Consider the following 72089-nt stretch of genomic DNA (forward strand, 5'->3'; position numbering starts at 1 on the left):
TTACACCATAAACAAAAACTACCTCAAAATCGATCAAAGACATAAAATCTTAGATGATAACAATCATGGAAGAAAACATAGGGACAACACTAGGAGCCCTAATACATGGTATAAACAGTATACAAAATAGTACCAGAAATGCACAAACACCAGAAGAGAAACTAGATAAGTGAGAGATCGTAAATACAAAACACTTACCCTCATCCAAAGACTTCACCGAAAGAGTAAAAAGACAACCTATAGGCTGGGAAAAAGAATTTGGTTACAACAAATCTGATCATCATCTAATCTCTAAACTCTACAAGATACTGCAAAACCTCAAGAGCAAAAGACAAATAACCCAATTAAAAAATGGTGAATGGGCACTTTACCAATGAAGATATTCGAGTGGCTAATAGATACACAAGGAAATGCTCATGACCAGTAGCCATTAGGGAAACGCAAATCAAAACTGTGGGATACCATGCACCTCAATAAGCTGACATTAATCCAAAAAATACAAAGTAATAAATGTTGGACAGGTTTTAGAGAGACTGGAATGCTTATGGACTGCTGGTGGGAATGTAAAATGGTAAAACCACTTTGGAAATAGTTTTGGCACGTCTTTAAAAAGCTGGAAATGGAATACCATACCATCCAACAATCCCACTACTTGGAATATATCCTAGAAACCTAAGATCCTTCACACAAATAGACATGTTCACACTCATATTAATTGCAGTACTTTTTACAATAGCAAAAAAGATGGAAATAACCAAGACGCCCATCAATGGATGAATGGATAAACATTATGGAATAGTCTCAAAATGGAATATTACACAGGGATAAAGAATAACAATAAAAATAATAAAAAAAGAACAACAATGAATCCATGAAATATCTCATAACGTGGAGGAATCTGGAAGGCATTATGTTAAGTGAAATTAGTTGAAAAAGGCAAATATCGCATGAGACAACTATTAGAAGACCTCAATAAAATTTTAAACACAGAAGAGAATATTTTTTGATGGTTACCAGGATGCTGAGGGAGGAAAGTGGTATTCACTAATTAGATAGCAGACAAAAGTTATTTTAGGTGAAGGGAAGGAAAACACACAATACAGGGGAAATCAATACAACTGGACTAATCCAAAAACTGAGAAGTTTCCTGAATACCATCAAATACTTCAAGGGACAGAGAGGCAGGTATGGGGTATGGGGACCATGGTATCCATGGACATCTAGGTCAATTGGCATAACAAAGTGTATTAAGAAAATGTCCTGCAGGGGTAGATCAAGAGGGTGGAGTAGCCAGATGCTTCTGAAGATCCCAGCTACAGCAAAGATCAAAGAAAGAAAACAAGTGAAATGATTATATTCTAGAGCGCTGAACATCAAAGACAAAGTTAGGGAATCGGATTAAGTGGCAGGTGCAGGGACAGATGGTTCAGAAGCAGCGAGGATTTGCTGGACCTGACTTGGCGGGAACGAGTACCCCTCAGGCATGATCCCCTGGAGCAACTGTGGGGGTGCTGGCGTTGGCATTCAGGATGCAGATTACTCAGGAAGACACAGCATATTGCTTAGTCTACTCAACTTCTGGAACTAGAGAAGAGCAGTGCTCCCAGCAAAGCCTAAGTACTTGCATTTATTGTACCAAACCCCCAGCCCCCAAGCTGGCTTCAGTGGCTGTTGATTTCCCTGGGCCTGAGATAGGTTCTGATGTAGACTCTGAACCATCCCTTGGAGAAGGAATAAAGAAACAGTTGGGAGAAGATAATCTGTCAGCTCTTCTAAGCTGGGCAGCTCAAGATAGAAGCAGCTCCTGTCCAGGCAGAATGATCCATGGACTTTGAATAACTTTCACATCTACATGGACTTGTGTGGGCACATTCCAGATTAGGCCCTTGTTGGCAGACTGCAATAGTTTATGTGCTTGAGATCTGATATCAACAGTTTCAGCTGTGTGGTGGAGAGGTGGGTGTTTGATATTTGACAGCACTTTACCTATTAAACAGGGCGCTCACCTACCCACATCGGGGGCCTGAGGACTGGTGGCTCCACCCTCATCACTTAACTGCCTGCAACAGGTGCCCAATGATACATGGTGCCTCCCAGTCCTTACAACCAAAAGCACTGGGTACCCATTGTCTGATTGCAGAACACACCCACCTGTGCACTGAAGGGAACAGGGATGTACTTTCCTTCTAGATACTCAGGATGATTGTTAGCCCCCAGCCTTGTTCAGAGTGTGACCCCTCACTACAACCAGATAAATGTGCCTACACCAATCACTTCTACCACCTCTAAGACTGTAGGATGGAGCCTGTACCACTCACTTGATGACCAACTACCTGGACTCTTGAGCCCAATCCATACAACAAATGTGAATGGACTTCTAGGCTCATATACCAGGTAAGGGCTCTAGCCATCTGGTGACTGGACTTTAGATTTTCAAAGGCACGAATAAGCTAGCTCACTCAAGCAGCCTAATTAGGCATTTCAAAACAACCCAAGGCAATAAGCTAGGATAGAGTAAGCACACATAAAACAATACAATAAATTAGAGAAAGCAGGCAATATCAAATCATAGAACCAATCGGACCACAATCACTTCAACAATCTCTGAAAACAAAGAACCAAGGAATCTTTTCGATGAAGATGTATTCCTGGAATTACCATACTTACACAAAATACAAAAGATTAATCTACAGAACTCTTCAAGAGATCAGGAAGGAGATCAGGCAAAATGCAGAACAAGCCAAGGAGCACACAGATACAAGAAGGCTACCCAAGAACATAATGAAAAATTTAATCAGCTACAAGAATCCACAGAGAGACAGCAATCAAAATTTGGAAGATTAAGAATAAAATTTCAGATTTAGACAACTCAATAGAAACTCAGAAGAGCATAATTGAGGAAATGGAAGGTAGAAATAGTGAGACTGAAGACAAAACACTTGGCACCAATATAGTCAAATATCAGATAAAAGAATTTTTTAAAAAATGAAGAATCCCTAAGAATCAACTGGACTGTATCAAGACAAATCACCTATGAGTGACTCGAGTATCAGAACAGGGAGGGATAACAGAAAATACAGAGAGAATTGTCATAGATTTGTTTGTAGAAAAGTTCCCTGATATTGTGAAGATGAGAAGATATTTATCCAAGGTGCTCATCAAACCCCACATAAGTAAAGCCTCAAAAGAAAGTCACCAGGACGTATCATAATCAAATCTCTAAAACCAAAGGTAAGGAGAGAATTTTAAGAGCAGCTAGTGATAAACGAAAAGTCACCTACAAAGAATAGTAAAGAAGACTATGCTTGGACTACTTCACTGAAACCATGCAGGGAAGAAGGCAATGGGATGGTGTATATAAAGCATTAAAGGGAAAAAAATTGCCAGCCAAGAATCGTCATATCTCCAGCAAAACTTTCTCTCAAATATAATGGTGAAATTAGGACGTGTTCACATAAACAGAGATTTAGGGAATTTATAAAAACCCAACTAAAACTGCAAGAAATACTAAAGGGAGTTCTCTAGTTAGAAAATCAATAATATCAGATATCAACCCAAAACTGGAACACAGGACAGATCAACCAGATGTCAACCCAGAGAGGGAAATTGCAAATATAAATCAAGTTAAAAAAAAAGCTCAAAACACAGTGAAACAGTGCTGTCATTATGTGAAAGATGACAATATTAATACAATAAAGAGGGAGTAAAAAAATGTACCCATAGATCGTTCATATTCAAGGCAAGTAAAGGCAATAAAATAAATAAAGATTAATTTTAAATTTAGAAAAATATGGGTAAATATTAAGGTAACCACAAAGGAGACTAACAATCCTACACATCAAAATAAAATATGAGAAAAACATAAAGACTAAGCAAAAACAAAATCAACAACGAATGAGGAAATGATAACATATAAACTGCTCAGCGCATGTACATAGGCATAAACCACGCACATACACAGACGCATAAAACACACCACCCGTGCATCATACTGCGCACACATACATACACTCACACACACACACATACACATACTCCGCAGGCATACACAGACGCATAAAACACAGCACATCTTCTAGCACTATATCACACACTGTATTATGGTGACTCGGAGTTTTCATTTTCCGATTCTTCACAAGTATATCACTGGGTCTTTCTTTCTAGTCTAAGTCCAGAAATTCCTCTAAAACACATCCACCGTGCATGACCCTGTTGTTGTTAGGTGCCGTCGGGTCAGTCCCGACTCACAGTGACCCTATGCACAACAGAAGGACATATTGCCAGGTCCTGCTCCATCTTCACCATTGTTGTTACGCTTAAGCCCATTGTTACAGCCATTCTATCAATCCATCTCATTGAGGGTCTTCATTTTCTTCGCTGACCCTCTACTTTGCCAAGCATGATATCCTTCTCCAGGGACTGATCCCTCCTGACAACATGGATGTTTGCAGCTGTTTCCTGTCATTTGGAGTCAGCAAATGAAGGTCCCAAAAGCTTAACTCCACTCACATCATTAAGGTCTAATCTATTTTGAGAAAGCAGCTCTTCCTCAGTCATCTTTTGAGTGCCTTCCAGCCTGAGGGGCTTATCTTCCGGCACCACGTCAAACACCATTCTGCTGCTATTCATAAGGTTCTCACTGGGTAAATCTTTAGGAATTGACTGCCAAATCTTCCTTCCTAGACTGTCTTAATCTGGAAGCTCAGCTGAAACTTGTCCACCATGGGTGACCTGGTTGGTACTTGAATACCGGTGGCATAGCTTCCAGCATCGCAGCAATATACATGCCTTCATATTAGGACAAACTGACAAGTAGGGGGTGTGTGACTCTGCTGGTATTTAAAATATCAGTGGCAAAGCTTCCAGTGTTATGGCAGCATGGAAGCCACCACAGTAGCACAAACTGACACATGGGTGGGGGCTTCTAGAAGTAAAAGTTTCCTGAATAGCTACAGTAGTCAAACAGCGTGTTGTGGTATTTGTGAAGGATGAGGTACACAGGTCAATAGACTAGCACAGAGTTCCCAGAGATGAAACTACACAAACAGCTGTAACTGATTTCGAACAGCGTTATTGAGATGTAATCCACATACAATGCAATTATTCAAAGTAAAATTCAGTGTTTTTTTAGTATATTCACAGATGTGTGCAACCATGATGAAAACCAGTTACTGTCACCTTGATTCCAACACAGGTCAACCCCTTGTAAGTCAGAATACTCCACAGGGCCTTCAATGTCTGATTGTTTTGAAAGCAGGTCACCAAGCCATTCACGCAACGTGCCTCTGGGTGAGTACAAATTCTGAAACTCTTGACTAGCACCAAGCACGTTAAACACCTGCACGACCCGGGGACTCTACAAATACTGCCACAGTCAATTTTAGAGAATTTTAATCAGCTCAAAAAGAAACATATACACTCTTAACTACCACTCATTCCCTCCCCTGTCCCAGGTCAAAGTAACTGCCAGTCCCTGTCCAAACCAAACCAAACCCACTGCTATTCCATTGATTCTGACTCCTAACAATATCAGGTGTATCACAGGGGAATTGTGCTCAGGAGGGTTTCCTTGGCTGTAATCTTTACAGAAGCAGGTTGCGAAGACTTTTCTGCAGAGCCACTGCTTGAGTTTTGACTGCCAAACTGTAGCTTATTACACACAGGACCTTCTATCCCTACACATTTGCCTATTCTTCATATTCAGTACAAATGGACTAATATAATATATAGTCTTTGTGAACATTTTCTTTCACTTAACATAATATTCTCAAAGCTCATTCACATTGTAGCATGTGTCAGTACATTAATCCACTGCATTTTGTTTGTGCTGTCAAATATTTATTAAAATTTGGGTTGTTTTGACATTTGTCTATTATCAGCAACAGAGCTATAAATATTTGTGTACAAGTTTTTGTGAGGAATGATGATTTTATTTCTCTTTAGTATATATCTAACTGTGGAGCTGCTGGTTTATATGGTTTAACCTTTTGAGGAACCCATAACCATACGGCCAACTGCAGTGTGTGAGGATTCCGAGGTCTCCACATCTTCACCAACACTTATGTGACTTTCTGAAGTGGTGTCCATAGCGAATTTGAGTTTTGTTTCCCTGATGACTAATGATGCTAAGCATCTTTTCATGTCCTCGTTTGCCATTTGCGTAGGTTTTGTGAAACCAGTTATTTTTTGACAAAGATGAAAAAGCAGTTTATTTTTGGGAAATAGAGATCAAAACAAAAGTAAATGCAATGGAGAATAAAAGAACAATAGATAAAAAATCAACAAAACCAAAAGTTGGTTCCTGGAAAACATCAATAAAATTGACAAGCCTTTAGTTACTCTGAAAATACAAACAAACAAATCTCAGAGGACTCAAATAACAAAAATGAGAAAGGAAATTGAAGATATTTCAAAAGAATCAACAATATATACACATGGTACTATAAAAAGTTGTACTCCAAACATTTGAAATCTTAAATAAAATGGGAAAATTCCTAGAAAAACATAACTTACCTAAGTAATGCAAACAGAGTTAGAAAATATCCACAAACTCATAATAAGACAAGAGACTGAATCAACAACCAAAAAAGTATTGGGCCAAACAAATTCAGTGGGGAATTTTATGAAACATTCAAAGAAGAATCAACACCATTCTTGCTCAAATTCTTCCAAAATATAGAAGAGGTAGGAATACGAACTAACTCATTTTATAAAGCCAGAACTACCAAGGCACCAAAGCCAGACAAAGCACAACAAAACAAAATGAACAAAAAACTAAAGATGTATATCCCTCATGAATATGGGTGAAAAAATTCTAAACAAAACACTAGTGAGCAGAATCCAGCAACATAAAAAATAATTAACACCATGAACGCTAGGAATTTATTGAAGGACTGCAAGGATGGATCAACATTTTCACATTTATAAATATAATACACTACATTAACAGAATAGGGAAAAAAAACTACATGATCATCTCAATAGAAAAGGTATTTGATAAAATTTAATACCGATTCCTGATTTAAAAAAAAATAATTATCAGTAAGATATGTACAGAAGGGACGTTGCTCAACACAAACGAACCAAACCAAACCCATTGCTGTCAAGTAGATTCTGACTCATAGTGACCCTGTAGTGACCCTGTAGGACAGGGTAGAATTGTCCCATAAGATTTTCAAAAAATGTCCAAAAAGGATAAGAGTTGTTATCCAGTCCATTATGTCTCTTTGCAACCTTATGGGACCAGGGTAGAAGGTAGAAATGTATTCTAGGAGGGGCTGGTGAATCTGAACTACCAGCCTTTTAGTTAGCAGACAAGATCTCAAGCGAAGCGTCCAGGGCTCTTCCCAAATGTGCGTTCTTCATAATTCAAAAAGAAAAGAAAATCATGAGGCATGTGAAGGATCAGTAAAGTATGACCCCTAGACCAGCCGTAATGCAGGTGAAATAAATGGCTTGTGAGATCAACAAAATGTTCATTGTTTAACAGAGACAAGTTTCAAAGTAGCTAATATAACTATGCTCACAGAACTATAGGAAAGCATGAGTGAAGAGGTAAAGTAAGGTGTGATGACAAAGTCATGTTAATGAGGAATATTAATGAAGAGATAAATTATTTTTAAAATGGAATGTTCAGATTTGCAATGGTTATTATGTCTTTGCCAGTAACTGCAGAACTTAAAGACAGACTGATAAGGGTTATGGAAGCTGAAGAACAGAGTGCAAAACAATGACTAAAAATGAACAGAGCCTCAGAAAATATGGGGCACCATTAAACACACCACTACACATGAAATAGAAGGAAAGGAGAAAAGGGAGTACTAAAAAAAAAAAAAAGCAAGAAAGAAATTAAAAGGAATAATTTCTCTAAACTTTAGAAATGTATTTGAAATAAATAACTTATCCATCTAGGAAGCTCAGCTAATTCCAAGGAGATTATATGCAGAGACCTACAAATTGGCACATTATGAAAAAAAAAAAATGCTGAAAGTCAAATACAAGCTGAAAATCTGTAAAGAAAAACTTGACTTCATGGACAATAGAAACACAGCAATATTAAAAAGATGATCTCCAAACCGGAAAAAGTGAGTCTAGAAGGCAGAAAAATAATCTTTAAATTTCTCAAAAGAAAAAAAAAAATGCCAACCAAGAATGCTTTATCCAAAGTTATAACTTAAAAGATTTTCTACTTAACAAAGACAAATAGAATTTCTTAACTGCTCATCGCCTTAGAAGAAAGACTAAAGGATGTTCTCAAGGTGAAAGCTTCTGACTCCAGAAGGTAATTCAGTCCACACAAAGAACACATTGAAAATGTATATTATTAAAATACACATGCCTATTTTCTTTTTTTTCTTACTGTAATATCAGTGGTAAGAAATAATATGTATAAATTTATGGTTATATCTATACTATACAAAAACTAAATACATTTGTAATATATGGACAGAGACAGCAAAAGGAAATTGAGTTGGAACCAGATTGTAAATGCCAAAAAATGAGGATGGATGTTAAGGAGGTAATTATATGGATATATTATCATATTTATAACACTAGTAATGTAATTATTACATGTGTATATACACATAATACATATATATGCATACATTATACATAATATACAGAATTAAGATATAAAATACCATTTTATTTTAGTTTTCTTTGAAACCACTCTTTTTATTCCTACATGATTTAAGGAAAACTGCACAAAATGGTAATTATACATATGGTATTAGACTCACTCTATGTTCAGATATAACTTGTGACAATAACAACATACCCAACAGATACAGACCTGTGTAGCACTAAAACTAAGTTACTGTGAAGTCATAATGCATTTTTCTGATTCTATGATGTGAATGTAATTTTAAGGAAAACCATAAAGGAAACAAAAAATGCAGAAGAAAATTAAAAATTTACACTTGTGGAAAGTCAATAAATCAGTAAGAAGGAAGCAAAATCAAGGTCTTCCAAAATACTGGTGGAGGGAACACTTTCTAACTCATTCTGTGCATCTATCATTACTTTGGCATCAAAGATACAAATTCATTGATAGGAAACAACACAACTACAGACCAAATACATCTTATGACTCTGTAGGCAAAAATCCTGAACACCACACTAGGAAACTCCAAGAGAATATTATCAGGATTATATTCAATGTCCAAATAGAATGTATTCCCATTATGCAAAGTTGGTTCAGCGTACTAAAATCAGTATACACAATGTGAAATACTAGGTCATCTCAATTAATGCAGAAATAAATTGGACAAAATCCAATATACTTTGATGAAGAAAACACTCAATAAACTAAGAATGGAGGGATGCTTAACCTCAAAAAGAAATTTATGGAAAACCCACAATTAGCCTCATAATCACTGGAGAAACCCTAGAAACACAGCAGCTAGTATCAAGAACAAAACTAAGATTCCCCACTTGTATTCAACATAACACTCAAAGCTCTAGCCACAGCAATTAAACAAACAAAAAGAAATTAAGGGCATCCAATTGGAAGTGGAGACGTAAAATTATTTCCTCCCATGTATGACATTAACTTATAATTTAAAAAAAAACCCTGTAAGAAAAAAGAAAAAAAATATTAGAGCTTGTACGTAAGTTCAACATAGCTGAAGGGTATTAGCATCAAAATGTGTAAGTCCAGTACAGTTCTATTTCAGAAATAAATATTCTGAAAAATTAAACAGTTTCATTTAAAACAGCACCAAAAAGTATAATTGAAAATAAACATATTTATGTGTTCACAAAATATACTGGTCATTAGTTTCCTAGTACTATCTTTGAATAGTCTTGTTTCAGGGGAATGCTCTGCTCATGGAGTTGAGAAGTGTTCCCTCTTCTTCAATGTATGTACTTTAGTTGAAGGTGTACAGAACAAACTAGCTCTTCACTAAACAGTTAGTACCCATACTGTTTTACGACACTGGTTAACCTCACGACATATCAACACTCTCCCTTTCAACCTTGGGTTCCTTATTACCAGCTTTCCTGTCATGTCCTGCCTTCCAGTCCTTGCTCCTGGGCTGGTGTGCCCCTTCAGTTTCCTTTTGATTTATGGGCCTGTCTAATCTTTGGCTGAAGGGTGAAACTCCGGAGTGACTTCATTACTGAGCTAAAAGGGTGTCCGGGGGCCATAATCCCAGGGTTTCTTCCACGTCTGTCAGGCCAGTAAGTCTGGTCTTTTTTTGTGAGTTAGAATTTTGTTCTACATTTTTCTCCAGCTCTGCCTGGGATCCTCTGTTATGATCCCTGTCAGGTAGTCAGTGGTGGTAGCCAGGCATCATCTAGTTGTACTGGACTCAGTCTGGTGGAAGCCATGTTAGTTGTGGTCCATTAGTCCTTTGGACTAATCTTTCCCTTGTATCTTTTGTTTTCTTCATTCTCCCTTGATCCCAAAGGGGTGAGATCAGTGTCTTCTTCAATTTTTAGGAAAGATTTTAAGAAGGATCTGTGTTAATTCTCTAAATGTTTGGTAGTCTCCACCTGTGACGTCATATGGTCTTGGGGCTTTCTTTGTTGGTAAGTTTTTAATTAGTGACTCAGTCTCTACTTTTTATGTTGTTGTTGTTAGACCCCTTTAAATCCATTCCCCCTTAGGGTGGCAACCCCACACACAACAGAATGAAATGCTCAGGCCCATTTTTGTGGCCACGAGGGGACTCATCTTCTATCACCGTATCATACAACATTCTGTGATCCATAGGGTTTTCATTGGCTAGTTTTCTGAAGTAGATTGTCAGGTGTTTTTTCCGAGTCTGTCTTAGTCTGGAAGCTCCACTGAAATCTGTCCACCATGGGTGACCCTGCTGGTATTTCTAATACAGAGCTATAGTTTCCAGAATCACAACAACACAACAAACTCAGAGAAGTTCCTATAGGTTAATTCAAATTATCTATGCCTTCTTCAGTAGTTCCTATGTTTCAAGGCTTCCCAGGGTGGTGCAGATGGTTAAGTACTGGACTATCAACTGAAAGGCTGGTAGTTCTAACCCAAGCAGGGGAATCTCAGATGTAAGGAAGGCCAAGAGATTTGCTTCTACAAGTTCACCGTCTTAAAAACTGGGGGTAGCAGGTATACAGAGCACACTTGGGGTCCCACGGTCTTGAGTAAATTGCAGTAGACTTGACACAAGTAACAAAAACAAATGTTTCTAGGAATTTGTCCGTTTTGTCTTGATCATCTGAGCAGGTAGCATAGAGCATTCATACTATTTTCCTTATAAATCATTTTTGTTTCTATAAGTTTGATAGTAATATTCCATTGTCATTTCTCATTTTATTAAGTCTTCTCTCTTTCTTATACTAGATCAAGCTTGTCACTTTTCTTACTCTTTCCAAATAACCAAGTTTTTGATTTGTTAACTTCAGTGTATTTCTATCTCCTGTTTTGTGCTAATCCTTATAAATATCTTCCTAAGCTAACTTGGATATAACCGGCTCTTACTTTTATATTTCCTTCAAGTTTAATCTTTTCTTATATTTTTATTGAAAATTGTATATTTGGAATATTACAACATTGATATTCAGGAATTCAGATTCTGTCTGCTCCCTGGTAATGATAGTGGGTTGTAGTTTTCGGCTTTTTAGTGACTTTTGTAAACTGTACTTGTAATATTAGAATTATTTTCTGAATATGGTGACTGAACTATTGGCTACTAATGTTTAGATAGCTATGTGATCAACTACTGTTTTCAGTTTACTTAAATCTGTGGAGATAAAAGAGGAAATAAAATTAAAAAAAGATTATGAAAACCAAACAAAACCGAGAACACAAGCAAATAGAGACCCAGGAACTTCTCTTTAAACAGAGGTGTATGGTGTGGGCTCAAGTCCTGGTTCCTTCCTCCCCCAGGTAATACTGCAGGGGATTAATCCACAGGTCTTCACTGATGATCTGGTAGTTCAAACAGAAAGATCATGCTAGGTTCAGCACTCATTTCCAAAGCAGATGTGAACACACCAAGGCCTTTTCTCACCTTATGTACAGAGGTCTGCCTCAGCAATCCTGTTCTACTCTGGGAAGCTGGGACCAGAGAACCAATTGAAAAAATTAATGCTGGTATCATGATGCCTGTCCTTGTAGGTCCACTGGATTGGAGTGGAATAAGATGCTATATATCCTGGGGAAATACAGGAATGGAGCAAGAGGGCTAGATCATGTTGGCCTATAAAACACCAATGACATTCTCCCCATCCATCAAGGGAGCCACTTCTTACCAGTGAAGGTAATGTCATATTCCTTAATGATCACTTCATTCCGAAAATAGCAGTTCTTCCAAAAGAAAAATGTGATTTTGCATCAGTTATTAGGGTGGTTGAGCTTCTCCCCATGGCAGAAAGTAGAAGATGAGTACAGTGAAACATCTATTCAAGAGACCTGACATTTTGGGGAGTCAAGCCCTTGCCTATTTCCATGGATGAATCCTTTCTCATTCCCGTCCCCCACCTGACCTCTGACCTGACCTTCAGATTGTTCAAGTAGTGGAGCAAGTCCTTATATTACACCCTGATCATGGCTGACATCTGGGAGTGGTTCACAACCTGCTTGGGGTCAAGGAGCCTTCAGAGGCCAGGCAGAGGAGGACTAGAAGCAGACAGAGCACACCTGGCCAGCAACCAATGGCTGAGGCAGGCAGTCTCCCAGACCTCCTGTCATTGCGACAGCCACCCACACACCCCCTCAACCATGGTCCATCATCATATGCATCTTGCAGCCTAGTGGTCTTTGTGCTTATGTGAAGCCATCTGCAGGCACACATGCAGTCTATCCCCTGAGACTTCTGATGCCTGTATTCTTTGTGTGCTGTGGTCTATCCCAACACTGCTACTGTCTGCATATGGGGTGTCCTGGCTCTCCTGTGATTGCCTCTGGTCCACAGTCAGGGTGCTGGGGGTGAAGCCTTGGTGCCGTGTGTCCTAGATGAGCCCCAGGCACTTCATATGGGTGTCTAGCTCTGTTTGGATCTCTGACGGATTTCTATGAGGCATTGAGAGGGCACATATGTGGGGGATGGGGAGAAGGGGCTGTGGATGCAGAGGCTGGAGCTGCCTGGTGTATTCTGGGGTTGGGATGCTGGGGCTGTGTAAAGGACAATGGCTAATCTGCAAAGAAAACTTACATAAGGAGAACCTTGCCTTTTGGAGATGAGGTACTGGTAGTGACTGGAAACTCTGGTGGTGTAGTGGCTAAGTGCTAGGGCTGCTAAACAAAGCTTTGGCAGTTCCAATCTGCCAGGCACTCCTTGGAAACTCTATGGGGCAGTTCCACTCCTTCCTCTAGGGTCACTATGAGTCGGAATCAACTCGATGGCACTGGGTTTTTTTTTTTTTTTTGGTTTTTAGTCACTGACTGGAACTGACATTCAGGTCCTTGGAGCTATTCTTATGCTGCCTGTGGTCTCTGCCCCTAGTCCCCAGGAAGGTTTGCCCTGCTCAGGACAGGCCAAAACATTCACCTGCAGTGTTCTCTTAGTATGGATGCTGGTCTGGCTCTATTCCCCTACCTGTGTCCTCTCCGGACTCCATGCACACTCTCCACCCAACTTTCTGCTCTTTTAGCCCTCTTCCCTCACCCGCCTCCCACCATTCAGAGGCCTCAGGGAGACAAACACAGAAAGGATATTGCTTTGACCCAGAATCCTGGGATGCCCTGGATGATGGCGCTTCTGTGGTCCAGATAAGGCTTGCGACTCTGCACCTGCTTGTGCCTCAGGCACAACTATAACAACTATCATGAGGATGGCTCAGGAGCAGGCAGTGTTTTGTCCTGTTGCACATGAGTGGGAATCAACTCTGTGGCACCTAACAACAACAGGAACAACAAGTTCTGCCTTAGAGACCCTATAGAACAGAGTAGAACTGCCCCACAGGAGTTCTAAAGAGCAACTGGTGGATTCAAATTGCTAATTTCTTGGTTAGCAGCCTATCTCTTAAGTACTGAGTCACCAGGCCTCCTTCTAAGTACGTAAAAAATAAACCCAAACAAGCCTCTTGCTGTTGAGTCAATTCTGACTCATAGTAACACTACTGAAGAGAGTAGAAGTGCCACCTAGGGTTTCCAAGGAGTAGCTGGTGGATTTGAGATGCTGACCTTTTGGTTAGCAGCCAGACTCAACCACTGCACCACTAGGGCTCCTCTAAATACTTCGGATGACATAAATGTGAAGGTTGTCCTTGTTAGGTGCCATGGAATTGGTTCTGCAGTATTCAGTTCATCTCGTTGAGGGTCTTCCCTTTTTTTTTTTTTTTTGCTGACACTCCTCATTACCAAGCATGATGTCCTTCTGCAAGGTGTGGTCCCTCCTGATAAAATGTTCAAAGAACTTGGGATGAAGTCCTGCCATCCCCCCTTCTAAGGGACATTCTGGCTGTATTTCTTCCAAGATAGATTTGTTTGATCTTCTGGCGATCCACAATACATTTAATATTCTTCAACAACACTATAATTTGTATGCATTGATTTATCTTTGGTCATCCTTATTCAGTTTCTGGCCTTTCATGTATATGAGGCAATTGAAAATATCATGGTTAAACTGAATGCTTCAAAGGTCAGCGGAGCAAGGAAGCAGGTTTGGGAACTATGGCTTAAGGGGACTTCTAAGTCAATTGGCAAAATAATTCTATCATGAAAACATTCTGCATCCCACTTTGAAATGTGGCATCTGGGGTCTTAAATGCTAACAACTGGCCATCTAAGATGCGTCAATTTGTCTCAACCCACATGGATCAAAGGAGAATGAAGAACACCAAGGTCACAGGATAACTATGAGCCCAAGAGACAGAAAGGGCCACATGAGCCAGAGACTTACATCATCCTGAGACCAGAAGAACTAGATGGTGCCCAGCCACAACCGATGACTGCCCTGACAGGGAGCACAACAGAGAACTCCTGAAGGAGCAGGAGATCAGTGGGATGCAGACCCCAAATTCTCATAAAAAGACCAGACTTCATGGTCTGACTGAGACTAGAAGAATCCCAGTGGTCATTGTCCCCAAACCTTCTGTTGGCCCAGGACAGGAACCATTCCTGAAGACAACTCATCAGACATAGAAGGGACTGGACAATGTGTTGGAGAGAGATGCTGATAAAGAGTGAGCTACTTGTATCAGGTGGACATTTGAGACTGTGTTGGCATCTCCTGTCTGGAGGGGAGATAGGAGGGTAGAGAGGGTTAGAAACTGGCAAAATTGTCATGAAAGTAGAGACTGGAAGGGCTGACTCATTAGGGCGAGATTAAGTGGGAGTCTGGAGTAAGGTATATGTAAGCTTATATGTGACAAACTGACTTGATTTGTAAATGATCACTTAAAGTTCAATAAAAATTATTTAAAAAAATCATGGCTTGAGCCAGGCACACAATAGTCCTATATGTGACATTCTTAAAGTGACATTCCTAGTGGCAATAGCTGATGGCTGCAGTCTCCAAAATCTCTCCCCCACCTGTTTTCCTTTTTTTCCTCAACTGTCGTTATTGTGGGAGTGAGGTGGTATCACACACTAGTACACTAGTATTGGAAATCAATATCACAGTGTGATACCACCTAATTCCACTAGGATGGCTATTAAGAAAAAAAAAATGAAAGCAGGTGTTTATGAGGTTTTGGAGACCAGATCCTCAGCTATCACTTCTAGGCATGTAAAATGGTACGAACACTAAATAACAGATTGATGGCTCCTCAAAAATGTTGAAAATAGTGCTAGCATACAACCCTGCAATTTCAGTTGTAGGTACACACTCAAAAGAAGTGTAAAGAGAAGACAATTTTGCATCCCAATATTTCTTACAGCACTTTTTACAATAGTTAAAATGTGGAAACAATTAAAATGTCCATCAACAGGTCAATGTATGAACAAAATGTGGGACACACATACAGTGGAATATTATTAAGCCATAGAGAAAAATGAAACTGAAGAATGAATATACCATAAAACCATACCGAATGAAATAAGTCTCTCTTAAAAGTACACATGCTGTATGATCTCACCATATGAAATAAGCAAATGTATTATTTGTTATGAGGAGAGGGAAATTTTTTCTTAAGGAGCATCTTAGTTATCTAGTGCTGCTGTAATAGAAATACCACAGTGGCTTTAACAAACTAATAAATAAATAAATAAATAACTCTACCAAACCCATTGTCATTTCTGACCCGTAATGACCTCTGTAAGACAAAATAAAACTACCCAATAGAGTTTCCAAGACCAGCAGATGGATTCAAACTGCCAGCCTTTTGGTTAGCAACCAGCCACTTAACCACTGTGCCATCAAGGCTACAATATAATTCTTACATATTGCAGTTTGAGGCTTGAATTTTTTCCTCAGTTAGTTGCTTCACCCTGAGAAATGCAATACGTTCTTGTTTTTTGGTTTCTAACTCCAGGTCTTTGGTCATTTCATTACACTGCTTTAGCTTGTCTGCTCAAGCCGCCCTTTGAAATCTTTCGTGCAGCTCTTTTACTTCATCATCTCTTCCATTCCAGCCACTCTTTGGAAACTCTATGGGGAAGTTCTAGTCTATTCTACAGGGTCACTATGAGTTGGAATCAACTTAATGGCATGGGGTACAAGTGTGTCTATACATACACATTTAGCTGTTTAAATAAAGTGACTAATTCATTGAAACAAACAACAAAACGTAATTAAATGAAACATCACCAAAGATCACCCAACATGACACCCAAAATAGGAATTGTTATATAATTCTGGAAAATGTTAAATTCATAATGTAAATCTTCAAAGAAGCAAATACACAGCTCTCTGGGGGCTGCTCCCCCGGACACCCTGCACACTGTCCCTCTAAAGAGCCACTTCGCAGGCTGCTGTCCTGCCAAGGTCCTGAGGCAGCCCGGCCTTCCCCAGGCCGCGCCTCACTCGTCATGGGGTCTGGTGGCCGCTGGGGCAAGTATTTGCGTTTCTGTGCCGTTGTATGTTAAAAAGTTCAGAAGGGAGTCCAAGTAACCATTTATACCATTGGCTGTATTGTGGCATATTCCTGAAGTCCTTGGTGGCACTCCCTATTCTTTGGTCACCATCAGGCTGGTGAGTATCAGGACTCTTAGAGCTTACCTGGAATTGTGCAGGATCAGGTCTCAGTGGGTGATCCACGAAGCTGTTTTTTCTCCCAGATAGAAAAGTAATGCATGGGGCTGGTGGGTGTTGACCAAAAGTCATGAGTAATCTTGGGCAGGATCTGACAACAAGGTGCATCATGGCCAGAATGGGTGTATGTGTCTGTCTAAACCCACTACCTTCCACTTCTGAGGTGATACAGTGGTTCTGGGTGTTTAGAAGTATTTGAAGGACAGTACCACTACCGGACGAGAACACTGCACACTGTATGATGTTGAACTTTAGAAAAAATAGGAAAAAAAAGCTTCTATGCTTATGTGAAAAGTGAGTTTCATGGAGAATATCTGGGGCATAATGAACTGATGGAAGCCCTGTGGGGGAGTGGTTAAAAGTCAACAGTTTGAAAGTAGCAGTCACTCCTTGGAAACACTATGGAGCAGCCCTACTCTGTCCTCTGAGTGAGAACGGACTCATGGGCACCTAACAACCTAAAAACAACAAATAGAGAATGCATTATTCAGGGTCCAGAGATAGTGGAGATATCCTGCTTGTAGGGGATGGCTGCCTGGTTTTTGTTAAAGAGAACTTTGTTTTCTAAGGAGGAGAAAATGGAGAAAGCATGACCGTCTCTGGTTTTGAAAAGAATTTCCTCAGACACAAAGGTCAGCTGCCTCCCTCTCCCTTAGGTTCCTGCCCTCCTATGCCCTTGTCCGTGTGTAGTCCAGGGTCCTTGATGTGTAGGGGTTACATGATTGTCTTACGACCATTTGAATATGGTAATGGCCATGGCTGTCATTCTCTCATATAAAATGGTATAATGAAAGACCCACATTTCCCACCTTCTCCTACCTCTCTCTCTCCCTCCCTCTAGTCCCTACTTAAAACTTATTCCTAAAATTTCCAGCTGTTTCTTGGAACACTGGCAGTAATATACTGGTTCTTAGTCTCTCCAGAGGATTGTGCGTTAAATTTGGAGACGATTTTGTTCAACAGTGGACTAAAGTTTAAAATTCCCTCTGTCTTTTGTCACATTAATGTGTGTGAATATATCCATGAGGTACCACTGAAATGTTACCAGACTGCCAGACCCTGCTCTTTAAGCCCATCCTTCATTTTTTCAATAAAAAATTTAAAGCCCAAATAAACTGCCATTTCTTTTTCCTCCTACTCCCAGCTACTGTCCTACGGAAAGAATTGTGTCCTCGTTTGGTATCCTAATGCCTGTTGAGTCCCTTCTCTCTAGCTTTATAGTCCTGGCTCCCCCTACACACTGAGACCTCCTGAGCAGTGATTTCAACAGACCAATGTCAGGAGTTGTTTTATTCCTTCAAGTCACCATCTACCTAGCACATGGACTCACACTTAGACACAGACAGACACCTGGAATTGTTTATTTTTCAATATCCTTCAACATTTATCAACATCTCAGTCCCTTTTTCACCGCCTACCGTCCAACTCCTTCTTCATTTCTCTCGTTCACAGGATCCGTGCGGATTATTCATTTCCAAATCTAAAGTGCCTTCTTGGATTTTTTTTTTTTACTCCTTTAGGTGAAGTTTGATGCTGCATCATGTTCATGCCAAGTGCTGGGGGTGGCCTTGATGACACATACACACACACAGAGACACACAACATATTTTCACTGAAATACATTAAATACTGTGTTAACTCCTCATGGACTGTTCCCGCCATATTTGTGATCTATTACATTTCCTCCCACATACATTCAAAATTATTCTCCGCAATCTTATACAACCTCCCCATGGAAATGTAAATTCTAAGGATGACTCATTGATAAAGATTTATGGATATTGGGGGGAGGATGCTAGGAGGACCTGAGCATAAGTCAGACTTTCAGGGGTAGTAGGAGGGCTGAGGGTGCATTTATAGCCGTGAAATGATAGTCCAGAGACAACATGTTAATAATGCATCCTTATTCCTGTCTGAGTGACCATGGGCAGACATAGTCCTCCCTGAGGTTAAGTTTCCCTAGCTATAGCCTATTTTGCATTGCATTTCTCTGATGTTCCTGTCTCAGACTGACTCTAGGAGGTGCTCCTAGGTCCCCAGACAACACTCATGTCAATCCCCCGTACCATGGTCCTCACCTGGACTCTCTCCATTCCTGTCATGGCTCTGTCCTCCCTCAGGTGGTATTTCAGGGGATTAATCCATACGTCCTCACTGATGATCCGGTAGTGCAAATAGAAAGATCATGTCAGGGTCAGCACTCATTTCCAAAGTAGCTGGGAACACATCAAGGCCATTTCTCACCTTATCTACAGAGGTGTACCTCAGTAATCCTGTTATACCCTGAGAAGTCGGAAAGAGAGAACAAGTTAAGAAGTTAACGCTGGTATCATGATGCCTGAGTCTGTGAGCCTCACATTCATAATTCTGGAACCACTGGATCAGAGTGGAATAAAATGCCATATATCCTGGGCAAATACAGGAATGGAGGGAAAGGCCAAGATCATGTTGGCCTACGAAACACCCCTGACACTCTCTCTATCCATCAAGGGAACCTCTTCTTATCAGTGATGGTAACGTGATATTCCTTAATGATCACTTCATTCCAAAAATACGGGTTCCTCCGAAAGAAATATGTGATTTTGCAGCCGGTATTGGGATGGATAAAATTCTCCACCTGGGAGAAATGAGCAGACGAGAACAGTGAGATTTTTTTTTAGGAGAGTTCCCCTTTTGGGGAGACTAGCACATGCCTGTTTCTATGGATGAATCCCTTGTAGTTCCCCTTCCCCACCTGAGCTCTGGGTCTAACCTCCAAATTGATCAGGCAGCTGAGCATGTCTCATCTTTCTCACTGATCAAGGCTGACATCTGGGGGTGGTTCGCAATCTGCATGGGGCCAAGGAGCTTTCTGAGGCCAGGCACAGAAGAAGTCACAGCAGATGAGCACACCTGGCCAGCAACCAGTGGCTGGGGCAGGCAGTCTCCCAGACCTCTTGTCATTGCCACACCCACCCATACTCCCCCTCAACTGTGGTCCACCATCATGTGCATCCTGGGGCCTAGTGTTGTCCTGGCCTTTGTGCTCATGTGAAGCTATCTGGAGGCTCACACATAGTCTGTCTCCTGAGACTCCTGATACCTGTCTGTCTGTGTGTTGTGATCTAGCCTGACACTGCTATTGTCTGTATGTGGGGTGTCCTGGCTCTCCTGTGGCTGCCCCTATTCCTCAGTCAGGATGCTGCAGGCAAACCCTTGATGCCAGGTGTTCTAGATTAGCCCCAGGCACTTCCCATGGGTGCTTGGCTCTGTTTGGAGCTCTGAAAGGTTCCTATGAGGCAAAGAGAGGGCACATATGTGGGGGCTATGGAGAGGGGGTTGTGGATGCAGAAGCTGGTGTGTTCTGGGGTGGGGTGCTGAGGTTGTGTAGAGGACAACGGCTGCTCAGCAAAGAAAACTTGAGGAAGGATAATCTTACCTTTTGAAGATGAGGTATTGGTAGTGGCTGACAAGAAACCCTAGCGGTGGAATGGTTACATACTAGGGCTGCTAACCAAAGGGTCAGCAGTTCCAATCCACCAGGTGCTCCTTGGAAACTCTATGAGGCAGTTCTGCTCTGTATTGGAGGGCCGATATGAGTAGGAATTGATTGGACAACACTGGGTTTGTTTTTTCCTTTTGAGTGACAGACTGGCATGGACATTTAGGCCATCGAAGCTATTCTTATGCTGCCTGTGGCCTCTGCTCTTAGTCCCCCCAGAAGGTTTGCCCTGCTCAGGACAGAGCCAAAAGATTCACCTGCCATCCCCGCCTGAGGGTTCTCTTAGTGTGGATGTTGGCCTGGCTCTAATCTCCTACGTGTGTCCCCTCTGAACACCATGTACCCTCCCCACCCAACTTTCTGCTCTTTTAACCCTCTTCCTTCACCCACCTCCCACCAGTCGGAGGCCCTTGGGAACTCCCAGTGAAAGGATACTGCTTTGACCCAAAATCCTGGGATGCCCTGGATGATGGCACTTCTGAGGTAGAGATGTGGCTTTTAACTCTGCACCAGCTTGTGCATCAGGCAAAAGTACGCCCTCTTGCCCTTGGTGTTCAAAGGCCCTATCTCCATTTGAAGGGCCTCCAGGGCCTCCAAGGCCTCCAGGGAGCTCTGGGTGCTGGAGGATCCAGGCTATGGCTGGGCCTGCTCAGCCCGGGGCTGTTCGCACTGCTCCTGCTCCTCTGCCTGTTCCTGTTCTTCCTCATAAAAATGTCCATTCTACCAAAAGTGATCTATAGATACAATGCAATTCTGACTGAAATTCCAATGACGTTTTTTCAATGAGATGGAGAAACAAATCATCAACTTCACATGGAAGAGAAAGAGACCCCAGATAAATAAAGCATTACTGAAAAAGAAGAAAAAAAGTGGTAGACCTCATACTACCTGATTTTGAAACCTATTATATCGGACAGTAGTCAAAGCAGCCTGGAACTATACAACAACAGATACATATACCAGTGGAACAGAATTGAATACTGGGTTATAAATCCATCCACGTATGAGCAGCTGCTAGTAGACAAAGTCCCAAAGTCTGTTAAATGGGGAAAAGACAGTCCTTCTAACAAATGGTGCTGACATATCTGGATATCCAGCTGCAAAAAAGAAACGATATCCATACCTCTCAACATGCATAAAAACTAGCAAAAAAGGGACCAAAGACTAAAATCTAAAATAATAAAGATCATGGAAGAAAAAATAGAGCCAACACTAGAAACCCTAATACATGACACAGTTTACAAAACATTATGAAAAGTGCACAAGCACCAGAAGAGAAACTAACTGTAAGCTCCTAAAAATCAAATACTTATGATCATCCGAAGACTGTACCAAAAAAGTAAAAAGGTTACTTCCAGACAGGGAAAACAGTTTCAGCTATGACAATAGTGATCAGAGTTTGATCTCTAAATCCTATGTTATACTGCAAAAACTGAACAACAAAAAGACAGATAATCCAGTTAAAAAATGGGCAAGTGGTATAAATAGACCCTTTGCCAAAGAAGACAATCAGGAAGCTAACAGATATATGAAGAAATGCTCACGATCATTAGCCATTAGAGAAATACAAACCAAAACTACAATGAGATACCATTTCACTCCAAAAATTCTGGCATTATTCCAAAAAGAAACAACAAGATAATAAACATTGGAGAGGTTGAGGAGAGACTGGAACACTTATATACTGCTGGTGGGAATGTAGAATGTTACAGCCACTTTGGAAATTGATTTGGCACTTCCTTAAAAAGCTGGAAATAGATCTACCACATGATTCAGCAATTCCACGTCTCAGAATCTATCCTAAAGAAAGAAGAGCCTTCACACAAACAGATATATGCACACCCGTGTTCACTGCAGCACTGTATACAATAGCAAAAAGAAGGAAGCATCCAAGGCACTTATCAACAGATGAATGGATAATTAAATTATGGTATATTCATGCAGTGGAATATTATACAATGATAAAAACAATGATAAATCCATGAAACATTTCATAATGTGGAGAAATCTGGAAGACATTATGCTGAGTGAAATTAGTCAGTTACAAAAGGAGAAATATTGCAGGATACCACCATTATAACAAATCAGGATGTAACTAAAACACAGAGGAAAATATTATTTGATGGTTAGTGGGTGGCGAGGGAGGAGGAGAGGCATTCACTAATTAGATAGTAGACTAGGAGTATTTTAGGTGAAGGGAAAGAAAACACACAATGCAGGAGAGGTCAGCAATACTGAACTTATCCAAAAGCAAACAGGTTTCCTGAATACAACCAAATGCTTCAAAGGCAAGAGCAGCAGGGGTAGGAATCTGGAAACCATGGTTACAGGAGACATCTAGGTCAATTGGCATAGCAAAATGCATTAAGAAAACCTTCTGCATCCCACTTTGGTGAGTGGGGTCTGGGTTCTTCAATGCTAGCAAGCCACTACCTAAAATCCATCATCAATTGGTCTCAACCCACCTGGAGTAAAGGAGAATGAAGAACACCAAAGACACAGGGTAATTAAGAGCCCAAGAGAATGGAGGAGCCACGTAAATCAGAGACTCCATCAGTCTGAGACCGGAAGAACTGGATGGTATCCCGCTACCACTGATGATGGCCCTGACAGGGAACATGACACAGAATCCCTGATGGAGCAGGAGAACAGTGGGATGTAGACTTCAAATTCTTGTAAAAAGACCAGACCTAATTGCTTGTCTCAAACTGGAAGGACACCAGAGATCATGGTCCCCAGACCTTCTAACAGCCATTCCCAAAGCCAATTCTTCAGGCTATAAGACAGAAAAATTATACCGGTGAAGAGTGAGCTTTTTGGCTCAAGTAGACACATAGGACCATGTAGGTAGTTCTTGTCAGGAGAGGATATGAGAAGGCAATGGGGGACAGGAGCTGGCTTAATTCACACAGGGAATACAGACTGGAGAATTGCGCTGTCTCATTAAAGGGAGAGCAACTAGGAGTACATAGCAAAGTGTACATAAATTTTTGTATGCGAAATTGACTTCATTTGTAAACTTTCTTTTAATGCACACACACACACAAAACTTATGAATAGCAGATTAATATTGTCTGATATAGTGCTAGAAGGTGAGATCTTCAGATTGGAAGGCACTCAAAATACAACTGGGAAAGAGTTGCCTCCACAAGGTTGAGTCAACCTTATTGATGTGCATGGAGTCAAGCTTTCAAGGCCTTCATTTGCTGATATGTCACGGCTCAAAAAGAGAAAAATCAGCTGCAAAAATCCATTAATGATTGGAGTATGGAATGTATGAAGTCTGATTCTGGGAAGATTGGACATTATCAAAAATGAAATGGAAAGCATAAACGTTGCTATCCAAGCATTAATGACCTGAAATGGACGGGTACTGGTGATTCTGAACTGGAAAATTATATGGTCAGCTATGCTGGGAACAACACATTGAAGAGGAATGGTGTTGCATTCATCATCAAAAAGGACATTTCAAGATCTATCCCGAAGGACAATCGTGTCAGTTATAGGACAATATCCATACACCTACAAGGCAACTGAGTTCATATGGCTGTTATTCAAATTTATGCACAAACCAGTAAGGCCAAGACAAAGAAACTGAAGATTTCTACCAGCTTCTGCAGTCTGAAATTGATCAGACATGCAATCAGGATGATTTGATAATTACTGGTGATTGGAATGTGACAGTTGGAGACAAAGAAAAAGATAGGTAGTTGGAAAATATGGTGTCCATGATAGAAACAATGCTGGAGATTGCATGAGTGCATTTGGTAAAACCAATGAGTTCTTTATTGCAAATACCTTTTCTCAACAACATAAGTGGCAACCTCACCAGGTGGAACACCCAGTAATCAAATTGACTGTATCCGTGGAAAGAGATGGTGGAAAAGCTCAGGATCATTAGTCAGAACAAGTCCAGAGACCAACTGTGTAACAGACCTTCAACTGCTCATACACAAGATCAAGTTAACACTGAAGAAACTTAGGACAAGTCCCCTGAGATAAAATATGACCTTCAGCGTATTCCGCCTAAATTTAGAGACAATCTCAAGGATAGATCTGACACATTGAATGATAAGGAATGAAGACAGAAGAACTCTGGAATGAGATCAAGGATATCAAACATGAAGAAACAAGAGGTCATTAAAAAGACAGAAAAGAAGGAAAAGACCAAAATGGATGTCAGAAGAGACTCTGAAAGTCGCTGATGAACACAGAGTAGCTAAATCAACAGGAAAAAATGATGAAGTAAAATAACTGAACAGAAGATTTCAAAGGGCGGCTTGAAACGACAAAGTAAAGTACATAATATGTTCAAAGGCCTGGAGGTAGAACATCAAAAGGGAAAAACACACCTGACATTTCTCCAGCTGAACAAGCTGGAGAAAAAATTTAGGCCTGGAGTTGCAATAGTGAAGCATTCTGTGGAGACAATACTGAACTCTGAAGGAAGCATTAGAAGAAGATGGTAGGAATACACAGAGTCACTATACCAAATAGAATTAGTTCATGTTCAACCATTTCAGGAATTATTATATGATTAGGGTTTGATGGTTCTGAAGAAAGGTGTCCAAGCTACACTGAAAGCATTGGCAAAAAAGAAGCTTCCAGTAATTGACAGAATACCAGTTGGTATGTTTCAATAAATGGATGCAGCACTGGAAGTGTTCACCCCTTTATGCCAAGAAATTTAGAAGACAGCCTATTCCCAAGAAATATGATCCAACTGAATTCTGAAATTATTGAACAACATCATTAACTTCACATGCAAGTAAAATTTTGCTAAAGATCATTCAAAACAGGCTGCAGCAGGATTTCGACAGGGAGCTGCCAGCAATTCAAGCCAGGATAAGAAGTGGATGTGGACCCAGGATATCATTGCTGATGTCAGATGGATTCTGGCTGAAAGCAGAGAATACCAGAAAGATATTTACCTGTGTTTGATTAACTATGCAAACACATTCAACTGTGTAGATCATTAAAAAAATATGGATAGCATTGCAAACTTCAGAACACTTTACTGTGCTCACGAGGAACCCGTACATAGATCAAGACACAGTCATTGAAAAGAACAAGGGGATACTGTGTAGTATAAAGTCAGGAAAAGTGTGTGTCAGAATTGTATTTTTTCACCAAATTCATTCAATGCATAAGCTGAACAAAGAAGCCGAAAAGCTGGACGACATGAAAAAGAACAGTGCATCAAGATTGGAGGAAGATTCATGAATAGCCTGTGATATGCAGATGACATAATTTTGCTGAAAGTGAAGAGGATTCGAAACACTTATTGGTGAAGGTCAAAGATCATAGCTTCAGTACAGGTTTTACCTCAACACGAAGAAAAAATCCTTCCAACTGGACCAATAAACAATATCATGATGCATGGAGAAAAGATTGAACTTATCAAAGATTTCATTTTACGTGGATCCATAATCAACACCCATGGAAGTAGCAATCACATGGTGGATGCATTGAACAAATCTACTGCAAAATGCTGATTTAATTTGATGAAAAGCAAAGATATTACCATGAAGACCCAGGTGTGCCTGACCTAAGCCACGGTGTTTTCATTTACCTCATATGCATGAGAAAGCTGGATGATGAATAAGGAAGACCAAAGAAGAATTGACAATTTTCTATTGTGGTGCTGATGAATAATATTGAAAATACCACGGACTGCCAAAAGAACAAACCTGTCTTGGAAGAAGTACAACCAGAACACTCCTTAGAAGCAAGGATGGTGAGACTACACCTCACGTATGTTGGATATGTTATCAGGAGGGATCAGTCCCTTGACAAGGGCATCGTACTTGGTAAAATAGAGGGCCAGTGAAAAATAAGAAGACCCTCAGCAGGCTGGACTGACTCAGTGTCTGCCGGAACGGGCTCAAGTATAACAATGATTGTGAGGGTGGTATAAGACTGGGTAGTGTTTAGTGCTATTGTGTATAGGGTCCCTCTGAGTCAGAAGCAAATCGAGGGCACCTAATAACAACATTGTAAATGAGTCCCACACGTGTGTTATTTTCTCATACTGTATTGTCATCCATGTTGCTGTAATGCTAGAAGCTATGTCACCAGTATTTCAAATACTAGCAGCGTCATCCATGGTGGACAGGTTTCACCTGAGCTTCCTGAGTAAGGCAAACTAGGATAAAGGACCTAGTGGCCTACTTCTAAAAAGATTAGCCAGTGAAAACTATATTAAAAGCAAAGAAACATTGTCTGAGATAGTGCCAGAAAATGAGCTCTTCAAGTTGGAAGCCATTCAAAATAGGACTGGGGAAGAGCTTCCTCCTCAAAGTAGAGTCAAACTTACTGACATGGATGAAGACAAGCTTTTGGGGCCTTCATTTACTCATGTGGTACAACTCAAAATGAGAAGAAACCCCTGCAAACATCCATTCATACTAAGAATGTACATCAATAATCAGTGTACAATGAATGAATCCAGGAAAATTGGAAGTTATCAAAAATGAAATGGAACACATTAACAACCATATCCTAGGCATTAGAGAGCTGAAATGGACTGGTAAAGCCATTTTGAATTGACTATCGTATGGTCTACTCTGCTGAGAATGACAAATTAAAGAAGAATGACAATACATTCATCGTCAAAAAGAACATTTCAAGCTCTAACCTCAGGCACAACGCTGTCAATAAAAGGGAAACATCCATACACCTACAAGCAAGACAAGTTAATATGACTATTTTTCAAATTGACACACCAATCACTAAGACAAAAGATAAAGAAATCGACAATTCATACCACCTTCTGCAGTCTGAAATAGATCAAACATGCAATCAAAATGCATTAATAATTGCTGGTGATTGGAATGCAGAGGTTGGAAACAAAGAAGTAGAAGAGTAGTTGGAAAATATGGCCTTGGTGATATAAACAATGCCAGGGACCACATGGCATACAGAGTTTTGCATGACCAATGACTTCTTCATTACAAGTACCTTTTTTCAACAACATAAACAGCATCTATACATGGAAACCTCACCAGATGAAATACACAAGAATCAAAATGACTAAGTCTGTGGAAAGAGACTATGGAAAAGCTCAATTCAGCCATAAGAAACACGGGGATGACTCTGGGAAACACCATCAATTGCTCATAACCAAGCTCACAATGAAGCTGAAGAAAGTTAGAACAAGTCAACAACGGCCAAAGTATGAACTTGAGTATATCCCACCTGAATTTAGAGGTCATCTGAGAATATATTTGACTCATTAAACACTAATGATCAAAGACCAGACAGGCTGTGGGGTGACATCAAGGGCATGAAGAAAGGAAGAAGTCATTAAAAAGTAATGAAAGAAAACGACCAAAACGGATGTCAGAAAAGGGTCTGAAACTTGTTCTTCAATGTAGAGTAACTAAGGCAAAAGGAAGAAAATATAAAGTGAAAGCGCTGAACAGGGGATTCAAATGGCAGCTAGAAAAGACAAAGTAAAGTATTATAATGAAATGTGCAAAGACCTAGAGTACAAAAACCAAAAGGAAAGAACACACTCATCATTTCTCAGGCTGAAAGAACTGCAGAGAAAATTCAAGTCTTAAGTTGCAATATGTATACTGAGCAAATAATTTGAGAAGCTGGATTATATGAAGAAGGAGTGGACATCAGGATTGGAGGAAAAAATATTAACAACGTGCGCTATGTAGATGGCACAAACTTATTTGTTGAAAGTGAAGAGGACTTGAAGCACTTATTAAGATCAAAGACCACATCCTTCAGTACAGATTACACCTGAGCAAAAAGAAAAATATCCTCACAACTGGACGAATAAGCAACATCATGATGAATAGAGAAAAGTTTGAAGTTGTCAAGGATTTCATTATACTTGGATCCATGATCAACAGCCAAGGAAGCAGGAGTCAAGAAATCAAAAGATACATTGCAAAGGACAAATAAGCTGCAAAAACCCTCTTTAAAGTGATGAAAATAAAAATTTTTACCTTGAGCACTAAGGTGCATGTGACCCAAGCCATGGTGTTTCCGATCACCTCATATACATGTGAAAAAGCTGGACGATGAATAAAGAAGGCAGAAGAATTGATGCCTTTGAATTGTGGTGTTGTAGAAGAATATTGACTATGCCATAACTGCAAAGAGAATGAACAAATCTGTCTTGGAAGAAGCACAACCAGAACACTCCTTAGAAACAAGGATGGCAATGCTACATGCCACATACTTTGGACATATTATCAGGAGGGATCAGTCCCTGGAGAAGGCCATCATGCTTGGTAAAGTGCAGGGTCAACAAAAAAGAGGAAGATCCCCAAATAAAATGGATTGGCTCAGTGGCTGTAACAATGGACACAAGCATAGCAACGATTGTGAGGATGGCACAGAATTGAGAAGTGTTTTATTCTATCACACTTAAGGTATCTATAAGTCAGTATTGACTTGACTTGCCTAACAACAAGTTGCAATTTTGAAAGATTCTATGGGGATAATATTAAATGACACAAGAAGCATCAAAAGAAGATGGAAGGAGTACACAGAGTCATTGTACCAAAAAGAATTTGTTGATGCTCAACCATTTCAGGAAGCTACCATATGCTCAAGAACAGAAGATGTTGAAGGAAGAAATCCAAGCTTCACTGAAGGCATTGGTAAAAAAAAAAAAAAAAGAAAAGAAAAACGAGGCTTCAGGAATAGACAAAATACCAAGTGAGATGTTTCAACAAGCGGACCCAGAGCTGGATGCACTCACTTATCTACACCAAGAATTTGGAAGATAGTAACCAGGCCAACCAACTGGAAGAAATTGACGTTTGTGCCCATTCCAGAGAAAGGTGATCCAACAGAATGCAGAAATTATCAAATAATACTATTACTATCACACAGAAGTAAAATTTTGCTGAATATCATTTGAAACCAAATGCAATAGTGTATCGACAAGTAACTTCCAGAAATTCAAGCTGGAGACAGAAGAGGACATGGAATGAGGGATATCACTGCTGATGTCTCATGCATCCTGGCTGAAAGCAGAGAATACCTAAAACACACCAACCTGTGTTTTCTTGACCGTACAAAGGCATTCGGATCATAACAAATTATGAATGACATTACAAAGACTGGGTATTCCACAACACTTAACTGTTTTGATTAGGAGTGTACATAGAGCAAGGTACAGTCATTCCAATAGAAATAGGGGATACTGCATAGTTTCAAATCAGGGAGGTGCCTTAGGGTTGTATCCTTTCACACCATACTTATTCAATCCACATGCTGAACAAAAAATCCATGAAGCTGGGCTATATGAAGAAGAAAGGGGCATCAGGATTTGAGGAAGATTCATTAACTATCAGCTATATGCAGATGACACAACTTTGCTGGCTGAAAGTGAAGAGCACTTGAAACACTCACTCAGGATATCAAGGACCACTGCCTTCAATATGGTTTACACCTCAATTTTAAGAAAACAAAAACCCTCACAAGCAGACCAGTAAGCAATGTCATGATAAAAGGAGAAAAGATTGAACTTGTCAAGGATTTCATTTTGCTTGGATCCACAATCAATACCCATGGAAGCAGCTGTCCAGAAATCAAAAGAAGTGTTGCACCAAGCAAATCTGCTGCAAAAGACCTCCTTAAAGTGTAAACAAGCAAATATGTCACTTTAAGGTCTAAGGTGCACATGGGCCAAGCCATGGTTTTTTCAGTCCCTCATGTACATGCGAAAGCTGGACAAAGAATAAAGAAGACTGAACTGATGCATTTGAATTATGGTGTTGGCAAAAAATATTGAATATACTTTGGACCCCTAGAAGAAGGAATAAATCTGTCTTGGAAGAGGTAAAACACAGCCAGAATGCTCCTTAGAGGCAAGGATGGTGAGACTTCACCTCATGTATGTCGGATATGTTATAAGGGACCAGTCCTTGAAGGACATCATATTTGGTAAAATAGTTGTCGTTGCTGTTAGATGACATCTAGTCAATTCCAACCCATAGTGACCCTATATAAAACAGAATGAAACAATGCCTGGTCCTGATTCATCTGGGGACAGGGATATGCTAGCTTCATAGAATGAGCATGGGAGTATCCCATCTTTTTCTATGCTCTGAAATAGCTTTAGTAGTAGTGGTGTTAACTCTTCTCTGAAAGTCTGATAGAACCCTGCAGTGAAGCCGACTGGACCAGGGCTTTTTTTTTTTTTTTTGTTGGGAGCTTTTTGATTACCTTTTCAATCTCTTCTTTTAATATGGGTCTATTTAGTTGTTCTACCTCTGTTTGTGTTAGTTTAGGTAGGTAGTGTGTTTCTAGGAATTCATCTACTTCTTGTAGGTTTTCAAATTTGTTAGAGTACAACTTTTCACAGTAGTCTGATATGATTCTTTTAATTTTAGCTGGGTGTCTTATAATATCACCCATCTCATTTCTTATTTGGTTTATTTTCTTCCTCTCCTGTTTTTCTTTTGTCAGCTTGGCCAATAGTTTATCCATTTTGTTGATTCTTTCCAAAGAACCAGCTCTTGGTCTTGTTAATTCTTTCAATTGTTTTTCTGTTGTTCTGCTCTAATTTTTATTATTTGTTTTATTCTGGTGCCTGAGGGTTTCTTTTGTTGCTCTCTTTCTAATTGTTCAAATTGTAGGGATAGCTCTTTGATTTTGGCCCTTTCTTCTTTTTGTATATGTGCATTTATTGATATAAATTGACCACTCAGCACTGCTTTCTGTGTGTCCCAAAATTTCTGATAGGAAGTGTTTTTATTCTCATTAAAGCCTATGAATTTCTTTATTCCATCCTTAATGTCTTCTATGATCCTGTGTTTTTTGAGCAGGATATCGTTCAGTTTCAAAGTGTTTGATTTCTTTTCCCTGGTTTTCCTGTTATTGATTTCCACTTTTATGGCCTTATGGTCATAGAAGATGCTTTGTAATATTTCAATGTTTGGAGTTTTGCTAAAGCTTGCTTTATGACCTAATATGTGGTCTATTCTAGAGAGCGTTCCATGTGCACTAGAAAAGAAAGTACACTTGGCAGCTGTTGGGTGGAGTGTTCTGTGTATGTCTACGAGGTCTAATTGGTTGATTGTGCCATTTAGATCTTCCTTGTCTTTTTTGAGCTTCTTTCTGGATGTCCTGTCCTTCACCGAAAATGGTGTGTTGAAGTCTCCTACTATTATTGTGGAGCTGTCTGTCTCACTTTTCAATGCTGATAGAGTTTGTTTTATTTTTCTTGCAGCCTTGTCATTGGGTGCATAAATATTTAGTATGGTTGTATCTTCTTGCTGTATTGTCCCTTTAATCATTATATAGTGTTCTTCCTTATTCTTTATGAGGATTTAACTTTAAAGCCTGTTTTGTCAGAAATCGATATTGACACTCCTGCTCTGTTTTGGTCATTTGCTTGAATTTTTTTTCCATCCTTTGGGTTTTAGTTTGTTTGTGTTTCTAAGTCTAAGGTATGTCTCTTATACGCAGCATATAGACGGGTCATGTTTCTTAATCCATTCTGCCACTCTCTGTCTTTTCATTGGTGTGTTTAGTCCATTTACATTCAGCATAATTACGGATCGGTATGAATTTAGTGCTGTTATTGTGATGTGTTTTGTTGTGTTCTGTTGACAGTTTCTTTTTCACACTTAATTTTGTGTGGTGAGTAGATTATATATTGTCCTTTCCTCATATTTGTTGTTGTTGATTTTGTTTCTGCTGATCCTCTATTTTTTTCTTGTATTTTATTTTAATGTGTGGGATAGTTTGTCTCCTTTGTGGTTATCTTATTATTTTGCCCTATTTTTCTAAATTGAAACCTAACTTTTATTTCTTTGTATTGCCTTGTCTTCCTCTCCATGTGGAAGAGCTATGACTACATATTTTATTCCCTCTTTATTGTTTTAATGCTGTCTTCTTTCATATAATAACATCACTGTTTCCCTGTTTTGAGTGTTTTTTTATCTTCATTTATTTTTGTGATTTCCCTGTCTGGGTTTACTCCTGATTGCTCTGCCCAGTGTTCTAGTCTTGAGTTAATACCTGATATTGTTGATTTTCTAACCAAAGAACTCCCTTTAGTATTTCTTGTAGTTTTGGTTTGGGTGTTTACGAATTCCCTAAACTTCTCTTTATCTGGAAGTGTCCTAATTCCACCTTCATATTTGAGAGACAGTTTTGCTGGATATAAGATTCTTGCCTGGCAATTTTTTTCCTTCAATTTTTTATATAAGTTGTCTCATTGACTCCTTGCCTGCATGGTTTTTGCTGAGTAGTCCGAGCTTATTGTTATTGACTCTCCTTTGAAGGTGACTTTTCATTTATCCCCACCTGCTTTTAAAATTCTCTCTTTATCTTTGGTTTTGGCAAGTTTGATTATAATACGTCTTGGTGACTTTCTTTTAAAATCTACCTTATGTGGAGTTCGATGAGCATCTTGAATAGTTATCTTCTCAATTTTCACGAGATTAGGGAAGTTCTCTGCCAACAAATCTTCAACAATTCTCTGTATTTTCTGTTATCCCTTCCTGTTCTGGTGCTCCGATCACTTGTAGGTTATTTCTCTTGATAGAGTCACACATGATTCTTAAGGTTTCTTCATGTTTTAAAATTATTTTATCTGATTTTTCTTCAGATATATTTGTGCCGAGTGGTTTATCTTCAAGTTCAGAAATTCTGCCTTCCACTTGCTCAGTTTTGCTCCTCTTACTTTCTATTGAGTTATCTACTTCTGTAATTTTATTTTTAATATTCTGAATTTCTTATTGCTGTCTGTCTATGGACTTTTCCAGCTTATTAAATTTTTCATCATGTTCCTGAATAATCTTTTTAATTTCTTCAGCTGCTTTATCTGTGTGTTCCTTGGTTTCGTCTGTGTGTTGCCTCATTTCCTTCCTGATTTCTTGAAAGGTTGTGTATATTATTCCTTTGTATTCTGCCTCCAGTAATTCCAGGAACACACTTTCATCTAGAAAATACCTTTTTTTTTAACTTTTATTGAGCTTCAAGTGAACGTTTACAAATCAAGTCAGACTGTCACATATAAGTTTATATACACCTTACTACATACTCCGACTTGCTCTCCCCCTAATGAATCAACCCTTCCAGTCTCTCCTTTCATGACAATTTTGCCAGCTTCCAACTCTCTCTATCCTCCCATCCCCGCTGCAGACAGGAAATACCAACAGTCTCAAGTGTCCACCTGATACAAATAGCTCACTCTTCACCAGCATCTCTCTCCTACCCACTGTCCAGTCCTTTCCATGTCTGATGAGTTGTCTTTGGGAATGGTTCCTGTCCTGGGCCAACAGAAGGTTTTTGGACCATGAATGCCAGGATTCCTCTAGTCTTAGTCAGACCATTAAGAATGGTCTTTTTGTCAGAATTTGGGGTTGGCATCCCATTGATCTCCTGCTCCCTCAGCGGTTCTCCGTTGTACTCCCTGTCAGGGCAGTCATCGGTTGTGGCCGGGCACCAACTAGTTCTTCTGGTCTCTGGATGATGTAAGTCTCTGGCTCATGTGGCCCTTTCTGTCTCTTGGGCTCATAGTTATCGTGTGACCTTGGTTTGATCCAGGTGGGTTGACACCAATTGATGCATCTTAGATGGCCGCTTGTTAGCATTTAAGACCCCAGATGCCACATTTCAAAGTGGGATGCAGAATGTTATCATAATAGAATTATTTTGCCAATTGACTTAGAAGTCCCCTTAAACCATGGTCCCCAAACCGCCACCCTTGCTCTGCTGACCTTTGAAGCATTCAGTTTATTCCGGAAACTTCTTTGCTTTTGGTCCAGTCCAGTTGAACTGACCTTCCATGTATTCAGTATTGTCCTTCCCTTCATCTAAAGCAGTTCTTATCTACTAACTAATCGGTAAAAAACCCTCTCCCACCCTCACTCCCTCCCCGCCTCGTAACCACAAAAGTATGTGTTCTTCTCAGTTTATACTATTTCTCAAGATCTTATAATAGTGGTCTTATACAATATTTGTCCTTTTGCCTCTGACTAATTTCACTCAGCATAATGAATTCCAGGTTCCTCCATGTTATGAAATGTTTCACAGATTCATCACTGTTCTTTATCGATGCGTAGTATTCCACTGCGTGAATATACCATAATTTATTTATGCACTCATCCATTGATGGACACCTTGGTTGCTTCCAGCTTTTTGCTATTGTAAACAGAGCTGCAATAAACATGGGGGTGCATATATCTGCTTATGTGAAGGCTCTTATTTCTCTAGGGTATATTCCGAGGAGTGGGATTTCTGGGCTGTATAGTAGTTCTATTTCTTACTGTTTAAGATAACGCCAGATAGATTTCCAAAGTGGTTGTACCATTTTACATTCCCACCAGCAGTGTATAAGAGTTCCAATCTCTCCACAGCCTCTCCAACATTTATTATTTTGTGATTTTTGGATTAATGCCAGCCTTGTTGGAGTGAGATGGAATCTCATCGTAGTTTTAATTTGCATTTTTCTAATGGCTAATGATCGAGAGCATTTTCTCATGTATCTGTTAGCTGCCTGAATATCTTCTTTAGTGAAGTGCGTGTTCATATCCTTTGCCCACTTCTTGATTGGGTTGTTTGTCTTTCTGTGGTTGAGTTTTGACAGAATCATGTAGATTTTAGAGATCAGGCACTGGTTGGAGATGTCATAGCTGAAAATTCTTTCCCAATCTGTAGGTGGTCTTTTTACTCTTTTGGCAAAGTCTTTAGATGAGAACAGGTGTTTGATTTTTAGGAGCTCCCAGTTATCTGGTTTCTCTTCGTCATTTTTGGTAATGTTTTGTATCGTGTTTATGCCTTGTATTAGGGATCCTAACGTTTTCCCTATTTTTTCTTCCACGATCTTTATCGTTTTAGTCTTTATATTTAGGTCTTTGATCCACTTGGAGTTAGTTTTTGTGCAGGATGTGAGGTATGGGTCCTGTTTCATTTTTTTGCAAATGGATATCCAGTTATGCCAGCACCATTTGTTAAAAAAGACTATCTTTTCCCCAATTAACTGACACTGGGCCTTTGTCAAATATCAGCTGCTCATATGTGGATAGATTTATATCTGGGTTCTCAATTCTGTTCCATTGGTCTATGTGCCTGTTGTACCAGTACCAGGCTGTTTTGACTACTGTAGCTGTATAATAGGTTCTGAAATCAGGTAGAGTGTGGCTTCCTACCGTCTTCTACTTTTTCGGTAATGCTTTACTTATCCGAGGCTTCTTTCCCTTCCATATGAAGTTGGTGATTTGTTTCTCCATCACATTAAAAAATGACATTGGAATTTGGATCAGAAATGCATTATATGTATAGAAGGCTTTTGGTAGAATAGACATTTTTACTATGTGAAGTCTTCCTATCCATGAGCGAGGAATGTTTTTCCACTTAAGTAGGTCCTTTTTAGTTTTTCTGGTAGTACTTTGTAGTTTTTTTTGTATAGGCCTTTTACTTCTTTGTTAAGATTTATTCCTAAGTATTTTATCTTCTTGGGGGCTACTGTGAATGGTGTTGATTTTGTGATTTCCTCTTCGATGTTCTTTTTGTTGATGTAGAGGAATCCAAGTAATTTTTGTATGTTTGTCTTATAACCTGAGACTCTGCCAAACTCTTCTATTAGTTTCAGTAGTTTTCTGGAGGATTCCTTAGGGTTTTCTGTGTATATGATCATGTCATCTGCAAATAGAGATAATTTTACGTCCTCCTTGTGAATTCGGATGCTCTTTATTTCTTTGTCTAGCCTAATTGCTCTGGCTAGGACCTCTAGCACAATGTTGAACAAGAGCGGTGATAACGGGCATCCTTCTCTGGTTCCTGTTCTTAAGGGAAATGCTTTCAGGCTCTCTCCATTTAGAGTGATGTTGGCTGTTGGCTTTGTATAAAACGCCTTTTATTATGTTGAGGAATTTTCCTTCAATTCCTATTTTGGTGATAGTTTTTATCATAAATTGGTGTTGGACTTTGTCAAAGGACTTTCTGCATCAATTGAAAAGATCGAGTGGTTTTTGTCTTTTGTTTTATTTACATGGAGGATTACATTAATGGTTTTTCTAATATTAAACCAGCCTTGCGTACCTGGTATAAATCCCACTTGGTGATGGTGGATTATTTTTTTGATAAGTTGTTGAATTCTATTGGCTAGAATTTTTGTTGAGGATTTTTGCATCTATGCTCATGAGGGGTATAGGTCTGTAATTTCCTTTTTTTGTGATGTCTTTACCTGGTTTTGGTATCAGAGAAATGGTGGCTTCATAGAAGGAGTCAGGTAGTATTCCATCATTTTCTATGATTTAAAATACCTTTAGTAGTAGTGGTGTTAACTCTTCTCTGAAAGTTTGGTAGAACTCTGCAGTAAAGCCATCTGGGCCAGGGCTTTTTTTTTTTTTTTTTGGGAGTTTTTTGATTACCATTTCAATCTCTTTTTTTGTTGTGGGTCTATTCATTTGTTCTACTTCTGGTTGTGTTATTTTAGGTAGGTAGTGTTTTTTTAGGAATTCATCCATTTCTTCAGGTTTGCAAATTTGTTAGGGTACAATTTTTTGTAATAATCTGTTATGATTCTTTTAATTTCAGTTTTGTCTCTTGTCATGTGGCCCATTTCATTTCTTATTTGGGTTATTTGTATTCTTTCCTGTATTTCTTTAGTCAGGCTGGCCAATGGTTTATCAATTTTGTTAATTTTTTCAAAGAACCAGCTTTTGGCTTTGTTAATTCTTTCAATTTTTTTTCTGTTCTCTACTTCATTTAGTTCAGCTCTAATTTTTATTATTTGTTTTCTTCTGGTGCCTGATGGATTCTTTTGTTGCTCACTTTCTATTTATTCAAGTTGTAGGGACAGTTCTCTGATTTTGGCTCTTTGTTCTTTATGTATGTGTGTATTTATTGATATAAATTGACCTCTGAGCACTGCTTTTGCTGTGCCCCAGAGGTTTTGATAGGAAATATTTTAATTCTTGTTGCATTCTATGAATTTCCTTATTCCCTTCTTAATGTCTTCTATAACCCAGTCTTTTTTCAGGAGGCTATTTTTCAGGTTCCACGTATTTGATTTCTTTTCCCTAATTTTTCTGTTATTGATTTCCACTTTTATGGCCTTGTGGTTTGAGAAGATGCTTTGTAATATTTTGATGTTTTGGATTCTGCAAAGGTTTGTTTTATGACCTAATATGTGGTCTATTCTAGAGAATGTTCCTTGTGCGCTAGAAAAAAAAGTATACTTTGCAGCAGTTGGGTGGAGAGTTCTGTATAAGTCAATGAGGTCAAGTTGGTTGATTGTTGTAATTAGTTCTTCCGTATCTCTATTGAGCTTCTAACTGGATGTCCTGTCCTTCTCCGAAAGTGGTGTGTTGAAGTCTCCTACTCTAATTGTGGAGGTGTCTATCTCACTTTTCAGTTCTGTTAAAATTTGTTTTATGTGTCTTGCAGCCCTGTCATTGGGTGCATAAATATTTAATATGGTTATATTTTCCTGGTCAATTGTCCCTTTTATCCTTATGTAGTGTCCTTTATCCTTTGTGGTGGATTTAGCTTTAAAGTCTATTTTGTCAGAAATTAATATTGCTACTCCTGCTCTTTTTTGCTTATTGTTTGCTTGATATATTTTTTCCATCCTTTGAGTTTTAGTTTGCTTGTGTCTCTAAGGTGTGTCTCTTGTAGGCAGCATATAGACGGATCGTGTTTCTTTATCCAGTCTGAGACTCTCTGTCTCTTTATTGGTGCATTTAGTCCTTTTACATTCAGTGTAATTATAGATAAGTATGTGTTTAGTGTTGTCATTTTGATGCCTTTTTATGTGTCTTGTTGACAATTTCATTTTTCCTCTTACTTTTTTTTGGCAAGACGATTTTCTTTGTAAATTGTGTGTTCCTCATTTTCATAGTATTTGACTTTATGTTTGCTGAGTCGTTACGTTTTTCTTGGTTTTTATCTTGAGTTATGGAGTTGTTATACCTCTTTGTGGTTGCCTTAATATTTATCCCTATTTTTCTAAGTAAAAACCTAACTTGTATTGTCCTATATCACCTTGTATCCCTCTCCATATGGCAGTTCTATGCCATCTCTATTTAGTCCCTCTTTTTGATTATGGTGATCTTTTACATATTGACTTCAATGATTCCCTGTTTTGAGCATTTATTTTTAATTAATCTTAGTTTGTTCTTTTGATTTTCCTATTTGAGTTGATATCAGGATGTTCTGTTCTGTGAACTTGTGTTGTGCTGGTATCTGATATTATTGGTTTTCTGACCAAACAATTTCCTTTAGTATTTCTTGTAGCTTTGGTTTGGTTTTTGCAAATTCTCTAAGCTTGTGTTTATCTGTAAATATCTTAATTTTGCCTTCATATTTCAGAGCAAGTTTTGCTGGATATATGATCCTTGGCTGGCAGTTTTTCTCCTTCAGTGCTCTGTATATGTCATCCCATTGCCTTCTTGACTGCATGGTTTCTGCTGAATAGTCTGAACTTATTCTTATTGATTCTCCCTTGTAGAAGACCTTTCTTTTATCCCCGGCTGCTTTTAAATTTTTCTGTTTATCTTTGGTTTTGGCAAGTTTGATGATAATATGTCTTGCTGTTTTTCTTTTGGATCATTCTTAAATGGGGTTCGATGAACATGTTGGATACATACCCTTTCGTCTTTCATGAAGTCAGGGAAGTTTTCTGTCAGCAGATCTTCAACTATTCTCTCTGTGTTTTCTGATATCCCTCCCTGTTCTGGGACTCCACTCACACGCAAGTTATCCTTCTTGATAGAGTCCCACATGATTCTTAGGGTTTCTTCATTTTTTTAAAATTCTTTCATCCCATTTTTTTTTCAGCTACATTGGTGTTAATTCCCTGGTCCTCCAGATTTCCCACTCTGCATTCTAACTGCTCAAGTCTGCTCCTCTGACTTCCTATTGCGTTTTCTAATTCTGTAATTTTATTGTTAATCTTTTGGATTTCTGAATGCTGTCTCTCTATGGATTCTTGCAACTTATTAATTTTTCCACTATGTTCTTGAATAATCTTTTTTTGAGTTCTTCTGCTTTATCAGTGTGTTCCTTGGCTTTTCCTGTAGATTGCCTTATTTCATGTCTGAGGTCATCCCTGATGTCTTGAAGCATTCTGTAAATTAGTTTTTTATATTCTGTATCTGATAATTCTAGGATTGTATCTTCATTTGGGAAAGATTTTGATTCTTTAGTTTGGGGGGTTGTAGAAGCAGTCATGGTCTGCTTCTTTATGTGGTTTGATATCAACTGCTGTCTCCGAGCCATCACTAAGATATTGTAGTGATTTATTCTATATTTGCTCCCTGAGTCTTATCTTGTTTTATTTTCTTTCAATATACAAGGATGGGCTACTAGACTGAGCTGTCTTAATTGTTGTAGCCCTTGACTTACTTATGACCTATTACCAGCTGTTTCGGGCTGTTACCAGATATATATGCCTGAGTCCATTCACTATTCTTGAGTAGAATCTGATTTTGGGTAATCAAGTGTGTGATGCACACTGTCACCTATCCACCTTGAGAAGTAGTGGTGATAGTTGTGTGTACCAGATTTTAGTAGCAGCTGGGGTTCACACTCCGGGGGGGCAGGATGCTAACAGGCTTCCCCCAAGTTTCAGTGAGGTAGGTGTGTCTCTATTTCTAAAGCACCTTGGTGGGAGGGCTCTGCAGCTGTACCTTAGGCCCCTAATGCAAGTACTTCTACAGATTGGTAGGTGTCACCCTCCTTAGACCCCTAAGACAGGAGGCTAGTTGGTCTGGGGGGAGCTTCAGCCCTCAGTTCCCTGTTGTGGGTCAGTGAGGGCTATGTTGAATATGCAGAGATATCAGACCTGGGAAACTTGTCTTTCCAGTAAATCCGCTAAAACAAATGCAGTCAGATCCCTATCAGAAATGCCTTTGCATTGTAATAGCCACCTTGTTCCCTGTAGGGATGAAAGCCCGAGACTGTGGATCACATATGCTTGGCTGGAGCTGGTTCTGTGTTTTTAGTCCAATTAGGGAAGGATTTTTGGTCCCTGGGTTTTTTGTGGTTGCTTCTCTCAGGCCAGAAGAATGGGTTAGGAAAGACCAAAAAAAAAAAAAAAAAAAGGGAAAAGAAAATCGCAGAGCAGTTCTCCCTCCAGCTCGGGATATTCCAATGTTAATGAAGCCGCCTGGGAAGGGGAGGGGAGAGTTCAGAAAAACAGGAGAGAGTAGCACCCTGAAATATAGACAAAGTTACTTATCTTGCTTGGGATGACTGTTTTATCTGAGATTCCCAAAGGGCGTGTTGCCAGGGTGCGCTGACTGGGTAGAGATTGCTCCCGAGGGTCAGGCCCGCATCCTGTGCTTGCGCTGTCTCAGAAGCCGTGGTCGGTTCCTCCGCTGCCAGTCCAAAGCCCAGCATCAAGGTTTTCTGGCTGGGACGCTGCACTCCCGGCTCCATAAACAGTCACTGCCTCCCGGTGACTTCTCCTCCCACCAGCTGCGTCTCCGCGCCGCTTGCGCAGACTGGCTGGGCCCCCTCCCGAGGTCAGTTCAGGAGGGTAGGGCTGCACCCTGTGTTTGTGCTGTCACAGGGTGCTGTGCTCATCTCCCCTGTGCTCAGTCCAAAGCCCAGCGCAAAGTTTTCCTGACTGGGACACTGGCTTCAGGCTCCGAAAACAGTCGTTGCTTCCCCGTCGTTGTTTGTTCTTGGTCTCTGTCACTCAGGTCAACTCTTTAAATCTGTGTTTGTTGGTCAGGGTTCGTAGATTGTCATGTATGTGATCGATTCACTTGTTTTTCTGAGTCTTTGTTGCAAGAGGGATCCGAGGTAGTGTCTACCTAGTTAGCCATCTTGGTCCCCTCCTCATCTAGAAGATATCTTGATTCTTTGTTTTGAGAGGTTTTTGAGGCGATCATGATCTGTGTCTTTATGTGACTTGATATTGACTGTTGTCTCTGAGTCATCTATAGGTTTTTTTTTTATTAGTTTATTTTATGTTTGCTTGCTGTGTCATAGATTCTTGCATTCTTTTGTTTTGATATGCCCAACCAGGTTGCTTAAGTGAGCTAGGTTGATTACTTTCACCTTTGGAGATTTGATGTCCTCTCTCCAGGTGGCTAGAGCTGTTATCAGGTATATCAGTCTAGGAGTCCCTTCACTTTTCTTGTATGAATTCAGCTCACTTGTCCAGGTAGCTGATCATTAAGTGTGTGGTACAGGCTCTGGCCTACATTCTTAGAAGAGCAGGGGTGATTGGTGTAGGTACCGGTATGTGGTTGCAGTTGGGGGTCATACTCTGAACAAGTCAGGGGGCTGAGAATCGTCCCTCATGTGTCTCTAAGGAAAGCGTGTCCCTGTTCCCCAGAGCATAAAGGTGGGTGGGTTCTGCAGATGGACCATGGACACCCAATGTTTTTGGTCGTAAGGACTGGGAGGTACCACTTATCCTTGGACCCATGTCATGGGTGGCTGGGTGACCTTAGTGGAGCCACCAGTCCTTAGGCCCCTGATGTGGATAGGTGAGGACCCTGTTTAACAGGCAAAGCAAAGTCAAACATCAAACGCCCACCTCTCCACTGCACAGCTGAAATGGTTGGAGTCTGCCAACAAGGGCATATGCTCCTAAAATAGGGCCATGCATGGGAAAGGTACTCAAAGTCCATGGGCAATTTATGCCTGGACAGGAGCCACTTCTGTCCTGAACTCTCCTGGTTAGTGGAGCTGGCAAATATCTTCCCCCTCCATTGCAAATTTATTCTTTCTCCAAGGCTGCAAGAATGGCTCTAGGTGTTCAGCAGGGCCTATCTCAGGGCCAGGGAAATCAGCCATCAAATCTGCTTTGGCATAGCTGTGGCGGTGGGGGGGGGGGTGGTGGGGACCATAAAATATAGGCAAGTACTTAGCTTTTGCCATGCACGCTGTTCTTCTCTGGTTCTGGAGGTGTCAGTAGGCTGTGTGGTGGCTACTTCTCCCCGAGGAAACTGTGGCAGAATGCTTTACCACCCACATCAGTCGCTCCAGGGAATGGTGCCTAGGGCTACCCGTGATTCAGACCTAGTATCTCCTCTCTGCTTCTGAACCATCTATTTCTCCCTCTGCCCCTCAGTTCACTTTCTATCCTTGTCTTTGGTGTTTAGTGCTCCTAGCTTGTCATAAATATACTCATTTCACTTGTTTTTCCAGGTCTTTGTTCTAAGAGAGCTCACTGGAAGTGTCTGTCTATTGCGCCATCTTGGCTCTACCCTGGGTTTTTCAGATTTTTAATAAAGAAAACAAATTAACATCTCACAACATTGGAGTTAATGCTTTCGGAGTGGATTTCCTTTTTAGACTGTTAATCTTTACTTTTTTTTTAGGCTCTCCTTTCTTAGAGTGCAGAAAAGAAATAAGTGATCTTTGAAAGGAGAAAGATGCATATCTTAGACTGAGGATTGCAATTATGTGAGTGATGGGTGGCCCGATACCTGTATGAAAAGGCAACTCACCTAATATGTCAGACTGAGATTAAAGTAGTGGCTCTTAACCTTGGCTGTGTATTAGAATTTTTGTTGTTTTGTTGTTCAGGCCACATCCCAGAGATATTCCATCAGATGCTTCCCAAGAGACCCCAACGTACAGCTAAGACTGAGGCCTACTGGTCTAGAGAACTATTTCTCAGATTTTAATATACATTGGAATCTCCCAGTTATCTTGTCAAAATGCAAGGTCTAAACCAGTCGGTCTGGGGTGGGGGCTGAGACTCTGCATTTCTAACAAGTGCCAGTAATTCCTGTTGTTATGGGTTGAGTTGTGTCCACTCAAAAATGTATGTTGTGGTCCTAAGCCCTGGTACCTGTGACCTGGCTGGGAAATGTGGTCTTTGAAGATGGTATCAGTTAGGTTAACATGAGGTCATACTGGGGTAGGGTTGGTCCCAATCCTATACAATGGGTGTCCCTATAAAAGAGAAGATTCATGGAGACAAGGAAGATAGCGGAAGGACACCAAGCTGCTAGTCCATGAACCACACCGGAGGAGCAAGGGCAAGTTAAGGTTTTTTTTTTTCTCCCCAATAAATTGAATTGTTTGGAAAGGCCCTGTCTGTGACTTTGAGAAAATCACTAAATGGATTTGACTTTCTCAAAGACCCGTTTGGCATACAGAGTGGGAGATGTGGCATGTCCTTTCTCAAAGAGATGTCTGTTCTTGACAAGAAATTATCTAGTCTATTTCCTGGGTTCATTCATCTTCATTTGATTAAGAATATAATTGTTTTCCCTGCTCACTCAGAGTAAACCGTTTGCAGTCCCGTTGAATAAATAAATGTCAGTGTGTTTCTTGTAGGAGCCAGAGGCAGTACATGGCTCAGAGAAAATCACGGGAAAAATGGGCCAAGGGGAGACAGAGGACTCAGCAGGAAGAGAGAGTAGTGGGAGGGAAGTGAAAAGACCAGCCGCATGATACCCAAAGCCCATTGCTGTCCAGTCCATTGTGGTTCCCAGCAACCCAATAGGACAGAATTAGAAATGTCCCGTAGAGTTTCCAAGGAGCACCTGGTATATTCGAACTGCCGACCCTTTGGTTAGAAGCTGTAGCACTTACCCACCATGCCACCAAGATTTCTAGCCGTATGATATTCTGAGCCGTATCACAGTCACATCCATTTATATGTGAAAGATCCCCACAGGTGGCCGCTGTGTTATTAAACACTCATTCCCTCCCCACTCCCACTGATTGCCCTTGTCATCGAAAACAAGAACTTAACCAGAATCAAATTCTGACTTTTGCTTTGCCTGTCCAGGAAAGGCTCGGACACCACCTGACTGTCAGTGGAGGCTTCAGTGTTGCTGTGATGCTGAATAGTTTTCTAAGGAGCTTCCAGACCAGATGGACTAGTAAGACAGGGCTGGCAATCTGCATGCAAAAATCAGCCAGTGAAAACCCTGTGGATCACAATAGCTCCATTTGCAACCTGTCATGGGGATGGTACAGGACCAGCCAGCATTTTGTTTTGGTGTGTTTGGGGTCACCGTGAGTCGGGGGCCAACTCGACAGCAGATAGCAACAACAAGAGTGTTCAAGGAAGGGAGATAAAAGATATGTAGTTGTCATTGTGGGCTGCTGTCAAGTCATCCCCCGACTCATGGAGACCCCATATGTTATAGAGTAGAGCTACTCCACAGCCTTCTCTCAGCTATCATATTTACAAAAGTAGATCACCTGGCCTTTCTTCCACAGAACCTATGGGTGAGTTCAAACTTTAAGTTAGCCAAAAAAAGGAAAATCAAACCTGTTGCCAATGAGTCGATTCTGATGCATAGTGACCCTATAAGACAGAGTAGAACTGCCCCATAGAGTTTCCAAAGAGTGCATGGTGGATTCGAACTACCAACCTTTTGGTTAGAAGCTGTAGCACTTAACCACTGAGCCACCAAGTTTCCTTTAATTTAGCAGCTGATGGCAAACCATTTGTACCACTCAGCGTCCTCTGATAAAAGATAAACCTTGTGTAATTATAGATAACAACTTCACCCTCTTTGGGAAAGCAAGCACATAATTAAAATCTGAACTGTTACCTAGTGTTATAATGGAACAAGGGGATTATTGAAGGGCCAAAACCTTTTCCTTTTTTGTAATGGGATGCATGTGATTCCTTGTTGATTTTTGCTTCACCCTCCCATCAGCTGCCCCCACTACCTGCCCATTTTTTTTTTCCCAAAAAGATGCCAGAAACAAACAACAACAAAAAACCTACCGCCATCCAGTCCATTCCGACACGTAGCTGCCCTGTAGGGCAGGGTAGAACTGCCCCATAGTGTGTCCAAGGTTGTGATTTTTTTTTATCATACTTTAGATGAAGGTTTACAGAACAAACTAGCTTCTCCTTAAACACTTAGTACACATGTTCTTTTATGACATTGGCTAACACCCCCACGACTTGTCAACACGCTCCCTTCTCAACCTTGGGTTCCTGTCACGCCTGACTTCTATTCCCTGCCCCAGGGCTTGCGCTCCCCTTTAGTCTCATTTTGTTTTATGGCCCTGTCTAATCTTTGGCTGAAGGGTGAGCCTTAGGAGTGACTTCATCACTGAGCTGAAAAGGTGTCCAAGGGCCATACTCTCAGGGTTTCTCCCATCTCTGTCAGGCCAGCAAGTTTGGTGTTCTTTTTTGAGTTAGAAATTTGTTCTACATTTTTCTGCACTTCTTCCTGGACCCCTGTACTGTGATCCGTGTCAGAGCAGTCAATGGTGGTAGCTGGGCACCATCTAGTTTTACTGGACTCAGTCTGTTGGAGGTTGTGGTACATCCTCCTCCAGACTTACTTTTTTATATATATATAATTTCTATTGTGCTTTAAGTGAAAGTTTCCAAATCAAGTCAGTCTCTCACACAAAAACCCATATACACCTTGCTATAGACTCCCAATTACCCTCCCCTAATAAGACAGCTGCTCTCTCCCTCCACTCTGTGTTTTCATGTAAATTTCACTGGCTTCTAACCCCCTCCACCCTCTCATCTCCCTTCCATGTAGGAGGTGGCAGCATCGTCTCAAGTGTCCACCTGATCCAGGAAGCTCACTCCTTACCAACATCCCTCTCCGATCCACTGTCCAGTCCAATCCATGTCTGCAGAGTTGGTTTCAGAAATGGTTCCTGTCCTGGGCCAACAGAAGGTCTGGGGGCCACGACCCCCAGGGTAATTCTAGCCTCAGTCCGACCACTAAGTCTGGTCTTATGAGAATTTGGGGTCTGTGTCCCATTGCTCTCCTGCTCCCTCAGAGGTTCTCTGTTCGTTCCCTGTCAGGGCAGTCATTGGTTGTAGCTGGGCACCATCTAGTTCTTCTGGCCTCAGGATGATGTAGTCACTGGTTTATGTGGCTGTTTCTGTCTCTTGGGCTCGTAATCACCTTGAGTCCTCAGTGTTCTTCATTCTCCTTTGATCCAGGTGGTTTGAGACCTATTGATGCATCACAGATGCCTGCTTGCTCGCTTTGAAGACCCCAGACGCCACTCTTCAAAGTGGGAAGCAGAATGTTTTCTTAATAGATTTTATCATGCCAACTGACTTAGATGTCCCCTGAAACCATGGCCCACAGACCCCTGCCCCTGGTACGCTGGCCTTCGAAGCATTCAGTTTATTCAGAAAACTTCTTTGCTTTTGGTTTAGTCCAGTTTTGCTGCCCTCACCTGTATTGTGTGCTATCTTTCCCTTCACCTAAAGTAGTTCCTATCTACTATCTAATTAGTGAATGCCGCTGTCCCACCCTTCCTCTGTCCCCCATCTCGTAACCACAAAAGTATGTTTTCTTCTTGGTTTAAACAATTTCTCAAGTTCTTGTAATAGTGGTCTTATACAATGTTTGTCCTTTTGCAACTGACTAATTTCACTCAGCATTAATGCCTTCCAGGTTCCTCCATGTGATGAAATGTTTCACAGATTCGTCACTGTTCTTTATTGATGCATAGTATTCCATTGTGTGAATAAACCCTAATTTATTTACCCATTCATCCATTGATGGGCACCTTGGTTACTTCCATCTTTTTGCTGTTGTAAACAGAGCTGCAGTAAACATGGGTGTGCATATATCTCTTTGTTTAAAGGCTCTTATTTCTCTAGGATATATTCCAAGGAGTGGGATTGGTGGATCGTATGGTAGTTCTATTTCCAGCTTTTTAAGGAAGCGCCAAATCGATTTCCAAAGTGGTTGTACCATTTGACATTCTCACCGGCAGTGCAGAAGTGTTCCAATCTCTCCGCAGCCTCTCCAACATTTATTATTTTGTGTTTTTTGGGGATTAATGCCAGCCTTGTTGGAGTGAGATGAAATCTCATTGTAATTTTGATCTGCATTTCTCTAACGGCTGATGATTGTGAACATTTCCTCATGTATGCGTTAGCTACCTGAATGTCTTCTTTAGTGAAGTATCTATTCATATCTTTTGCCCATTTTTAAATTGGGTTATTTGTCTTTTTGTAGTTGCATTTTTGCAGTAACCTGTAGATTTTAGAGATCAGACACTGATCAGAAATGTCATAGCTAAAAAGTTTTCCCAGTCTGTAGGTAGACATTTTACTCTTTTGGTGAAGTTCTTGGATGAGCTAAGGTGCGTAATTTTTAGGAGCTCCCAGGTGTCTAGTTTTTCTTCTGCATTCTTAATAATCTTTTGTATACAGTTTATGCCATGTATTAGGGCTCCTAACATTGTCCCTATTTTTTCTTCAATGATCTTTATCCTTTTAGATTTTATATTTAGGTCTTTGATCCATTTTGAGTTAGCTTTTGTGCATGGAATGAGGTGTGGGTGTTGTTTCATTTTTTTGCAGATGGATATCCAGTTATACCTGCACCATTTGTTAAAAAGACTGTCCAAGACTGTCTTTCTTTTAAGAAACCAATATTATGACTTTACAAAACAAACTTGCCGGTTAAGAGTTGCTGCTATTGGTATATCCATTATGGGTGTGGAAGAATTCTGCAAGGAAATAAAATATACTTTTATAAATTTTGCATATGATAATAATTATATTTTCCTTTTCATTTCAGATCAGTCAGGTATAAATAACCTCACATTCACTGTGACTTGTGACTTGTCTTGTCAAGTCCTGTGCAAAGCGAGCCAAAACTCCTCTTAAGACTCTGAGCATACCGTTGTATTTGTGTCATGCTCTTTGGATTGCTGTCACCACTGACAGATATCAGCAATAGTCCATTTAACTTTAAAGATGTCGCATCAAAGAATGGAAAGAGAGTGCACAAGTTTTTAGGTATTTCAAGATGAAAAACACCCATGATGTTCTACGAAGGGCCTGCTGACAAACATCATAGGACAAACTAATGAAATTATTTCTCACTACCTTGTAAGCTTGATTCCTTTTGACTGTCTCAGACCTGAAGAACAAATTACATGGTCCAAATCAAATTTCTTTTCTACTTACTGATTTTTGAACATGAATTTTGTGTTAATGTCCAAACTCGAATGTAAATTTTATTTTATAAATTTTACTGGTTTCATAAATTTTATTTATGTTCAATTATTTAAATGTATTGGCTATGGACATGTTATCAGGAGGGATCAGTTCCTGGAGAAGCATTTCTTGCTTGGTAAAGTAGAGGGTCAGCAAAAAATTGGAAGATCCTCAACGACGTGGACTGACACAGTGGCTACAACAATGGGCTCAAGTGTACAATGATTGTGAGGAGGGCAACAGGATTGGGCAGTGTTTCATTCTGTTGTACTTAAGGTCCCTATGAGTCAAACCTACTCTAAAGCACCTAACGACAATAGTGCTAGAACTAATTTTTTTTTAAGTGCCATAATATGGATATACCACGTAAAATGAAACAGTAACAACTAACTGGAGTGCAAAAAATGAAAACTTTTAGAAGATAAAGAGAAAAGGATTTGTGAATCCCTAAAGACAATTCCAGATTTAACTTCCTTTTTTAAACGTAATGAATGAGAAGAGACATCTTCCCTTGAACACTCGAGTTTAGTGGGTACAGATCATTGTACTAGCACCAATAGTTCTGAAATTACGAATAGCAATATGAGCATAACAGAATTTGTTCCAAATTTTGCATCCATTCCTTGAGGTAATAAAAAGTTAATAATGGTGTAGAAAGTGAAATGACCTTAGCATCTGAAATTGTTGAATCTGCAGACCTTGTAAATAACAGAAATGCAGATCCTACTTTGGGGAATAACTTTTCTTCTAATGATATAAATTATCAGATTGAAAGAAGGCCAAGTGATTGTCAGCATCACAATGGACCATTTGAAAATTCATGTCAAAATTTTCTGGATGGTAAACAAACAAAATTCTGTAGCCAGAAGATATTTATAGGGTGCAAAGCTAGTGGTGGAAATTATGAGAGAGAGCAGCTACCGTCTTCTCCATCAGTGGGCTTTGCATATTGTTTTGATTGACAACTATTTAGCCCTAAATCATTTAATTCTTGATTTGCTAAGGGTGGATTTAGGAACTAGCACAACTCAAATATGATCGATAAACGTGAAAGCAGATCAATTCACAGAGATTGTATGTTGTCGTATTTAAACTGAAGACATGGTTTTGGCTTAACATGTGAGCTAGAAACACAAATTAATGAAGACTGTCAATATTGGAAACTCATTGTGCAATGCATTATTGCTGTCATTCTAACAATCACTGAACGTGGACTACAGTTCTGAGAAAGACATGAAGTGTTTGGGTTCCCACAAAATGGAAATTTTGGGGGTTTACTTGAACTTGTTGCTCAGTTTGATCCAATTTTAGCAGGTCACATCTCAAAATATGATAACACAGAAAAGCAACCCATCGTATGTCTACAAAAACGTGTGAGAAATTAATAAAGGTAAAAAGTGATAAAGTTTGATCAACTATTTTCAGCAAAATAAGAATAGCTCAATCTTTCAGTTTACCTGTAGATTCCACTCATGACCCTTCTCATACAGAGCTGCTAAGTATGGTTTTAAGATACAGATCTACAACAGATGGAAAACCCCCTTGAGTGATTTGTCACAATTACTAGCTTAAAAATTCATATCAGTGAAGGAGTTGCAAATCAAATACTTCACTATGTATGAGAAGCTTACAAAATCACCTTTTCTAAGTGCAGAGGCCAGTCATATGACAATGCTGCCAGTATGTCAGGATGTTACAAAGACATGCAACAGAAAGTTTTAGAACATAATGAATATGCCATTTTCATGCCACATGCTGTTCATTCACTTAATCTTGTAGGACATAGCTCAGCAGATTGTTGTCCAGGAACAGTTGAGTTTTTTCTACTGTTCAGTTACTGTACACATTTTTTGCCACCTCTACTCACCAAAGGGCAGTTTTTTAAATGTATTTAGGCAATGGCTGAGGATTAAAAAGTCTTTCTAATACATGTAAGAACGTGCATATTGTAGCAAAGAGCGCAATTTTGAAATCCTACCCTAAAAATCTAGATGCCTTAGAAAGTATTGCTGAAGACCAGACAGAAAAAGAGAAGGTGAAAACACTGTCAACAAAATGCAAACACTGGAGTATGTATTTATGGTGGTTATGTAGGGTAATATATTGAAATACCATGGCTTGTGTCAGGTGCACCTTAGTGCTCAAAGTGACATCTTTGCTTTTTAACACTTTAAAGAGATCTTTTGCAACAGATTTACCCAATGCAGTGCATCATTTGATCATTTGATATCTGGACTGCTGCTTCCATGGGTGTTGATGGTGGTGCTCCCCCAAAATATGTGTCAACTTGGCTAGGCCATGGTTCCCAGTATTATGAGATTGTCCACCATTTTGTCATCTGGTGTGATCCTCCCATGTATTGTAAATCCTACCTCTATGATGTTAACGAGGCAGGATTAGAGACAGTTACAATAATGAGGCTGGACTCAATCTACAAGATGAGGTTGTGTCTTGAGTCAATCCTCTTTGAGATATAAAAGAGAGAAGAGAGCAGACAGACAGGGGTACCTCTTACCAGGAAGAAAGCAGAGCTGGGAGCAGAGTGCATCCTCTGAACCTGGGGTTCCTGTGATAAGAAGCTCCTAGACCAGGAGAAGATTGATGAGAAGAACCTTCCCCCAGAGCCTACAGAGAGAAAAAAACCTTCCCTGGAGCTGATGTCCTGAATTTGAACTTATACTGTACCAGACTGTGAGAGAATAAACTTCTCTTTGTTAAAGCCATCTTCTTGTAGTATTTCTCTTATAGCAGCACTAGATAACTAAGGTAACCTCTAAAAACAAAAACCAAACCAGTTGCCCTGGAGTTGAGCCTGATTCATGGTGACCCCATGTGTGTCAGAGTAGGACTGGGCTCTGTAGGGTTTTCAGTGGCTGATTTTTCAGAAGTAGATTACCAGTCCTTTTTTCTAGGTTCCTCTGGGTGGACTCACATCTCCAACCTTTGGCTTATCATCTGACTTCCTTAGCTGTTTTAACCATCCAGGGACTCCATAGCCATCAGGAATAAAAAAAAAAAAATCAAAACTCATTGCTTTCCAGTGGATTCTGACTCATGGCTCCCCCATGTGTGTCAGAGTAGAACTGTGCTCCATAGAGTTTTCAACGGTTGTTTTTTCAGAAGTAGATCACCCAGCCGTTATTTCACAGCACCTCTGAGTAGGCTTGAATTTCCCACTTTTGTGTTACCAGCTGGATGCTTAACCCTTTGCTCTGACCAAGGACTCCATTTCATGCCACTAAGTGGATGGTCATTTGTTATGACAGCAGTAGAGAATGATAATACCCAGCGTGCACAGTTGATGAAGCCCTTCTTATTGGTAGTTGCCATCGGATCGAGCCGAATCATGGCGAAGAACTGGCCTCCAGAGGGTTTTCAATGCCTGCAAACTTTTAGAGGCAGATTGCCAGGTCTGTCTTCCAAGGCACCTCTGGGTTAGTTTGAACCACCAATCTTTTGACCAGTAGTGAAGAATTTAACTGTTCACACCACCCACGGTCTCCTTTGAAGCCCTTGAAGTAACGAATTAATTGGTAAACTATTGAGGGAACTGAGATTCTCTTCTTTCACTGCTGGAAATGTCAATATTTCCTCCTGAAACTTTAAGCAGATAGGAAGGTTACAAAAGTCAATTTAGAGACTCAACCTGGACTTATTTCAAATGGTTTTTATTGCCATTGTAAGCAACTCTTCTGGATAAAATACTACTTTTGTCAAAGACCCAACTCAAAACCAGCCAGGGTGATTTCTGAGTTCAATTTCCAGACCTAATTTACCCACAGAGCCTTCATCTTAGAGCATGTTGTAAATCTCCTCATCCTCAAAGGTCCGAGACTCTAGTGGAAGTTCTTTGTGCTTACCATTGCTATTGTAACTCACAGTATCACTTACAGAAAATTATCTCTACCTCTACAGACTGGTGGGTTGATTTTTACTCCCCTCTGGGGCTGCCTTGTGCTTCTCTCAGCCAGTCCTCTTCTGCCTGCTTAGGCTCAGCCAGCTAACACCCCATCAATATTTCAATTTCATTGTGTTTTTCTGCTTTTGTTGTCAACAGAATCCTTCACCCCAAAGAAACACGCTCAACCTTTGGTTCACTGCTAAGCTGTTGTTATTGGGTGCTTTGGAGTTGATTCCAACTCACATGAACCCCATGTGACAGAATACAACTGCCCTGTAGGGCTTCCTAGGCTGTCATCTTTCCTTTGGATATGTTATCAGGAGAGGCCAGTGTCCGGAGAAGGACATGTTTGGTAAGGTAGAGGGTCCGTGAAAGAGAGGGAGGCCCTCAGTGAGATGGACTGACACAGTGTCTGCAACAAAGTGGTCAAGCATAACAACGATTGTGAGGATGGTGCAGGACCGGCAGTGTTTCTTTCTGTTGCACATAGGTTCACTATGAGTTGGAAGTGCCTCGACTGTACCGAAAGACAAGCATCTTCACAGGAGCAGGTTGCCAGGCCTTTCTCCCTTAGAGCCACAGGGTGAGTTTGAACCAGCAACCTTTTTGTTAGCAGCCAAGTGCTTAATCATTATGCCACCAGAAGTCCTTCATTGCTAACCAAAAAGTAACCAAACCCATTGCAATGCATTCGATTCCGACTCATAGTGACCCTAAGGAATAGAGTAGAAGTGCTCCACAGGGTTTCTATGGATCATGTGGTGGATTCAAACTGCCAACTTTTGGTTAGCAGGCACAGCTCTTAACCACTGCGCCACCAGTGTTTCCAAGCATAATAATTATGTAAGCTTTTCACTGCCGATATTCAACAGCATGATTTATCATCATTCTGCTATTTAATTTATATTAATAATTCTTCATGCTATAAATGTTGACTCAGCACCTACCATATTCTGGGATGCACTAGAAGACTGTATAGAAATAAAGAGGAAGGTGTAACAGTCTAGTAGGGGAGTTAGGCTTTCAAAAGGTACAGTGCATGCTACCTGGAATACAGATGTGCCATCCACAATGCTGCTAAATCATCTGGGGACGGTCAGAAAGGTGTCCTGGAAGGGGGAGTGTGTAATGGGTATAGACGAGAAAACAGGAGGTTCCCAAGAACTTGCCAAGGGGAAAAACAAAACCTCTCAGAGAGAATAACAAAGGAAATGCTGGAAGGTTCGTCAATAGGTAGTGGAGTTTGAGGAATGATATGTGTAGAGAACAGTCCACTACCCATCTGTCAGTCTGTCCTACTGTAGTGGCTTGGGTGTTACTGAGATGCTGGAAGCTATGCCACCAGTATTTCAAATATCTGCAGGGCCACCTATGGTGGATAGATTTTGGCAGAACTTCCAGACTAAGACAGACTAGGAAGAAAGGCCTGGCCATCTACTTCCAAAAACTAGCCAGTGAAAACCAAATAGATTAGCACAGAACACGGTCTAATTTGCTTGCCTTGGACATGTCATCAGGAGGGGTCAATTGTTGGAGAAGGACATCATGTTTGGTGAAGTAGAGGGCCAGCAAGGGCAGGGGAGACTACATTTTGTTTATCCATTCATCTGTTGATGAACATGTAGGTGGTTTCCATCTTTTGACTATTATGAAAAGCACTTTAATGAACACTGGTGTACAGGGTTCTGTTTGCATTCCTGTTTTTGCTTCTTCTGGATGCATACCTAGGACCAGGTTTGCTGGATCTCAGGGTCATCATATGTTTAACTTTTTGAGGCCACGGTCAAAACTGTTCTGCACAGCAGCTGTAGTATTTTATACTCCCGCCAGCAATGGAGGAAGGCATGTTTGCTTTAGAATCTGCTAGAGTCATCTACACAGAGAAAGCAAGATTCAAAGACTTTGAAAATGTTTGACCAGTAAGGAAACTTATATGTAAGTCTGGAGTGTGTGTGTGTGTGTGTGGTGTGTGAGTGTGTGTGCGTATAGAGAGGGAGAGAGAGACAGAGACAGAGGAAAGAGACAGAGGCTGGGTTGTATTCATGGTAGAAAAATTAAAAATGATTGGCGGGGTCATTTCAATTCTAAGTGAGCAAATTCAATTTCCTGTAGAAAAATTCTACAGCCAAAATGAAGAAAAGCATATAACCTGCTGCAAATGTGTTTGGAGAGACTTTCCATTATCACAGGGTTTGCAGTTACAGGCCGTGTTCCTGAAAGGTGAAATAAAAATGTTGCCATTAGGAATGGCACATCTACGAGACTTTTTATGAAAAGAGGAAAATAAATTGTTGTAAAAAAAAAAGAGAGAGAGACAGTTCTCGTACAAACTTAAATATAAACGTGGCCCCCACCTTCCTCGCCACCCAAGAGGGCTGCTGGTTCACTGTATTCCTGTGGTTGAACGTTCTCTCACCTTCTCTTCCCACCTTGCTCAGAAGAACAATGATCAGAACAGACCCTACATTCTCAAGACACCTTTATCAATGCAATTCTTTGTTTCTAAAGAAATTTTTTGGTCAAATAACAACAGAATTATGTTAATTTTTTATATACAAGTTTGCATTAAAGTTTCAAAGTTTTCTGCTGGCACAACCTAAAGGTTTGTGGTTCAAGCCCACCCAGCACTGCTGTAGAAGAAAGGCCTGGGCACTCTGCTTCCAAGAAGATTACAGCCAAGAAAACACTGTGGGGCAGCTCTACTCTGCAACACATGGGGTTGCCAAGAGTCAGAATCAACTGGCAACTATTTTTGTTTTTGTTTTTTTAGGTGACATAGGTGGAGTTCCTGGGTGATACAAAAGGGTATACATTTGTATGTATGTATATTATATGTACATGTATATATGTACACAAATATGTATCAGGAGCCCTGGTGGCACAGTGGTTAAAGCACTCAACTGCTATCTGAAAGGTCAGCAGTTTGAAAGCACCAGCAGCTCCCTGGGAGAAAGGTGTGGCCGTCTGCTTCCGTAAAGATTTACAACCTTGGAAACCCTCTGAAGTCACTATGAGTTAGAATCGATTCAACAGCAGTGTTTTTTTTTCTTTTTTGTATATGTATGTATACATAAAAATCAATTTATGTATATGTATGTATGTGTTGTCGTTAGGTGCCATTGAGTCAGTTCGAACTCATAGCGGCCCTGTAGGACAGAGTAGAATTGCCCCATAGGGCTTCCAAGGAGTAGCTGGTGGATGTGAACCACCCACCTTTAGGTTAGCAGCTGAGTGCTTAACCATGGCCCCACCCAGGGCTCCATGTATATGGATATGAATTTGCTTGGCTCCTAACCAAAAGGTGTGCACTTCAAATCCACTGGCCACTCCTTGGAAGCCCTATGGGGCAGTTCTGCTCTGTCTTACGAGTGAGAATTGACTCAGATTAAACCTCAGTATCCACATATTTGAATCAAAGGCTTTCAGGGTATTTGAAATATCTTCCTAAAGCAAGGCTTTCCAGGAAATACGTGGGGGGAAACCTGTTCTAATTGACCTAATTATCACTTAACCCTGAATACCTGGCTTTCAGGCTCGCTGTCTGTAAAATGAGTCTGTTTCCGGGGTGTTGACCTGGTGTTTGAAACTCCAGTCCTAAATCTGAGTGTACGTATTCATGTATGGATGGATGGATGTATACGAGGAGCTCTGGTGATGCAGTGGTTAAAGCACTGGACTGCTAACTGAAAAGTCAGTACGAAACCACCAGCTGCTCAGCTGAAGAAAGACTACAGCCTTGGAAACCCTGTAGGGAAGTTCTACTCTGTCCTGCAGGGACATTATAAATTGGAATCAACTTGACAGCAGCGCATTGTGTTTTTTTTTTTTTTTTGGAGGTATATATATATACACACACACAGAGAGATATATATTTATTTATATACGGAAATATTGTGTAGAAATAAATCTATGTGTATACATGTAAACTTCTCTGTGTGTGTGTGTACATACAAACAAACAAAAAAAGCCAAACCCATTGCTATTGAGTCAATTCTCACTCATAAGACAGAGCAGAACTGCCCCATAGGGCTTCCAAGGAGTGGCCAGTGGATTCGAAGTGCAGACCTTTTGGTTAGGAGCCAAGCATACACATATGCATATGTACGGAGCCCTGGGTGGGGCCGTGGTTAAGCATTCAGCTGCTAACAAAAATCTTCCTCCATTCTTGATGCACTGTTCTTTTTCATGTCATCCAGCTTCTCAGCTTCTTCAGCATATGCATTGAATGAATACAGTGGAAAAATACAATCCTGACACACACTTTTCCTGACTTTATACCACACAGTATTCCCTTGTTCTTTTGAATGACTGTGTCTTCATCTATGTACAGGTTCTTCATGAGCACAATAAAGTGTTCTCAAGTTTGCCATGTTACCCATAATTTTTTTTTTTTTATGATCTACACAGTTCAATGTTTTTGCATAGTTAATAAAACACAGGTAAATATCTTTCTGGTATTCTCTGCTTTCAGCCAGAATCCATCTGACATCAGCAATGATATCCTGGTTCCACATCTGCTTCTTATCCTGGCTTGAATTGCTGGCAGCTCACTGTCGAAATCCTGCTGCAGCCTGTTTTGAATGATTTTTAGCAAAATTTTACTTCCATGTGAAACTAATGATGTTGTTCGATAATTTCAGAACTCAGTTGCATCATATTTCTTGGGAATAGGCATACATATGGATTACTCCTAGTCAGTCGACCAGTTAGCTGTCTTCTAAATTTCTTGGCATAGAGGGGTGAACACTTTCAGTGCTGCATCCATTTCTTGAAATATATCAACTGGTATTATGTCAATTACTGGAAGCTTCTTTTTTGCCAATCCTTTCAGTGCAGTTTGGTATAGTCACTCTGTGTATTGCTACCATCTTCTTCTAATGCTTCCTTCAGAGTTCAGTATTGTCTCCACAGAATGCTTCACTATTGCAACTCGAGGACTAAATTTTTTCTCCAGCTCATTCAGCTTGAGAAATGTCAGGTGTGTTTTTCCCTTTTGATGTTCTACCTCTAGGCCCTTGAACATCTCATTATGTTATTTACTTTGTCTTTTCAAGCCTCCCTTTGAAATCTTCTGTTCAGTTATTTTACTTCATCATTTTTTCCTGTTGATTTAGCTACTCTGTGTTCAACAGCAACTTTCAGAGTCTCTTCTGACATCCATTTTGGTCTTTTCCTTCTTTCCTGTCTTTTTTTTAAATTTTTTAATAATTTTTATTGTGCTTTAAGTAAAAGTTTACAAATCAAGTCAGTTTGTCGCTTATAATCTTATATACACCTTACTCCATACTCCCACTTACTCTCCCTGTAATGAGTCAGCCCACTCCCTCCTTCCAGTCTCTCCTTTCATGACTGTTTTGCCAGTCTCTAGCCCTCTCTACCCTCCCATCTCCCCTCCAGACAGGAGATACCAACACAGTCTCAAGTGTCAACCTGATACAAGTAGCTCACTCTTTATCAGCATCTCTCTCCAACCCATTGTCCAGTCCCTTCCATGTCTGATAAGTTGTCTTTGGTAATGGTTCCTGTCCTGGGCCAACAAGGTTTGGGGACGATGAACACCAGGATTCCTCTAGTCTCAGTCAGACCATGAAGTTTGGTCTTTTTATGAGAATTTAGGGTCTGCATCCCACTGTTCTCCTGTTCCCTCAGGGTTCCCTGTTTTGCTCTCTGTCAGGGCAGTCATAGGTTGTGGCCGGGCACCATCTAGTTCTTCTGGTCTCAGGATGATGTAAGTCTCTGGTTCATGTGGCCCTTTCTGTCTCTTGGGCTCATAGTTATCGTGTGACCTTGGTGTTCTTCATTCTTCTTTGATCCAGGTGGCTTGAGAACAACTAATGCATCTTAGATGACCGCTTGTTAGCATTTAAGACCCCAGATGGCACATTTCAAACTGGGATGCAGAATGTTTTCACAATAGAATTATTTTGCCAATTGACTCAGAAGTCCCCTTAAGCCATAGTCCCCAAACCCCTGCCCTTGCTCCGCTAACCTTTGAAGCATTTGGTTTATCCTGGAAACTTCTTTGCTTGTGGTTCAGTCCAGTTGAGCTGACCTTCCGTGTATTGAGTATTGTCCTGCCCTTCAACTAAAGTAGTTCTTATCTGCTATCTAATCAGTAAATAACCCTCTCCCACCCTCCACTACTCATATACACAAAAATATGTGTTCTTCTCAGTTTATACTATTTCTCAAGATCTTATAATAGTGGTCTTATACAATGTTTTTCCTTTGCTTCTGACTAACTTCACTCAGCATAATGCCTTCCAGGTTCCTCCGTGTTATGAAATATTTCAGATTCGTCACTCTTCTTTATCGATGCGTAGTATTCCATTCTGTGAATAAACCCTAATTTATTTGCCCATTCATCCATTAATGGGCACCTTGGTTGCTTCCAGCTTTTTGCTATTGTAAATACAGTTGCAATAAACACGGGTGTGCATATATCTGTTCATGTAAAGGCTCTTATTTCTCTAGGGTATATTCCGAGGAGTGGGATTTATGGGCTGTATGGTAGTCCTATTTCTAACTTTTTAAGAAAACACCAAATAGATTTCCAAAGTGGTTGTACCATTTTATATCCCCACCAGCAGTGTATAAGAGTTCCAATCTCTCCACAGCCTCTCCAACAATTCTGATTTTGTGTTTTTTTGATTAATGCCAGGCTTGTTGGAGTCAGATGGAATCTCATCGTAGTTTTAATTTGCATTTCTCTAATGGCTAATGATACAGAGCATTTTCTCATGTATCTGTTAGCTGCCTGAATATCATCTTTAGTGAATGTGTGTTCATATCCTTTGCCCACTTTTTGATTGGGTTGTTTGTCTTTTTGTGGTTGAGTTTTAATAGTATCATATAGATTTTGGAGATCTGACGCTGGTCGGAGATGTCATAGCTGAAAATTCTTTCCCAATCTGTAGGTGGTCTTTTAACTCTTTTGGCAAAGTCTTTAGATGAGAACAGGTGTTTGATTTTTAGAAGCTCCCAGTTATCTGGTTTCTCTTCGTCATTTTTGGTAATGTTTTGTATTGTGTTTATGCCTTGTATTAGGGATCCTAACCTTTTCCCTATTTTTTCTTCCACGATCTTTATCGTTTCAGTCCTTATGTTTAGGTCTTTGATCCACTTGGAGTTAGTTTTTGTGCATGGTGTGAGGTATGGGTCCTGTTTCATTCTTTTGCAAATGGATATCCAGTTATGCCAGCACCGTTTGTTAAAAAGACTATCTTTTCCCCAATTAACTGTCACTGGGCCTTTGTCAAATATCAGCTGCTCACATGTGCATGGATTTATATCTGGGTTCTCAATTCTATTCCATTGGTCTATGTGCCTGTTGTACCAGCACCAGGCTGTTTTGACTACCGTGGGTGTATAATAGGTTCTAAAATCAGGTAGAGTGAGGCCTCCCACTTTCTTCTTCTTTTTCAGTAATGCTTCACTTATCTGAGGCTTCTTTCCCTTCCATAGGAAGTTGGTGATTTGTTTCTACATCACATTAAAAAATGTCATTGGAATTTGGATCGGAAGTGCATTGTATGTATAGATGGCTTTTGGTAGAATAGACATTTTTACTATGTGAAGTCTTCCTATCCATGAACAAGGTATGTTTTTCCAGTTATGTAGGTCCTTTTTAGTTTCTTGCACTAGTACTTTGTAGTTTTCTTTGTGTAGGTGTTTTACATCTTTGTTAAGATTTATTCCTAAGTATTTTATCTTCTTGGGGGCTACTGGGAATGGTATTGATTTGGTTATTTCCTCTTCGATGTTCTTTTTGTTGATGTAGAGGAATCCAAGTGATTTTTGTATGTTTATCTTATAACCTGAGACTCTGCCAAACTCTTCTATTAGTTTCAGTAGTTTTCTGGAGGATTCCGTAGGGTTTTCTGTGTATAAGATCATGTCATCTGCATATAGAGATAATTTTACTTCCTCCTTGCCAATCCGGATGCCCTTTATTTCTTTGTCTAGCCTAATTGCTCTGGCTAGGACCTCTAGCACAATGCTGTTTAAGAGCAGTGATAAAGAGCATCCTTGTCTGGTTTCCATTCTCAAGGGAAAAGTTTCAGGCTCTCTCCATTTAGAGTGATGTTGGCTGTTGGCCTTGTATAGGTGCCCTTTATTATGTTGAGGAATTTTCCTTCAATTCCTATTTTGGTGAGAGTTTTTATCATAAATGAGTGTTGGACTTTGTCAAATGCCTTTTCTGCATCAGTTGATAAGATCATGTGGCTTTTGTCTTTTGTTTTATTTATATGGTGGATTACTTTAATGGCTTTTCTAATATTAAACCAGCTTTGCATATCTGGTATAAATCCCACTTGATCGTGTTGTATTATTTTTTTGATATGTTGTTGAATTCTACTGGCTTGAATTTTGTTGACGATTTTTACATCTATGTTCATGAGGGATATAGGTCTGTAATTTTCTTTTTTTGTGGTGTCTTTACCTGGTTTTGGTATCAGGGATATGGTGGCTTCATAGAATAAGTTAGGCAGTATTCCGTCATTTTCTATGCTCTGAAATACCGTTAGTAGTAGTGGTGTTAACTCTTCTCTGAAAGTTTGGTAGAACTCTGCAGTATAGCCATCCGGGCCAGGGCTTTTTTTTTCTTGGGAGTTTTTTGATTACCGTTTCAATCTCTTTTTTTGTTATGGGTCTATTTAGTTGTTCTACTTCTGATTGTGTTAGTTTAGGTAGGTAGTGTTTTTCCAGGAATTCATCCATTTCTTCAAGGTTTGCAAATTTGTTAGAGTACAATTTTTTGTAATAATCTGATATGATTCTTTTAATTTCAGTTGGGTCTTTTGTGATGTGGCCCACCTCATTTCTTATTCAGATTATTTGTTTCCTTTCCTGTATTTCTTTAGTCAGTCTAGCCAATGGTTTATCAATTTTGTTAATTTTTTCAAAGAACCAGCTTCTGGCTTTCTTAATTCTTTCAATTGTTTTTCTGTTCTCTACTTCATTTAGTTCAGCTCTAATTTTTATTATTTGTTTTCTTCTGGTGCCTGATGGATTCTTTTGTTGATCACTATTTGTTCAAGTTGTAGGGACAATTGTCTGATTTTGGCTCTTTGTTCTTTATGTATGTGTGCATTTATCGATATAAATTGACCTTTGAGCAGTGTTTTTGCTGTGTCCCAGAGGTTTTGATAGGAAGCGTTTTCATTCTCGTTGCATTCTCTGAATTTCTTTATTCCCTCCTTAATGTCTTCTACAACCCAGTCTTTTTTGAGCAGGGTATTGTTCAGTTTCCAAGTATTTGATTTCTTTACCCTAACTTTTCTCTTATTGATTTCCCCTTTTACAGCCTTGTGGTCTGAGAAGATGCTTTGTAATATTTCGATGTTTTGGATTCTGCAAAGGTTTGTTTTATGACCTAATATGTGGTCTATTGTAGAGAATGTTCCCTGTGCACTAGAAAAAAAGTATACTTTTCAGCTGTTGGGTGGAGTGTTCTGTATAAGTTATGAGGTCAAGTTCGTTGATTGTATCAATTAGGTCTTCTGTGTCTCTATTGAGCTTCTTACTGGAAGTCCTGTCCTTCTCTGAAAGTGGTTTGTTGAAGTCTCCTACTATAATTGTGGAGGTGTCTATCTCACTTTTCAGTTGTGTTAAAGTTTGTTTTATGTATCTTGCAGCCCTGTCATTGGATGCATAAATATTTAATATGGTTGTATCTTCCTGGTCTATTGTCCCTTTAATCATTATGTAGTGTCCTTCTTTATCCTTTGTGGTGGATTTAACTTTAAAGTCTATTTTGTCAGAAATTAACATTGCTACTCCTGCTCTTTTATGCTTGTTGTTTGCTTGATATATATTTTTTTCCATCCCTTGAGTTTTAGTTTGTTTGTGTCTCTAAGTCTAAGGTGTGTCTCTTGCAGGCAGCATATAGACTGATTGTGTTTCTTTATCCAGTCAGAGACTCTCTGTCTCTCTATTCGTGCATTTAGTCCATTTACATTCAGCGTAATTATAGATAAGTGTTTAATGTTGTCATTTTGATGCCTTTTTATGTGTGTTGTTGACAATTTCATTCTTCCACTTACTTTTTTGTGCTGAGACGTTTTTCTTTGTAAATTGTGAGATCCTCATTTTCATAGTATTTGACTTTATGTTTGCTGAGTCGTTACGTTTTTCTTGGTTTTTATTTTGAGTTATGGAGTTGTTATACCTCTTTGTGGTTACCTTAATATTTACCCCTATTTTTCTAAGTAAAAACCTAACTTGTATTGTCCTATATCGCCTTTTTCTCTCTCCATATGGCAGTTCTATGGCTCCTGTATTTAGTCCCTCTTTTTGATTATTGTGATCTTTTACATATTGACTTCAATGATTCCCTGTTTTGAGCGTTTTTTTCTTTTAAAAATTGATCTTAATTTGTTTTTGTGATTTCCCTATTTGAGTTGATATCAGGATGTTCTGTTCTGTGACCTTGTGTTGTGCTGGAATCTGATATTATTGGTTCTGACATGAATATTTCTTTTAGTATTTCTTGTAGCTTTGGTTTGGTTTTTGCAAATTCTCTAAGCTTGTGTTTGTCTGTAAATGTTTTAATTTCACCTTCCTATTTGAGAGAGAGTTTTGCTGAATATATGATCCTTGGCTTGCAGTTTTTCTCCTTCAGTGCTCTATATATGTCATCCCATTGCCTTCCTGACTGCATGGTTTCTGCTGAGTAGTCTGAACTTATTCTTACTGATCCTCCATTGTAGGAGACCTTTCTTTTATTCCTGGCTGCTTTTAAAATTTTCTCTTTATCTTTGGTTTTGGCAAGTTTGATGATAACATGTCTTGGTGATTTTCTTTTTGGATCTATCTTATATGGGGTTCAACGAGCACCTTGGATAGATATCCTTTCATCTTTCATGATGTCAGGGAAGTTTTCTGCGAACAGATCTTCAACTATTCTCTCTGTATTTTCTGTTATCCCTTCCTGTTCTGAGACTCCAACCACACGCAAGTTATTCTTCTTGATAGCGTCCCACATGATTCTTAGGGATTCTTCATTTTTCTAAATTCTTTTATCTGATTTTTTTCAGCTATATTGGTGTCAATTCCCTTGTCCTCCAGATCCCCCACTCTACATTCCAATTGCTCGAGTCTGCTCCTCTGACTTCCTATTGAGGTGTCTAATTCTGTAATTTTAGTGTTAATCTTTTAGATTTATGAATGCTGTCTCTCTATGGATTCTTGTAATTTATTAATTTTTCCACTATGTTCTTGAATAATCTTTTTTGATTTCTTCAACTGCTTTATCAGTGTGTTCCCTGGCCTTTTCTGTAGATTGCCTTAGTTCATGTCTGAGGTCATCCCTGATGACTTGAAACTTTCTGTAAATTAGTTTTTTATATTCTGCATTTAGCAATACCAGGATTGTATCTTCATTTGGGAAAGATTTTGATTCTTTAGTTTGGGGAGTTGTAGAAGCAGTCATGGTCTGCTTCTTTATGTGGTTTGATATCAACTGCTGTCTCTGAGCCATCTATAAGATATTCTAGTGATTTATTCTATATTTGCTCACTGAGTCTTATCTTCTTTTGTTTTCTTTCAATATATGTAAATGGGCTACTAGATTGCACAGTCTTGATTGTTGTAGCCCTTGAATCACTTATGTCCTATTACCAGCTGATTTGGGCTGTTACAGATATATAAGCCTAAGAGTCCATTCACTATTCTTGAGTAGAATCTGATTTTGGGTCACCAAGTGTGTGGGGTAGACTGTCACCTATTTGCTTAGAGAAGTAGTGGTGATAGTTGTGTGCACCAGATTCTAGTAGCAGCAGGGGGTCACATTCCGGGGGGGGCAGGTTGCTGACAGGCTTCCCCCAAGTGCCAGTGAGGTAGGTGTGTCTCTATTCCTAAAGCACTTTGGTGGGTGGGCTCTGCAGCTGTACCTTAGGCCTCTAATGCAAGTACCTCTACAGATTGTTAGGTGTCACCCTCCTTAGACCCCTAAGGCAGGAGGCTAGGTGGTCTGGGGTAGCTTCAGCCCTCTATTCCCTGTTGTGGGTCAGTGAGGGCTCTGTTGAATATGCAGAGATAACAGACCTGGGAAACTTGTCTTTCCAGTAATCTGCTAAAACAATTACAGTCAGATCCTTATCAGAATTGCCTTTGCATTATAGTAGCCACCTTGTTCCCTGTAGGGATGAAAGCCCAAGACTGTGGATCACATATGTTTAGCTGGAGCTGGTTCTGTATTTTTAGTTCAATTAGGGAAGGATTTTTGGTCCCTGGGTTTTTTGTGGTTGCTTCTCTCAGGCCAGGAGAATGGGTTAGGAAAAGACCAAAAAAAAAAAAAAAAGGAAAACCGGTAGTGCACTTCACTCTCTGGCTCAGGAAATTCCAATGTTAATGAAGCCGCCTGGGAAAGGGGAGGGAGGGTTCAGATAAATAGGAGAGAGTAGTACCCTGGAATATAGACAAAGTTACTTTTTGTTTGTTGATGACTGTTTAATCTGAGATTCCTGAGGGGTGTAACCTGTGTGTTGTCTGAGTCGAGATTGCCCCCGAGGGTCAGGCCCACAGCCCGTGCTTGTGCTCTTTCAGAAGCCGTGGTCAGTTCCTCCGCTCCCAGTCCAAAGCCCAGCACCAAGGTTCCCAGCTGGGACGTCGCAGTCCAGGCTCCAAAACCAGTCCCTGCCTCCCAGTGACTTGTCCTCCTGTCAGCAGCGTTGCTGCACTGCCTGCGTGCACTGGCTGGGCTTCCCCTGAGGTTCCTTCTGGAGGCTAAGGCTGCATCCCGTGTTTGTGCCCTCTCAGGATGCCATGCTCAGCTCCCCTGTGTCCAGTCCAAAGCCTGGCGCCAACGTTTCCAGACTGGGACACTGGCTCCAGGCTCTGAAAACAGTCGATGCTTTCCTGTGGTTGTTCGTTCTCAGTCTCTGTCACTCAGATCAACTCTTTAGATCTGTTTCATGGTCAGGGTTCATAGATTGTCGTGTATGTGATCGATTCACTTGTTTTTCTGAGTCTTTGTTGCAAGAGGGATCTGAGGTAGCTTCTACCTAGTCAACCATCTTGGCCCTCCTCTCTTTCCTGTCTTTTTAATGACCTCTTGTTTCTTCATGTTTGATATCCTTGATCTCATTCCACAATTCCTCTGTCTTCATTCATTATCATTCAATGTGTCAAATCTATTCTTGAGATTGTCTGTAAATTTAGGTGGAATACGCTGAAGGTCATACTTTATCTCAGGGGACTTGTCCTAAGTTTCTTCAGTGTTAACTTGAGCTTGTGTATGAGCAGTTGAAGGTCTGTTTCCACCATCTCTTTCCACGGATGCAGTCAATTTGATTACTGGGTGTTCCACCTGGTGAGGTCACCACTTATGTTATTGAGAAAAGGTATTTGCAATAAAGAACTCATTGGTTTTACCAAATGCGCTCATGCAATCTCCGGCATTGTTTCCATCACGGACACCATATTTTCCAACTACCTATCCTTTTCTTTGTCTCCAACTGTCACATTCCAATCACCAGTAATTATCAAATCATCCTGATTGCATGTCTGATCAATTTCAGACTGCAGAAGCTGGTAGAATTCTTCAGTTTCTTTGTCTTGGCCTTACTGGTTTGTGCATAAATTTGAATAACAGCCATATGACCTGACTTGCCTCGTAGATGTATGGAAATTGTCCTATAACTGACACGATTGTCCTTCGGGATAGATCTTGAAATGTCCTTTTTGATGATGAATGCAACACCATTCCTCTTCAATGTGTTGTTCCCAGCATAATCGACCATATGATTTTCCTATTCAGAATTGCCAGTACCAGTCCATTTCAGCTCACTAATGCTTGGATATCAATGTTTACTCTTCCCATTTCCTTTTAGATAATGTCCAATTTTCCTAGAATCATGCTTCATACATTCCACTCTCCAATCACTAATGGATTTTTGCAGCTGTTTCTTCTCCTTTTCAGTTGTGGCACATCAGCAAATGAAGGCCTTGAAAGCTTGACTCCATCCACATCAATAAGGTTCACTCAACCTTGTGGAGGCAACTCTCTCCCACTTGTATTTTGAGTACCTTCGAACATGAGCACCTCACCTTCCAGCACTATATCAGACAATATTAATCTGCTATTCATAAGTTTTTTTTGTGTGTGTAAGCATTAAAAGAAAGTTTACAAATCAAGTCAATCTCTCATACAAAAATTTATGTACGTCTTGCTATGTACTCCTACTTGCCGTCCGACTAATGAGACTGCACACTCCTCTAGCCTGTATTCCCCATGTCCATTCAGCCAGCTTCTGCCCCCTTTGCCTTCTCATATCCTCTCCCAACAAGAACTGCCCACATAGTCTTATGTGTCTACTTGAGCCAAAAAGCTAACTCTTCACCTGTATTATTTTTCTGTCTTGTAATCTGAAGAATTGGCTTTGGGAATGGTCCTGTCTTAGGCTAATAGAAGGTTTGGGGACCATGAACTCTGGGTCCTTCTAGTTTCAGTCAGACCATTAAGTCTGGTCTTTTTACAAGAATTTGAGGTCTGCGTCCCACTGTTCTCCTGCTCCATCAGGGATTCTCTGTCATGTTCCCTGTCAGGGCCATCACTGGTAGTAGTGGGACACCGTCCAGTTCTTCCTGTCTCAGGCTGATGGGGTCTCTGATTTACATGGCTCTTTCTGTTTCTTGGGTTCTTAATTACCCTGTGTCTTTGGTGTTCTTCATTCTCCTTTACTCCAGGTGGGTTGAGACCAATTGATGATGCATCTTAGGTTGGGGCTTTCTAACATTTAAGACCCCAGACCCCACCCACCAAAGTGGGTTGCAGAATGTTTTCTTAATACATTTTGCTATGCCAATTGACCTAGATGTCCCCTGAAACCATGGCTCCCAAACCCCTACCCCTGCTACTCTGACCTTTGAAGCATTTGGTTGTATTCAGGAAACATGTTTGCTTTTGGATAAGTCCACTTTTGCTGACCTCTCCTGTATTGTGTGTTGTCTTTCCCTTCACCTGAAATATTCCTTGTCTACTATCTAATTAGTGAATGCCTCTCCCCCTCCGTCCCCACCCTCTAGCCAACAAGGAATATTTTCCTTTGTGTTTCAATTATGTCCTGAGTTGTTATAATGATGGTATCCTGCAATATTTGTCCTTTTACAACTGACTAATTTCACTCAGCATAATGCCTTCCAGATTTCTCCACGTTATGAAATATTTCATGGATTCATCATTGTGTTATATTCCACTGCATGAATATACCACAATTTAATTACCCATTCATCTGTTGATAGGTGCCTTGGATGTTTCCATCTTTTTGCTGTTGTATGTAGTGCTGCAATGAACACGGGTGTGCATATATCTGTTTGTGTGAAGGCTCTTGTTTCTTGAGGATATATTCTGAGAAGTGGAATTGTTGGATCAAACAGTAGATCTGTTTCTAGCTTTTTAAGGAAGTGCCAAATCAATTTCCAAAGTGGCTGTACCATTCTACATTCCCACCAGCAGTATGTAAGTGTTCCAGTCTCTCTTCAACCTCTCCAACATTTATTTTCTTATTGTTTCTTTTGGAAAAATGCCAGCATTTTTGGAGTAAGATGGTATCTCGTTGTAGTTTTGATTTGTATTTCTCTAATGGCTAATGATCATGAGCCTTTCTTCTTGTATCTTTTAGCTTCCTGATTGTCTTCTTTGGTGAAGGACCTGTTCATACCACTTGCCCCTTTTTAACTGGATTATCTCTCTTTTTGTTGTTTAGTTTTTGCAGTACAACATAGGATTTAGAGATCAAACTTTGATTAGTATTGTCATAGCTGAAACTGTTTCCCTAGTCCATAAGTAATCTTTTTACTTTTTTGGTGCAGTCCTTGGGTGATCATAAGTATTTGTTTTTTAGGAGCTTACAGTTACTTTCTTTTCTGGTGTTTGTGCACTTTTAGTAATGTTTCGTATACTGTTTATACCATGTATTAGGGTTCCTAGTGTTGTCCCTATTTTTTCTTCCATTATCTTTATCATTTTAGATTTTATATTTAGGTCTTTGATCCCTTTTGAGCTAGTTTTTATGCATGTTGAGAGGTATGGGTATTGTTTCTTTTATTCTTTTTTTTTTTTTTTTTTTTTTTGCAGCTGGATATCCAGATATGTCAGCGCCATTTGTTAGAAAAGCTGTCTTTTCCCCATTTAACAGATTTTGGGACTTTTTCTGCTAGCAGCTGCTCATATGTGGATGGATTTATATCCGGGTATTCAATTCTGTTCCACTGGTCTATGTATGTGTTGTTGTACAGTTCCAGGCTGTTTTGACTACTGTCTGATATAATAGGTTCTACAATCAGGTAGTATGAGGTCTGCCACTTTGTTCTTCTTTTTCAGTAATGCTCTATTTATCCGGGGTCTCTTTCTCTTCTGTGTGAAGTTGATGTTTGTTTCTCCATCTCACGGAAAAATGTCATTGGAATTTGAGTCAGAATTGCATTGTATCTATAGATTGCTTTTGGTAGAATGGACATTTTTACAAAGTTCAGTCTTCCTATCCATGAGCAAGGTATGTCTTTCCACTTGTGTAGGTATCTGTTGGTTTCTTACAGTAGTGCCTTGTAGTGTTCTTTCTTTTTTTTTTTTTTTGTATAGGTCTTTTACGTCTCTGTTTAGATTTATTCCTAAGTATTTCATTTTCATGGGGGCTATACTTAGTTGTGCTCATGAAGAATCTGTAAATTGATCAAGAGGCAGTACTTTGAACAGAACGAGAGGATATTGCACGGTTTAAAGTCAGAAAATGTGCACTTCAGGGTTGTATCCTTTCACTGCACCTATTCAATCTGTATGCTGAACAAATAATCTGAGAAGCTGGACTGTAAGAAGAAGAATGGGGTATCAGGATTGGAGGAAGACTCCTTAGCAACCCGTGTTATGAGACGATGTATCCTCGCTTGTTGAAAGTGAAGAGGACTTGAAGCATATGCTGATGAAGATCAAAGACTGCAACCTTCAGTATGGATTACCTGTCAACATAGAGAAAAGAAAAATCTTCACAACTGGCTGAATAAATGAAGAAAAGATTGAAGTTGTAGAAGAATTCATTTTACTTGCATCCAAAATCAACACCCAGGGAAGCGACAGTCAAGAAACCAAAACATACATTTCTTTGGGCAAATCAACTGCGAGAGATCTCTTTTAAGTGTTAGAAAAAAATCTCTCCTTGAGGACTAACATGCACCGACCAAAGTGGGGAGACTGTGTCATGTCGTCAGGAGGAATCAGTCCCTGGAGAAGAACATCATGCTAGGAAATGCAGAGGGCCAGCAGAAAAGAGGAAGACCCTCAAAGAGATGGACTGACACAGTGGCTTCAACAATGGGCTCAATCATAACAAAAGTGGTGAGGACAGTGCCGGACCAGGCAGTGTTTAGTTCTGTTGTAGATGGAGTCACTTTGGGTAGGAGCTGATTTGAGTGTACCTAACAACAACAACACATGGGACCAAACTGACAATAGTAACTTGAAAGAGTAGATAGGAAAATTAGGGAAGAGTGAGTTTGTGTAAATGGGAGAGGAAAACCAGAAAAGGAGGGTGAATGGTTGCACAACTTGAATGTAATCAATGTCACTAAATCGTATATAAGAATCAAGGTGTTTCAATGGTTTAGCACTCAGCTGATAACTGTAAGGTGGTGGTCCAAGACTACTAGCAGCTCCACAGGAGAAAGATGTTGCTCTCTGCTTCCATAAGGATGACAGCTTTGGAAACACTACGAGGCAGTCCTTCTTGGTCCAACGGGATCACTATGAGCTGGAATCCACATGGAGCAATGTTTCTGAATTGTACATGCAGAAACTATTGAATAGCTGTATATTTGGCTGTGCATATTCTCAACAGCAGCAGAATGACATAAGAAGATAAAAGAAGTTGCAGAATGAAAGAATAAAGCAACTCTCAACAGCAACTAGGGCAAATGCTTAGGAGGGCAAAGACTCTGTTTCCCAGACTAATACTATAAGTGATCAAACTCAGCAATATCAAAGGAACGCATAAGAACAACAACAACAGGAAAGAATGCTAACTCAAAGTGACAAAATTGATAGAAGCTCTCAGTATGTACAGATATTGAACTTACTAGAAAAATCAAGGAACTCTTAAATATGCTCAAAGAACAAGAGGCAAATATGGACAAGAACTAAAGAAACAGAGAAAAAAAATCTATGTATGTACACAATAAGAATACTAGTAAAGTGATAGAAAATACAAAAGGGAGCTTTTTGGAAGTAAAAAGTAAAATTACTGAAGTGAAAACTTTAATAGGGAGTCTCAACAGAAGGTTGAGCAGGCAGAAAAAGCAATCAATACACTTTTAATGACAGAAAAATTAAAATTTTCCGGTCATAGAAAAAAAAGGTTCAAGTAAGTTGGAAGAATGCAATGCAGTGGCTATGGTTTTGGCCAAAGAGTGGGTGGTCTGCACTTTGAACCCCCCATCTGCTCTGCAAGATTAGGATTGCAGTCTGCTTCTGTAAAGATTTACATATTTGGAAATCTTGTGGGGCTGTTATACTCTGTCCTAAATGTTCAGAGTGAGTAGGAATTAACTTGATGTCAAGTATTTTTTGTTTGTTTAAATGTCCTAAGGATCAACATCAAGTATACCAAAGTAGGAATTATGGGAGATAGACCCTTAAAAGGAACAAAATATGAATACACACATTTAAGAAACACAACACACATTAAGTAGCCTCAAAATGGAACTGTACTGAAACTCATTACACTGCAATTGTGAAAACTGAGAGGGGGGATTTTGAGTGCAGCATGGGAGAAGCAACTTGTCATGCAGAAGAGAGTCTCAATAAGATTAACAGCTGAATGTATATCAGAGTCCATGGAGGTAAACTGTACCTGTACTTCTTGAGATGGTATATATTTTGTCATGTGTATTTTTATCACAGACAAAACATAATTTAAAAAATTGGAAATGAGAAGTCAGCAAGATGACACATTTAAAGTCCTCAAAGAAAGAAAACAAAATCTGTCCATCAAGAATTCTCTCCAGCTTCACTGGGATCTGCTGAGAAAGAAGCAAACAGCTGGTGACTTTGTGGCAGAAGGCATGGACTTCCTGTACGGGGTCATCATGAAGACCATGTGCTTCGCCTGCAGCTTCCAACCTGTGGTGGTGAAGGGCAGTAGGCCATCCGGACCCAGAGGCCACCCTCCTTGTGCTTTGACGCCATCCACATGTAAATGTATAGAAGCAAATTTTTTGTATACTATCACTTTGTCTTATCGTGGTGGGTTGCGTGTTGCTGTGATGCTGAAAGCTATGCCACCGGTATTTCAAATACCTGAAGGGTCTCCCATTGTGGACAGGTTTCAGTGGATCTTCCAAACTAGGAAGAAGAAGTAGGCAGTCTAATTCTCACAAGATTGACCAGTGGAAACCTTACAAATAGCAGTGAAATATTGTCTGATGTAGTGTTGCCCTCTTTTCGGAAGGCATTATAAATTCCTCTGCGGAAAAGCAGTCTCCTCAAAGTAGAATCAACCTAAATGATGTGAATGGAGTAAAGCTTTAGGGATCTTCATTTGCTGATGTGACAAGACTCAAGATAGAAATAAATAGCTGCAAACATCCATTAATAATAGGAACATATATGAAGTACAAATCTAGAAAAATAAGAAGTCATCAAAATGAAGTGAAACACATAAAGATCCACATCTTAGGAATTAAGGAGCTGAAATGGACCGGTATTGCCCGTTTTCGATTGAAAGACCATGTAGCTCA

General features: G+C 40.0%; 1 pseudogene; it reads right to left on the reverse strand.

Annotated features, from left to right (window-relative positions):
* Positions 1-11842: 11842 nt before the first annotated feature.
* On the reverse strand, positions 11843-51805 carry LOC126069888 (testis-specific Y-encoded protein 3-like; annotated as a pseudogene).
* Positions 51806-72089: the final 20284 nt, after the last annotated feature.

This window comes from Elephas maximus, assembly GCF_024166365.1.
Source record: "Elephas maximus indicus isolate mEleMax1 chromosome Y unlocalized genomic scaffold, mEleMax1 primary haplotype SUPER_Y_unloc_1, whole genome shotgun sequence".
NCBI classification, from domain to species: Eukaryota; Metazoa; Chordata; class Mammalia; order Proboscidea; family Elephantidae; genus Elephas; species Elephas maximus.